Here is a 55,387-nt window from a genome sequence, read left to right on the forward strand (position 1 = left end):
TAAAGAATATCCCCCTCTTTATCACAGATAATGCAACAAGGAGTGATTTGGAGGCATCAGGTTTTGGCTCTGGGTTTACCAAGGAGTCTGCACATGACTAGCTGGCTTCAGCACTGCCATGCTCTTGTATAACATGTGAACTGGGATCTATTTTCAAGAAGGGAGTTTCATCATCATCCTGTCCTTGCCAGCAGGTTGTATCTGATATTTCAGAAGCAGACAACTCATCTCAGGGATAATGGTGAGGAGTTTTGCAAGGCCAGTGCGGAGGAGGAGCTACTTCTGTTACCATCCAGTCATTGGATTGCCATGAAGGCATGAGGTTTTGCTATGTTTTAGCTTTTTTTAATGCAAGTACAGAAGTTATTCTCGCTTAAAAGAATATCCGAGGTACACTGGAACATGGATTGACTGGCTGGGCAGGACTGGGGGACCTGGGGGACAACAAGTCAAACAAGAGACATTGTCAAACCAGAGAAAGTCCAGCAGCAGCTAAGATGACCAGGGGGCTGGAGCCCGTGATGTATGAGGAGAAACTAACAGCACTTGGCTTGTTTAGCCTGGAGGAGAGATGGCCTAGACGGGCATCTAATGTCATTGTCCACTCCCTAAAGGGGATCAGAGAGAAGAGGAGCCAGGCTCTTCTCAGAAGCACACAGTGAAAGGAGAAGAGGCAATGGACAAAACTTGCAATGGAAATTCCGATTGGACATAAGCAAAAAAAAATCTTCCCCATGACAGTGGTATAGCTCTGGGACAAGGGCCAGAGAGATGGAGGGAATTCCATCTTTGGAGATGGTCAAAATTCACCTGGATGAGGCTCTGAGCAACCTGATCTAATTGGCTCTGCTTTGAATGGGGGGTGTTGGAGCAGGGGCCTCCATAGGTCTCACAGAATCACAGAATGGTTGAGGTTGGAAGGGACCTCTGGAGATCATCTAGTCCAACCCCCCTGCTCAAGCAGGGTCACCTAGAGCACCTTGCACAGGATCGCGTCCAGGCGGATTTTGAATACCTCCAGAGAAGGAGACTCCACAACCTCTCTGGGCAACCTGTTCCAGTGCTCTGTCACCCTCACAGGGAAGAAGTTTTTCCTCATGTTCAGATGGAACTGTCTGTGTTTCAGTTTGTGCCCGTTGCCTCGCGTCCTGTCGCTGGTCACCACTGAAAAGAGTCTGGCTCCATCCTCTTGACACCCTCCCTTCAGATACTTGTACACATTAATAAGATCTCCTCTCAGCCTTCTCTTCTCCAGGCTAAACAGGCCCAGCTCTCTCAGTCTTTCCTCATAAGAGAGATGCCTCTGGCTTCTCTGGTTGTGGCTTGTCCCTGGGACACACTTCAGACCAGAGCTATCAGAGGCATCACCCTGATGGACCTGTCTGAGCTGTAATACTTCTACCGTGTAGCAACTTCCCTTATCCTGGGCTAGGCATGATGGTGGCGGGAGATTTTGCCTAATCATCTCACAGACAACTTGGAGTCAGGGTTATATGTGGTTTCAGAGGGATCTGGCAGAGGCCAGGAATGTGTAACTAAATATTTGGGAAGTTCAGACCATCAATGGCCCTTCTGTTGAAAGTTAATTTGTCCTTCAAGTGGGCCCTCTTAGAGGTAGAGTTGATTTCTTTGGTCTGTGTGAAGTGCACAACGCAGTGGGGTCTTGAGTCAGGCCTGGGATTTGTGGATGCCATTCTGACACAAACCAYAACTCATTTCCATGTATAAAGCAAGGCTGAGAGCCTCTGGGAAGGCTCTGTCATGTCTCAGAAATTTCCCCACACCTTGGTGACTGGAACCATTGAGGATATGGTCCACGTTTTCACATTCAAAACTTTTGGCAGACATGAAAATGAGTTTGTTCTTGTCCAAAAACTATGTTTGAGGAGGGATGGATTTGGCTGAAGAGGTAAAAATGAAAAATAAACATTTGTCTGGCTTTTTGTAGTCAAAAAATATATTCTCACTGGACAAGCCAAATACAGACTGTCCCATCTTACTGGGGGGCACAGAGGGCATGCAGCAGGGCTGCTGGGAAAGCTGTCAGTACCTGCAGGGTCTCATTTCTGCTGGGAAAAGGCCTGCACAGAGGGCAGAATGCCTGGGTCTGGTCAGGGGACGAGTGATCGGTCAGAGGACAGGGCAGGAGTATGATCTTARCTGCCACCATCCAAATTCACCCCTGGCTGTGATGTAACTCCCAGGCAGCAGAGCTAGGGTAGCATCTTTGCATACAGGTGAGTTCAGGTGCACACAGTGCTGCTGTCTTTGCTGAGCACTGCTGGTCATGTCCTTTTGCTCTGGCCACCATCCTTAAGCTGCAGCATTGCCAGCTCTCCCATCAGCTCTACTCTTCCAAAAGCTCTAGCAGCTCCTCTAATTTGACCATCAAGAGTGGCAAAGAGAAGCGTGTGACCACTCTGTAGCTGCCTTGCCATAATTAGGCTTGTGCCTGAATTGCTGGCTGTGCAAAGGTGGAGCAAGCACCCTCCTGCATTTGTCCCCCATGCCCTGCTTATCATCCCCATGCAGGGAGAAGCCTTGGCACATTGCTACTCTCTTATTGCCCTTGAACCCAGGCAGGAAATGGGTCAACGCTGAGCTTGTTCCTCCAAGGACACTGCAAGGCTCCCAGTGTAGACTGAGTCATTGCACATCCCAGTATCTGTGCTTTGCTGGGACTTGCTCTGGTAGTATGTGCCCCAGGACCAGGAACATCTCAGCAGCGACATGTGTATGGGCAGTTCCTGCCTTGCACAATCCCTCTGGGACTGCTGCTGGAAAATGAGCCTAGATGCATGATTCAGACTGAGCTGTTCTGACTTCTGTTTTGGGAGTGAGTCGGATACAATCTTAGGGATAGTGATCCCAGCTGCCAACCCCATCAGAGCTGCAGACCTCACTGTTCTGCTCCATGGACTCTGGTGAAAACAGGGTGCCTGGGTACCGCAAGCAGCCAGGAACAGCATTCACCCCGCAAATCATTTGATGTCCATCTGCTCTGCAACCCTTTCCAGTTCTCCTTGAACAAGCACTAGCAAAGGTGGGAATAAAGTAGGACCTGGGGCATATTGCCTTGAGGACCATCTCAAACAGCCCCTTCCTGCTAACATCTCCTTGACAGCAAGTCGACAGGAGTCAGCAGTGTGCCTTTTCAGCTAGGCCAACAACATCTTGGGCTATATTAGCAATAGTGCAGCCAGCTGGCCAAGGGAGAGGGTTCTTCTCTAATTAGCACTTGTGAGACCACATCTGGAGTGCTGCGTCCAGTTTGGGGCTCTCCAGTACAAGAAAGACATGAACACATTGGAGGAGTCCAGCAGAGGCAATTAAGATGGCCAAGGGCTGAGGTGCGTGATGTACGAGACTGAGAGACCTGAGTTCGTTCAGCTTGGAAAAGAGGAGGCAAAGGGGAGACCTCATTGCTGCCTACAACTATCTAATGGGAAGGTGTAGATAAAATGGAGCCAGACTTTTGGATGTGCGCAGTGGCAGGATAAGAGGCAACAGACACAAACTGCAACAGGGGAAAGACCACTGAGATGATAGGAGAAACTTCTTCCCTGTGGGGGTGGTCAAATACTAGAACAGGGCCCAGAAAGGCTGTGGGTTCTCCATCCTAGGAGCAGGAGGTTGAAACTGTGACCCTAGAGGTTCCTTCCCACCTCAAGGATTCTGCAACTCTAAAATGCACAAATGATTCAGGTAAAGCACAAGACTGCAGAACTAGCAACACAGGTGCAGAGAGAAACCACTGAAGCATGACACTTGGAGGTCTGGCCCCTGCTCTCCTCAGCTGCTGTATCAGGATTTGCCCTCTGGACATGTTTTGCCTGCTGGAGTTAAAGGCAGACAGCTGGGAATTGTTGCTTCCCAGATGGCCTTTAAGATGTTGCATRATTGCAGGTTTGCTACAGAAAGCAATACCCTCTCCTCCAGTGACTGTTTTACAGGTAGCTTATTTGAGACACAGCTTCTCAGCACATCCTCAGAGATTATTAGCTTCCTGGTTGGAGCAAAGGGATGCCAGAAAGGTCATTCCCAGGCTACCTCTTGTCTCATTCCTTCTCTCAGGAATTGCTCTGGAACCTAAATTAACTGACAGGCAGCATGGAAGCAAAGGCACTTTCCTAAGCACTCATTTTCCTGCTTGCCTCTTAATACAAACCAAGCATCTAGTCTCTGCTTGGTCCACTACAGCCCCTCTTTGACGGTAGGTGTCCATCATCCTTCTGAGCCATGGTATTTGGATTATTCAAAGCACAGCTTGAGTTGCTGCATTTTTTTAACTTTGCCCCATGTGTAATAAATCACATACTGTATGACACATTCATCATATAAATAGCTCATGAAAGAGTTCCCAGTTTTCCCAGGATTGCAGAAAGACTGACAGTTGGGTTGCAAATAAGGGTGTCTGGAATGTGGCACTCCTCCTCTGTCCCAGAAACTGCTGGACCCTGGGAGGGGGACCCTGGGGGACTCCTGTTCCTGCCAAGCCTGGCATTAAAAGGGTGGATCAGAAAAAGCAGTTAATGGTGGCGAGCAAAGAATGTGTTCCCTTGTGTGAAGTGGCCTGTGAAGGTCTGTGACACAGTGGATGTCTGTGGCCGAAGATGAGTGACCCACATGGATGTGTGGCCCAAGGATGGATGTGAGGACTCAACTGCTCACCCCCAAAATGCCACCCCTAAATGTTGACAAAGTTCAGTCAGAGCCAAGGTATCCCAAATAGCCCCAAGGTAGGAGCCTGGTCCTTTTCTCTATTTCAGGAAGGAATCAAAGAGTGAATGGTGCCTGGTCACCACCGAAGCAGCATGGGCAGGACTGAGCGGGATGAGAACAGGACTGAGTGGGGTGAGATTGAGCTCCAGGCATTTGCTGCTGCTGCTGCTGTAACATCCACAGTGTGCTGTGGTTTGGTAAATGTGGAACCAGTTCACGCCGCAAACTAGATCTCCCACCAGTCACATCAACAGCAGTGATGCCTTCTCCTCCCATTCCCTGAAGCTACACAACCAGAGCAGATGACCCCCAAGCATCCCAGCTCAGTTGTGGGTCTCCACCGACCACCAGACCTGCAGCTTGCACTAGATGTGATACACTCACACACATGGGGACAGTGGTGCTGACGTTGGCTGGGCACAGAAAGCAATCGGAAAGCCCAGGAAAGTCCATCCCACCTGAGCTCATGTACACACCCCTCCAGGCCTGACTGAGCTGGAGCACGTTGTCTCAGTCCCAGACACCTTCTGCATGGCCTTGGTCACAGCTCTTCCCTGCTTCATGCTTTGAAGCAGGACCCAGACCTGCCGGGGCAACTTGGGCAGTGACTGTCTGAGGAAGAGAAGCTCCCAGGTCATCAGCTGGATGGGGCAGGGCTGTTGGTCCATACTGCAGACCACAGTGTTGTTTCTCTATCCCCAAGATCTGTACACCGCCCCTGACTCCTGCAAGGGACGCTGCGAGGAGCCATACAATGAGGAGGATGAGTGTCACTGCAATGCCAAGTGTGAGAGATATCAAAACTGCTGTGAGGACTACTATACATACTGCAGCCCAGGTGAGCATCACCAGGAGAGGTGAGGGCTCTGCTAGGGGCTGCTGTTGGCCAACCCACTGCTCTCCCACACCTATGACCGTCACAGCTGATGGGGGCCGTGGGGCTGCCAGCGCCTAGCTCTGGAGTACAGCGGGGCTGGTTACAAGTGCACACCTGCCTGTGCTGCTGTGTAGGTGTATGTGCACACGCGCTTGCCCATGCTGTTATGCATAAGTGCATGTGTGCATACATGCATATCGGCCTGTGTTGTCATGCATGAATGTGTGCACACATACACCTGCATGTGCTGTTGTGCATGGGTGGGTGCATAAACATACTTGAATATGTAAATGCAGCCTGTACCCCCTAATGACCAGCCCAGAGACACAAGTGGGCTCTTCCACAGGTGGCTTTTCAGCAGAAGCCCTGGGCCAGCCCCCTTCCCAGCCCATGTCTCTATCACCCTGAGCTTCTTTCCTTTCATTTCCTCTGGGTCCATGTAGGTGGAGACCGGGCCGAAGTGGCAGAACATGCACGCAGCAGTGGTGAGTAGCTATCTTTCTGATTGAGGACAATAAATAACCACCCACGTTTCACCTTATCTGCCTTTGGGCTGTTCATTCCTCTGTGAACCACAGTTCTCCTGGATTGATAGCATCTGGACGTCACACGTCTGTTTGTGRCTATAAGCACACCCATATCACTCTGTTTCCATTCATTCAAAGCCACTGTGTGTCAAAGCCACACAGCATAGCAAGAGCCCAAACACGACTTGCCTGATGGCTAGTAGCATTATCTCATTTCACCAGACCCAGTGGTGATGCAGCATCAGCCACAGAGCCAGGTACTTCAGCCAGAGGCAGAAATAAACTGGTGCTTGTATCCCCTGATCACTGTGCGACTAAACCATGGGAAATCGAGAGGTGGCTAATCCCTACAGACATATTCCAGAGAGCAGTGTCACATGTGGAAGATAGGGACCGATTCTGCCTGTGTCACCCCAGCTTTTTCTGAAGGAGTCCAATGCCTGTTAGCCCTATGGGCAGCTCTAGCCCCCAAGGCCTGATAGGGAGTCTGTGATCCCTGCAGGTCTTCTCGTGGCTCCCAGGACACTCACTCAGCACAGTCAATCTCAGCCTACCTTCAGGAGGGCTCAAAAATCCAGCAGGACTGCACAGAGAGCACAAGGACATGGGTTGCAAATGGTCTGGCTCAGGGACTCCCATCCTGACCCTCACAGGCACCATGCCATGGCCAACCACGATCCCAGCCCACACTCTCCTGGGAGGCTGTGTGGTGCCAGCTGGGATCCCCAGACCTCTGGTCTCAGGCTGCCACCTCTCCCTGCACCCCTTAACCCTGCTGTGTGTCACCCTGAATGCTCAGATCTCACAATGTCTTGGGACTCTGCCTCGCTGGCACCTTGCTGAGGTTTTTCAGAGTGGTTGGAGCTTGCAACACCACCCTCATTTCTCTGTGGGTGGATAGTGCTCAGCCCTGGGGCACCAGGAGCTTCTTCCTGCTCACACCAGCCCTCTGCCTCTCCCTGCAGAGGGTTTCTCCAGTAGCCGGGATGCCATCACAGACGGGGACCTCCTGCACATCTCAGAGCAGCTTTACGAGGCAGATCACAACAAAGCTAAGCCAACTGATGTCATCATTAACCCTCAGCACCGGCTCTCCCCAGACCACACGGGTGACCAGGAAGACCACTCCCCTGAGCCGTGAGTGTGATGGGCATTAACATTGCCACAGGCATCCTCGCAAGGTGTTTGTGAGCAAGGAGCCAGGATGGCAGAGACCTCTCGGGCCAGTCAGGGCACAGGGTTGGTTTCCAAGGGGAACCTCCGCTCCTCCACTGACTGCAGGGTGCCCTCCCTCCCAGGCTCTACAAATATGTCAATGAGAAGCTCTTCTCCAAACCCACCTACGCTAGCTTCATTAAACTGCTGGACAATTACCAGAGGGCAACTGGCAGGGAGGAGGACATCACAGCAGAGGAGCTGAAGGAGCAGGACAACTTCCTCAAGGAGGTGATGAAAACTGAGCTCATGAAGAAGCTCTTCACTTTCCTCCACAAAAAAAGTGAGTATGGAGCAAGCTGGCAGGATAGGGCCAGCCAGAGTAGGACGAGGGGTTGGCTAGTCACGAGCATCCCTGAGCAGCCACTTCTCTGTCCAGGCTCTGCAGCAGGCCAATATGCACTGGTGGGGACTGCTCTCCCTGCTGTATTTCGGATACTCCTCACCTCAAAACCCCAGGGATGCTCTCTGCAGAATAGTCACATAAGTCCCCAAAATGCAATGCACCCCTGGAGCTGGGTGGTACATGACCTGGGAGGATGCAGGCTGGAAGGGCACAGGAGCAGGCTCTCCAAGCCTTGCCACACACGTGGCAAATTGAACAGGGCAGCATTGAATTGATCCCAAGAGAGAGGACCTGGCTGGTGGGGGCTGTGGTTAGGGCTGGGGGGGGTCCTGCCTTTGCCTCCCCAAGAGCTCTCATACTGCCATGTTGGTCCCATTAGCAGCCAGCTCCCCTCTCCCTGCCTCATGACTCTCCACCCTGCTTTGTCTCCAGACCGCTACAGCTCTGAGCAGGAATTTGTCACTGATTTGAAGGAGATGTGGTTCGGCCTCTACTCCAGAGGCAACGGCGAGCAGGACTCCAGTGGCTTTGAGCATGTCTTCTCAGGTAGAGCCCAAGTCTGAGTGCCTCTTGATGGGACAGGAAGAAAATGGTGATGCAGCTCCATGCTGTGGAGATGCATCTCCAAGGGGATGGGCAGACCCCAGCTGAGTGCCTTGCTCTGTGCTTGGCTGAATCAGACAGTTGTCGATCAGCAGTGGCTGWTCAGAGCACAAGCACTGCCTGAGGTGCCCGTCTGGGTCTGGGGGGACGTGGCAGCCCCATCTGAGCATACCCTGGTTTGGGAAGGATGAAGGGAGGTATCTGGGGCCTCTTCCACACCAGCATGCAGGAGTGGAAGGTCCCAGGCTCATTTCATGGTCTCATTTGTATTCAGGGGAAGTAAAAAAAGGGAAAGTGACTGGATTTCACAACTGGATTCGCTTCTACCTTCTCGAAAAGCAGGGCCTCATTGACTACTTCAGCCATAGCTATGATGGGCCGGTAAGTGCTCCCACTAGGCTACATAGCCAGCAGCACTGCACAAGCCATCAGCCAGCTTGGCTTGTCCAGGCAGAGCTGATGCCGCTCTGTCGGCCAGATCCCAAATGGGGCAAACCAGAAATCCCTACAGTATGTGTCCTGAGACACATAGAGTCAGAGATGCCCACCCTGCTATGTGTCGTTTGCTTTCACATGTGGACCTGGGGGTGGAAGGAGAATGGGAAGGTACAGAAAAGATGATTGCATTGGGCAAATGAGACTTCCAAAATACAAGCGAGAGATTTGACTTTGAAGAGTGAGGATGTACCCTGAAGAGTCACTGTACAGCTAGGCTGTACCCTAACGTCACTGCTCCTTACTGACTGTCTGGCTGTGGCTAATCTGGGAGATCCCAGCCCTGCCACAGCCCCACTCTCCAGAGCCCACATCCCTGGAGGCAGAGGTCCCACTGCTTTCACTCTGGCATTTTGCTTGTGTCTCTGACTTTGTCTGGCAGCCCTTCAGACCAGCTGAAAGGTTCTCCTGACCTGTTTCCCTGAGGGTGGGTGTCCCTGGAGAAGATATTAGGATGCCACACTTCATATGCAGACAGGCTTTGCTTGAATTCGCTGCTTTGATGCACCCAGAACCAAGAAGATCAAGTAGCCTGATCCCCTGATCCCTCTTTCTCCTGCTCTCTAGTGGAACACCTATCCTGACGTGCTGGGGATACAGTTCAGCTGGGATGGGTTTTACAAAGAGGTGGGCTCTGCATTCATCGGCTGCAGCCCTGAGTTCGAATTTGGCCTGTACACACTGTGCTTCATCGCTCGGCCTGGAAGGGCGTAAGTACCAAACCTGTCTGGGTCTGTCCCTCTGCGTCCTCTGGCCAAGGAGGCGGCAATGCCCTTCTGCTCCCCAGTGCCTGAACCGGGGATCCCCACAGCGTGTTTGGAAGAGCCCAGAGATCAGAGCTGAGCTCCTGGTCACAGCACGCTGAGTCAGCYTCTGGTGCCTGGAGACACCCTCAGCTCAGCACAGCCTCTTTAGGGCACAGGCCTAAGCAGTGTAATGGGTCAGCACGGGGATCACATACGGGGAGGGTGAGGCGTGGAGCCGTGCTGGCCTGCGGAAACCAAGAGCAACCCAGGAAGTGGGGGGATGCAATTGCTGGGTGAGGGGTTCAGGGATGGAGCAGGCTACAGCACGGGCTGTGTCCCCACAGATGTCACCTGAGCCTGGGCGGCCACAGCCTGAGCATCCAGACCTACACCTGGACCAAGTCCACCTACGGCAATGGCAGGAAGTACATCGCCACTGCCTACGTGATCTCGTCCTGAGGCTGCCTGCACCCCGGCTGGGAGAAATGGGGATGGCTGCAGCCACACAGCGCTCCACTGCTTTGGGGCATGGGGCACCCACTGCCACGGACCCTCTGCCCTGGGCAGGGCTGGTCCTGCCATGGGAGACGGACAGCCGCGCTGCAGAACTGGTGCAGTGTGTGTGTGAGGCACCGGAGGGAGCTGGCCAAGACAGCAGTGGCCGTGCCCAGTGTGGCCAGTGTGGACACAGCGGAGGGAAGGAGGCAATGGTCTCAGTACCCCTCATCACCATCTAGCATTGCGTTCCCCAGCCGCAGCAGCAGAACAGTGGGAAGTGAGGAACTTTTATTGGAAAGTAGTACTCCTAAGCTAAATAAATATTGACCCTGTAAGGAGATGCATTCTCTTGCTTGGTGTTAGAGCCACTGCTCATCACATAGCCTCATCTCTGCCCCAGTGGAGCTGCCATATGAGTTGCCAGTTTTGCAAGGCAAAAGACTCCCCTTCTCCACCACTTCTGTGCCACGGGCAGGACAGGTACAGGCACCAGCACTGCCCAGTCACTGGCCCAGAGCAAGTATCGGGACCCCCTGGGTGCTGCCGGGTCCATATCCAGCCCAGGGGGTGTAGCACAGCGTGCTGCATGCCCTCTGCTTTCTCTTCACAGCCTCCAGCCACGGAGCTCCCTGGCAGGGCTGATGTACCTGGGGAACGGAGCAAAGCTTGTGCCTTGTTTTCCTGGCCAGTCTGCAGCAATGGGAGAACGTGTGGCGGGGAGCCGCGAGCCTGTGGCAGTGGCTGTGGCAGCTGCCTCGCCTGCAAGCAGCCGGTCCTGCAGCCACAAGGTGGTGCTTGCAGCTCATAGCAGCACTGGCAGCCTGGCTGGATGGGGAGGGCACCCCACCGGGTCTCCATGATGCAGCAGCCCCATGGATGCTCTCCCTACCTCAGCCTTCCGGCTGTAAACTGATGGGGACACTCCATCCTCCCAATCCACTGCTCTCACTCATTTTGCACTCCATCAATGTTTGCCATGCTCCTTGCAAGCAAGAAGTATGTTCCTTTCATGCCCCAGAATGGATTATAGACTGTGGTACCCTAGGAATGGGAAAGACCCAGCACCCCAACATTGCATGTTAGAGAGCTGTGTCCAGGCAGACATTTGAACCCCTCTGCCCTCCAGTTTTTGGTGGCCATGAGCATCCTGAGTGCTCATCAAGATGGGCAGTGATGCACCCCCAGCTGCAGTCAGAGACAGGCAGCCCAGGTCTGTGCTTGTGATATTACTGCTCAGAGCCCATCTCCCATCCTGTGCACCAGCAGCCCCTGTCCCAGCACCGAGCCCACCTCAACCTCACGTGCCCTGCAGCACTGCTCCACAGAAGAGTTGCTGGGGCTGCCCTACCTGTGCTGGACACATGTGCATCAGGCGTGGGGATGTTGCATGGAAGTGGAGTTTGGGGACTGTCCTGCAAGGAGCTTACCCAGGATGTATGCCCCCACTCCTGCACAATATACACAGATCTATGTATGTATAAACAATTATGCATGTGTGCACACAGACACACATATACACGTGCACAACACATACACACAAACAAGTGTGCATACACACATATGCACACTTTCATGTGTTTGCATGCTCACACATACCCCCACACACTCATGCATGCACACATACATACATGTTCACATACCTCCCTTAAGCTTGCATGTGCTTGCATGTACACACACACACACACACACACACACACACCTACACAGATCGGGACTGGTCCTTTCCACCAGCGATGAGAGTATCTCTCCACACTCCCCACCTCTGCACCACCATGTCCCTGTCCCCCCATCCAAAGGCATATACTCCCACATCCCATAGCAATCCCACACATGGGTGAGTCACCTCCAGAACCCCTAAACCATGTCTGAAAGGGGAAATGCATGCAGAGAAATCACTGTACAGACTTCTTTCCTTCATACTCCCTTCCCATGCAGACACGCACATACATAATGTCCTATGTGTGACCCTTGTTCATGAGACTGTTCCATCACTGGGGAGTCAGCTCTGTTTGGGGAGCTGGGGGGGGCAGAGGATGGCTGAGAGCACCCAGGACTATGTCATGTCAGCAGGCAGGAGTCTCAGCCCCATTTACATCCCCCTCTTCCAGGGAGCAACTCTTCATTTCCCTGGGTCTGCTGCTCCCACTGGTCTGGGACACCGGAGAGACAAGGAGGCAGGCAGGGTAAAGACAGCTCCTGCCAACCAGGGTCAGTGCCACTTACCCCTCCAGGACAGCACACAAAACTTGTTTCCTCCCGTCTCCCTCCCTTCAGCCCTGCACCTAGCTTCTCTGGATGCTGATGGGGGCTCAGCTCTGCTCCCTGCATGCTCTGAGCCCTGGGAAGCTGCTAATGGGCCCTGCCCCAAAGAATGGCCTCGCTCAGGGACCTGGGAGTCGGCAGAGCTGCTGGGTCCCCAAATCTCTGTCCCAAAGGCAGTCTCTCCCTGAGGACCATCACAAGGAAGCTAGGGGCTGTCGTAAATGCAYCCTTCATCCTAGCCCAGCTGTGCTCTCTCTGGGGGCCCCATGGCCCTCCCAAGTGACCCCATCCCGAGCGCACAGAGCTGGAGCTGCTCTGGGCTCCAGATGCTTTCTTAACAAGGGAGACCCAGCAGCCGCCAAACTCTGGGGGACAAATCCACAGGCCCAGTGGGCAGCAGAAAGGACAGACAGAGGTAAGGAGATTACAGATATACTGCTCCTTGCCATCACTTCCCATGCCAGAGGGGAAGGGTGGCACAGAGGGGACAGACAAATATTTCCCACATGCCTGTGAACTGCCCAATCTTTGCCTCAGGGCAGCTTGACCAAAGGCAGTGCCACAGCCGGGATGGCAACCACCATAACTATATTAACTGCCCCTCACCAGGCTGGCCCAGCAGCCTGGGCACAGCCAGACTGGGCACTGTTGCTCAGATGCCCCTGGAAAATGATGCCATACACTTGGGAGATGACAAGAGCTCCTTGTCTGTGCCACCTCACCCAGGAGACTCCCTGCAGCACATGAGTCCCATCAGCCACCCCCACCCTCAGCCCCATGCAGGGACCCTCTCACACTTACCACCCCAAATTTGGATATTGGGCTGTAGGCAGGACACCCACCAGCTCCGGGCAGCCCCCTGCGCTCCCCCCTGCCTGCCTGCACTCCTTCCCTTTGCAGCAGAGGCAGCAGCCCAGGTCCCAGGGTGGAAATGCTGCACAGCGCTCCCAGGCAGTGCCGCTGAGATTTGAGCTGCCTGACAGATGGCCGGCTGCAACAGTTCCTGGGGAAGGGGTGGGAGTCCCCGCACCATCTGCCAGGGGTCACAGGTGACCCCCAAACACCGCCAAGGGGGGAGGAGGCATGCCAGAGCTTAATTTATAGAAATGCATTTGGAGATTGGGGGCGAAGCAGTTTTGGGGAGAGGGGATAGCTTGGAAGGGTGCCGGTCGGCTCCCCTCAGTGCCCAGCAGCCTCCTGTGGCTGTGCTCCTGCCTGGCAGAGAGGACACTGCCCCCTTCCTTTGCCCTGGAGCCTGACACAGTGCAGGGGTTAATTGCATGGGAGGTTAAACTGTGGGTTCAAATCCTGCCTCCACCAGCCCTGTGGGACAGCCCAGAGCACTGGCCAGTGTGTCTTGTGCCAGGTGGTAGTTGCTCTGATGGTGTCCAGCTTGGTGGGGCAGATTGCAGCGGGCAGCTTGCATGGGGCAGGGCCCTAACACAACCCGTTTGTGGGATGATGATGCCCTGGGGCACCCTCAAGCTTGCTCAAGGCCCATCCTGAAGGTTCTCACCAGGAGCCATCAAGAGGCAGTTGGTGATTTCCACTCACTGCAGGATCGCAGGGAGAAATAGCCATGTGCAGAGGGGAGGGAAACACTGCACACTGGGTGGTGGGYGGTTAGCAGTGCATGCCAGGGGTGAGATGGTTGGGCTGTGCAGACGGAGAGCGCTGCTCCCAGCATGGGAGTGCACAGCAAACCCTAGACTGCCCTGCCTGATCTGGCTCCAAGCCCAGGCACTTCGTCATCGTAGGTGGAGAGCAGACAGTTTTCCCATCCCTGTTGCCTACAGCCTCTACTCACTAAGCCTGGAGGAGGCTCATGGTCTCATACACGAGGCTCTGCACTGTGCAAGGGATAAAAGCCCTTCTCCCAACTTTGTGGCCAACCTCTAGGAGCCCGTGCCAGGACTGTGTCCAGGATTAACCTGGATGGGACTGGATTTGTCCAAGTCCCATGTACTAGGCTGTGTCTCAGGGCTCAGGCCTTGAGTTACCAACCCAGAGCTAAAAATTGCTTCAGAGCCAGGACTGGCATCAGCAGCCCCATAGCCCACCCCAGCAGCAATCAGCACAAGACCCGACTCCCGCTCCTGGTTCTGCCTCCCTCAGCCACTCCCATTCTCCACGCATGTCCACCTGCCCATCTTGCCACCTTTGCTGTTAGGCTCCTTGATTGCAAGACCATCCTTTCCTCTCTGCATAGAAGAATCCCAGCACCTACAAGCATCACAGATGGTTCAGGTCCCCCAGGCACTGGGGCTGGTGCTGGCCAGTCATTAACCCCACAATCATGGCCAGGTCAGTACTCTGGGAAATCCCAGCTGTTTTTCCAGCACCCATTTCTGGGACAAACATAGACAAAACCCTAGTGGAGAATGACACCAGCCCTGGCCCAGTTTGCTGCACGGTGGTGGCACTGGGTGACTGGCCAGTGCTTGGAGAAGTTCACATGATATTCTCTGCACTTCATCCACTTCCAGAAGGAAATTCCCCAGTTTCAAGGAAGGCTTAGATGTCTACTGCAACGGCCTTTTCTGGGTTTCTGCTAGTCTTACAGGTCCTTCATCCAGTCCTCCTTCTGCATCAGTTCAGGCTGGAGGTTGTGAACTAGCAGCCTGCAAAGGCCAGGAGAGAACAACCCCTCCAATCATAGGTAATGTTCTGTAGACCAGGCAGAGCAGAGGAAAGCCCAGTGCCAGCAAGCTTGGCTTGGTGCATGGTTCTGCTCTTGGACTATCACAACCCACTCAAACGTGGCCCTGCCACAGCCTTGAGGCCAGCATGCCTCAGCCATGGACCAGGCAGGCCCATTAGGTTATTCATCCAGGCCCATCTCCCCCAGTGCCTTCATGCAGCCATCTCATGCTGAGCACCCCACTCCTCACACCCCGGACACCCTGCCTGCTGCTGGAGGGGACACTTCAGCACTCTCCTCACTGTTACTCACTGCCCCAAGGACATCCTGGCCCTCGCCAGGGACAGCACATCCCTTCTCATCTCCCTGCCCTCCTGGCTGGCTCCCAGGACAGACTCCCTTCTGCAAAGGAAGAAGCAACTGTGGGACCCTCTGGCTTTACCAAAAGTGTTGGAAAATCAAACAAAATGAGTGGAGAAGAAAGGGAAGGGCCAGAGAGGGGTGGAGAGGAGGGGCAGGTGTCAGCAAGCTGACTCCAGCCATCTGTTGCCAGCCCAGGGACTCCAGCCTCCCCCCCCCACCCCAGCTCTGCATCTGACAGGGACACCGTTCGCTCTCAGGGGGGCTGCATGGCCACGTCCCCCACCTGAGCGCAGCTGAGTCAGGGAATTTCCGAGGGAGACGCTGGCTCTCCCTCCGCGGGGCTCATCAGTTGCGTGTGTGTGTTTGCTGCAGCTGAGCTCATGGGGACGGTTGGGCAACCATTGCCCTCTGCTCCCTGAACAAGGTTTTTGCAAGAGGGAGGAACTTCCCCCAAAACAATCCTAGTGGATGTGACCCCTCCTTGCTGGAGCAACCCATGCTGTCCTGCCTCCAGCCAGGAGAGCCAGGTGAAAGGATGCAGCTAGAGCCTGGAAGCCCCTGTCAGGGAAGGGGAGTCACCCTGAACATGGGCTTGGTTCACCTTATCCCCTGTCTGGTCCATCTGAGACCAAAACCTCCAGCCAGCATCACTCTGGCCCTGCCCAGCAATTCTGCCTGCAGTAGAGATGCTCTTGCAACACTGATATAAAGAGAGCCGGACCCTGGGCACAGCTCTGCAGGTGCTACTTTGAGCCGCTGGCTACAGTAGGGTGTTGTTCTGAGACATGGCAGTTTCCCATGCTGTCCCAGGCACAGGGAACCAGGAGGACGAGAAATGAGGCTGGACATTACAGAGTCCCTTCCCTGTTCCTGCCAGCACAGGAAGAGCAGTGGTCCATGAACCTCACATATGGCCAATGCCAGCACTGCGAAATCCGTCTGAAGCCCAACTGTAAAACAGTCCTGCCTCAGTCTCCCCATCCTCCTGCCCTTACGGTGTAAGCCAGCATGCCTCTCTGACCATCAGGATGCGCTAGACCACCCCACCGGATCATCTTAGCAGGGGAAGCCCCAAAGCAGTATTGCCAGCTGCAGGATACCCGGGAACATATCAGAAACCCCACAGCCTCCCGATGTGAAACACTGACCCGCCTCAAGCTCTCATGAGGCACATGCAGCCGCAGAGTTTGCCAGATTGGCTTCACAGCAGCTGGCTGTCATTGCATCAGATATTGCCTGTCCACACTTTGCTGATGGATGGTGTTCTTGTGCAAGTGGTTGTGCCTCCTCTATGGATTAGCTGCTTTGTGGATGCAAAAACGTGGCATTCTCCAATCTCAGCTGCCCCATCCCAGCAAGTCTGGCCTTGCATTTTATTCCTGTGTCTCTGGGCCACTGTAGGAGCAGCTATTTGCCAGGCCACATAACACAGTAGCATGTTTCTGGGAGATCCTGGGGTCTTTTCAGGTGCTAGGTGAACTGCATGGGGCAGCTGTGGGCWAAATGCCTCTGACCATCCACACCATGGGTTTTGGATGCATTCATTGCCAAAGTGTGCCCCAAATGATCCCCCAGACACCACCCCCACCCCCATACCTGCTTCTCCTTCAGAGACAGGTTGTGCCAGCTCATTTGACCCAGCCCAGGGCTCCAGGGCTCCAGCAACGGCTGTGCAGGCCTGGGGGCAGTGGGCACCACCTCCCATGGGAGACCTTTGCTTGGTGCTCATTTAACAGGAATGCAGTGCAAATGGCCCCACACTACCTCCAAGCYACTGTGGGGACTGGGCCTGTGACAAGGCCAGAGAAGGTTCAGCAAGCATCAAGCCATTACACGACGAGCAAACAGCTTGTGCTCAGCAGTCTGAGGCACATCCTTGCTGCAGGAGCTGCTGGGAGAGGTGGGATCAACCTATTTTGTCCATTAACATCGTCAGCACTGGCCTCTTCCCACGACGCTGATGTAGCAGCAGGCAAGATGGGCAAGTAAGTGAGATCCACCTGCATGAACATGGTCTTGTGCGCCCCAGCCCATCTCCCCAGTGATCTGGTCTATCAGTCTGTGGAGCCTGGTTTGGGATCAGCTCACCCTATGTCACAGTTTATATAAGGCCAGATGAAACATGCAACTTCAAAGTGAGCCTTGGGTGGGCCAGTGTGCAGACACTGGGGCAGGGAAGGCTTCCTCATGCCACTGAGATGCCCAAGGGTCCTGGGAGCTTGCAGACATGGCGCATAACCTAGGAGAGACCCAGGCTCCTCTGGAGAGGTTGCTGGAGGCCAGGAGAGACACACTGCACATCTCCCATAGCACTGGACACCTGCATGTGTGCCTGAATCATTCCCCTGCAATTAGGCAAAATGAACTGCCCTAGAGGCAGGTGGGACAAACCCCTCCATGGCACCACAAGGAATCTGATGTGTTTTGAAGGGGGAATGCTGAAAATGTGGTCTCAGCTCCGGGTCCTCAGCAGGCGGATGCCCATAGATCCTTGCTCTAGCTCATCTGCTGCATCTCTGCTCCCCTCTCCAACTTCAGGGACTTGCCTGCCTGCTCTGCTCCCCTTGCCAAAATGCCAGCACATGGGGGCAAGCACAGTGGCAGCACCCATGAGCCTTCTGGAAAGCACAGGATGCGACTGCAAGGAGATGTGTGCTCAGCTGAGTGCTCTCGAGATGGGTGGGCCAGAGTCTGCTACACGTAGGTAGATCTGTCCTGAGCTCACACTATCTCATATGGGAATGTGCAAAAAGCAGAGACCTACACGCATACCAAGAAGCCTAGAAAACACTTCTTCCACCCAGCACTGACTTCACTGCTGTACATCCTATCCTTTCCAAAGAACAGCGGCTTTGCAACATAACAGAGTGATACTTTAATGTTGAAAAGATCTTACCCTGTTCTCACACTTGGAAATAGCTGAGCTGAGCTTTCTGAAGTGATTCAACTCTGATTTATACTGGCAGGGACCAGGACAAGCACAGCATTATAACGCAGGGCTCTCAGCAGCCGCAGCCCTGGGTACCACTACCAGCTCCTGGCCAACAGTCCTGGCCATTAGAGCTTTTGAAAAGTGAGGATGAAGAGGGTTACAGCTCCATCTGAGCCCCAGTATGGCAAAGCCTGCTGCATTATATACTAATCCGAGAGGCCTTGGGGACTGTGACTCTAAGTGGAGGCTCTCTAATCCCCTCTCGTAAATGATACGGCACTAACTACCCCGATGGGACTCTGGCCACATCTGGTAGGAGAGCCTGCCGGGAGTGCCCGGCTATACATTTTGCTAAGAGGATGAGGATGCTGAGGGGAATATGCTAAACCATTTATGCCGTGGGCACTTTTTTATCCATAGTGGAGAGATCAGATGTCTGAGCCGTCAGGATGGGCACAGGGGCTTCCAGTGCAGTCTCTCCATCTGGAAGTACAGCCTTGGCCCTCGGCTGCTCTCACACCTCAGCCGCCCTTTCTCCTTTCCTTCGGCTCACTGTCAGGCAGCAATAGTTCTGGAAAAGGAATTTCTGGGACACTCCTGTAAAAAACAGTACCCATCACCCTGTGCAGCCTTGTGCAGCCACTTCCCTGGTGTAAATGAGGTCACCTGCCTCGCACACAAGGCAGGTACTCCATCCAGCTCCTTTAGTCACTCTGCTAGGGCTAAGCACCTTGAAGCGGGCAGAAATTCCCTCCACCAACAACCCACAAGCTCTACCCACAGCACAACTCAGTAAATGGCTGTGATGCTCAGCTTTACATCAAATTATTCTCTGGCTGCTGGGGCCAGTGCAGGGGGAGACACACTGTTCTGAATACAGGAAACTCAGAGATGGCTCAAAAACCCTCTGTCCCTGCCTGGTGTGCAAGTAACTGAGAAATTAGCTCACAAGCAGGGCAAACAGAGCTGGACCTTATGTGCACGAAGGGCAGCATGCTCTTTGGGCAGTGTCTCCTTCCCCCCCAGCCCACTCAGGGATGCAGGTGAGAGGGGTTGAACTCTCTCCCAGGTGGATCCAGGTGGAGGGTTAGCCGGGGTTTAGGGCTCAGATATGGTAAATCCTCCTATTATGGCCACGGTGATTCATTTTGGGGGGCAAATAGAGTTGTGGTGAGGATGAAAGGGATGGGGGAGTGCCGAGCATCCTTTCCCCAGAGCTGAGTCCCCCGGAGCCCGCCAAGCAGGGCCATGCAGACAGGGGAGGGAGCAGATCTGCCAGCGGCACGGGAGCATCGCTGACAGCTGGGCTGGGGAGAGACGCTCAGAGCAAAGGTTAATGAGCGAGCGGTGCCGGGAGCCGCCGAGGGAGTGGCCGTTAGCCCATATGGACAGTCGGGCACTCGCCGCGTGCAGGCGGCAGCAGCGCAAAGGGGATCGGCGTGTGCAGGGAGCCTGCTCCAGATTTGGGTCAGGGCAAGCCGATGTTGTCAGAGCCCTCTCTTCTTATGTGTTGCCAAAAGTTACTGGGGCCGAGATGCAGGCCTGTGCCCTGGTCTGCTGATGCCCCGATCTGGAGCTGCCCGGACGGTCCCCCCCTCTCCCTGGACCCTGCCAGACTTGATGCCGCCTGCACGCGGCRAGTGCCCCACTGGCCGCCTTCCCCCGTCTGTCCTGCATCCCTCCCAGCCCCATAGGGCTGCTGTTTCCATGAGCCAGTAGATGCCACCGGGGCAAAAGGACGATGGCACTTCACTCAGGAGGTTAAACGCCGTGTAGCATAGGGAGTGGGAGCCAGGCAGGGCATGAGGGAGCCAGCGTACAGCAAGGAGACTGCCGCGGGCGCTGTCTCCATCCCGGCTGGGAACGCCGGGGGCTCCGGCGTGGCGAGCTGGCAGGAATTCCTGCGCTGTTGGGCCACAGATGGGCCTGGCCGTTTGAGAGCGAAGCCAAGGTCGTGTCCGTTGCACATGAACTTCGAATAAGGCCGGGAGCCTGCTGGGCTCCCGGGGCTGCCCCCTCCACACCTTTCTCGCCAGGAGGGCTCCTGCCGCTGCGCCCCGGCACACACTCTCCCCGCGGGGATGCGGAGCAGCCAACTGTTCCCCGCAGAGGCTGGTTGGCTGCAGCCCGGCCTAATCCAATCCATCAGGGGGGTAATGAACTATGAAAGTGTGGATTCAATTAAGGGGGATTGTGACGGAAGGCAGAGCCTGGCGGCAGACGGAGAAAGGAGCCCGCGCCACTCTGAAAGGGTCCATCTGTGCCACCGTGTCCCGTCTTTGTGCTCCCTGAAAGGCCCCGCACGGCACAAAGGCAGCAACATCCCCTCCCAGAGCCCAACCTTTCCTGTTGACGCTGCACAACGGGTCTGGCGTTCCCAGAGCGCTGTGCTCGGCTCGCCTGGCCCGGAGAGCAAGGTGCAGCTCCATGCACACATGGGCTCAGCCTCCGCTCGTTTCCTAGGTGGGAAACTGAGGCACGGAGACGTTAAAGGAGCTGGTTACGGTATCAATCGCATAGTCTGGAGAGTAAAAGCATGCACCCAGCTCTCCCAGTGCAAGGATGGTCCTGAAGCCATTCCAGCTATCTCATTTAGGAGATTTGTTTTTTTTGTCTGTGAGGTAGATGCCTCTTTGACAGTTCATACAGCTACTTGCCCAGGAGATCTCCTTTGAATATCCCACGGACCACTGCTTGTGCAGGGCCCTGTCCGGAGCACTGTGGGCATGAGGTCTGGGGGGAGGCAGGCCAAGCCCCTGAGCTTTGGGTTGGCCCCAAGGGCTGGTCTTCTCTGGCCCTGTTTCAGCCTGCCTTTCACGTCTTCTCCCTGGTGAAGCTGGTGCTTGCTAAGACTCTGCATGCCATGGACTCACTGTGCAATGTCAGGTCAGTGCCTCAGTTTCCCCCCAGGGAGATGGCTAGAGGAGCTGGCAATGCCTTGGATGTGTGCATGTGGGGTGTCCAGCACCTTCCTCTGGGCTCTCCCTGGGCTTCCAGAGGGTGTGCTGCGGAGATTCGGCTGGCTCAGTGTTTCATGTGTCTCAGTTCTGGTCCAGACAGATGCGAGCGGTGCTCCAGGCTCACCCTTGATTTTGCCACCCTTACATTGCTGTGCACAGGCAGGGCCCCAATCCAGTGCCCAGTACCATGTGCAGGCAGGGAAAGCATAGCAGCCTCCTCTCTGCATGGGCAGGAGGAGAGGGGTGCCCACCATTCCCAGCTCTCTCCATCCTCCTTGGGGCCATGCCCCCAGTGCCACCAGCCAGTCTGGCCCAGAGACAAGTCACACCAGGTGAGATGAGGGCCGTACCATGCCAGGAAGCATCCCTTCCCCAGCGCAGTACCAAGGGCATCGGCACAGCCAGCACTGGGATTCCACCTGCAGATAATAAACAGAGTCATTTAGGCTGGAAATACCCCCCGAGGCCTCTTCATCTGAGAGGCTCCTGCCTGATTACAACTTTGGAGGGATTGGGCCAGGGACGAGTTTAAAGACAGGATTATTCCTGTACAAATTCTGATTAAACCGTCCTCAAACCCTCCTGCTACAAGATTAAGCAGAGCTCTAATCTCGTCCGAGCAGCAAGACTTCGTCAATAACTCCAAATCTCTCCGCTGTTAGTTTATCTGGTGGGGATTAAGCTAGGAGGTTCCTGAACTTGTATTATAATAATAAAAAAAAAAAAGTGTGTGTGCTGGCCAGTACATGACAGCTGTTATCTCAGACGTCTCAGAGAGGGATAGGGCTGGGGGGGAAGGAAACTGCCTGAAATGCCTGGTGCTACTCAGATGCCAGCTCCATGCTGGCTACAGGGATTCCCCACAGTTTCCCTGCCTGGGCTGGCTGTGTTAACACAAGTCCCAATCCAAAGGTCTCCAACCATCTGTGTTGGGCTGTGTGGACCCCACCAGGAACACGGAGATACTCTGCTGTGTGGTCCTGTCCAGGTAACACATCTGGGACTGGGGATAGAGGGGTTACTAGTCCCTGCTCATTGTGTCCCAGTGGGATGCTCAGCCCTTGTCCTATCCAAAAGCAGGGAGCAGTTCCCACAGGCTGCCCGTGGCTGAGATGGCTCATACCCTGTTGTGCCCACCCAGAGGCTGCATAGTCCACGCTGGGGCACAGGCTCAGTGGTCCCATTCTGTGGCATAAGCAGGATTTTCTGTGGGGAGCAGGTCCTTAGAGAGAGGGAAGCGTGTGAGTGATGCCTGTCACCCTCCACCCCATTGCTCTGGCTTCCAGATGCCCAATTGCTTAAGTGTCCTTATGGAACCGCTCAGCCCTGCACTCCAGGGGCTTTTGAGATCTTTCGGACTCACAGTCCTGGTGCACAGCTCCTCTCCAGCCTCACCATAGCACTGTGCTCTTCTGCACTGGGAAAGAAACAGGGGGATCGGCTCCTCCAGCACCAGGCAGGCTGTCTGGGCTTTGCAGATGGGGTCAGATGCTCAGCTCTGATAGCCCAAGCCTCCTCATTGCTTGCCCTATTCGGGCCCATGCAAACACATGCATTGCAAGTCCATGGTCTCCTGCTGCTGCCAGGCAGGGTGGTCTTGCCTGCAGTGATTTCTGCCCATTTTTCCACTTCACACCCTTCCTGCTGTTTCTGCAAGGTCAGTCCACCTGGGCCCCTTTATAGGCAGAAAAGAGGGCAGGTCCTTTGCCTGGTACTGGCYGCTTTTAGCCAGCAGCCGAGGAGAGCAGTACGTGTGTCTGCAGAGCAGAACAAAGGGTTGAACTCTTCTCTCTCCATAGAGATGGTCTCCAGCTTGAGGAGAACACGTTTCCTGAAATGCAGCAATTTCTTCAGAACATAAGAAAACACTTTTTTACTGTGAGGGTGGTTGAACACTGGAACAGGTTGCCCAGAGAGGTTGTTACCTCTCCATCCTTGGAGATATTCAAAACCTGACAGGACATGGTCCTGGGCAACCTGATCTAGGTGACCCTACCTGAATAGTAGGGTTAGACCAAATGATCTCCAGACATCTCTTCCAACCCCAACTATCCTGTGACTCTGTGAGTGCTGAGACATAAGCCTGAAGCAGAGAAACATCTGCTTACATTTGCATGTCCCAGGATACTCTCAGAGACAGTGGGAATGGTGTAAGGGTCATGCATGGGGCAGCATGCAGACCGGCCATGGTGGGGCATCTCTGGCAACCTACCATGTGCCTGACACATGGAGCCAGGCAGAGCAGGAAGGGTGATGGAGACCCGGGGAGCAKGGAAGGCACAGCCCACACCTATGACTCATGGTGCTGCCCTGGGATGTATCTGGGCAAGTGAACTGTGCCAGGGCACTGCTGTGCAGCATCTCTATGTGCTCCATCTCACTAGCGCTGGCAAGAGCTTTCTGCTGGTCAGGTCTCCGACGGTCCCTCCTGTGGGTGGGATGCAGTCAGTGCCCAGAGGATCCCCCAGGCATGGCTGTACCCACTCCAGGGCCATGTGGACCGTGAGAGTTTCCCTGTGCAGGAGGTGGGGGCTGTGAGCATCACCTGGACCTGCCTCCCGATAAGCAAAGAGCTTCCCATACATGCCAGAGAAGCAAGCCTGTTACCTAGCTAGGTCAGATGGCTCAAGGAGCCCAAAACACATGCGTGCAAGACAGTGACTTGTTCTGTTCTTGCAGGACACAACCTGCTGCCTTAACACCAACCCAGCCAGAGACTTCAGTCCTCACCGAGTAGAGCAGGCCATGGGATGACTATGGGCCAGCACAGTTCAGGGACCACCAGCTATATGCCCCGCAAGTTCTTTCTGTGGTCTTTGCCCCCCAGATGTTTCTAGGTGCCCCCACGGGAAGGCAACACAGAGGGCTTGGGTCTCGCCTCCTTCACCCCTAAGCTTCACCTGATTTTAAAAGCAGCTTACTCTGAATGAAGTTCCTGGGTTTGGCATGCCCCAAAAAGTGCAGGGGTGCTGCCAGCTGCTTGCAGTGCAGCACTGGGACCTGAGGGCTCACACAGCACTCCGGTGTACTAGGAGAATTTGGAAAGTGATGACCTCCAGTCAGCCCACTTCCACTAGCAGACACAACCCAGCAGCTCCTGCCCACAGGCCTCCACAGGGATGTGGGATGAACTGGGGACAGCATTGCTCAGGGCAGGAGACCTACAGAGCTTTTTTCCAACCATGCTGCACTTTGTGGAGCATGAAGGCTCTGGTTTGAGTGACAACACAGAAACAGCCCTCATGGGCCAAACACAAGCTCTAGACTCTTAGACTTCCAGACTGGGGCAGAAGGCGGGAATGTGTGAGAAGACTAAACTGCTGCTTGCTGCATCCTCTTAGTAGAGCCCTCAGTCCTCCCTCACCCCAGGCAGCACTTCCTATAAGCCCAGCTGGGATAAGACACAGCTCATGGTGGTATCAGCATTCCCTTCTGTCTGCATGGTCATAAAGCTCTGGCTTGGCTCAGGGCACCAGAGAGGGAATCAGGAAGGAGGGACCCTGCAAGAGGGTCAGTTCTGCTGCTGGAAGATGGCAGGGGGTTAATATTGCTCAGCTACAATGAGATTATCAGTCAAGGATCTCCTGAGACTCCCCAGAGTCTAGGGGAGTGGGGTGATACCTCTCCTAGCTGCATTACAGTCCACCTTGGTAGCCCTGCGCTCCTTTCACTCAGCCAGACTGCAAGGTCAGCCTGCCCATCAGGGCCCCACACCAGCCCTGGAGTAGGAACTCAAAGTCCCCTGCCGTGAGTGGGACCCTTTGCAAACAGAAAAATCCCTTTGGGTGACAGATGGACACTGGGCACCTTTGGAGCCAGCATGCTGTGCTCCCTGGATAGGTCTGGGTTAAGGGGGCTGCTCTCACTGTGGGACAGCCTGCAGAAGCCTCTCCAGGAGGGYTCTGCCACGAGAAGACCCAGTGGCAGGTTGCTGCCAGCCCTGTCCAGAGCTGGGGAAGCCTGGGTGAGCTGGACTGTCCCCCTGAGGTGAGGGATACTCCGGCTCTGGCCATGGCTGTGGTTGGACCGAGCAGATGCTGGGGGAGTGCTGCCCCTAATCCCCTGGACCAGGCCTCGCTGCATAAACACTCTGTACAGCTTTGCAAACAGATTGAACTGYGGCTGATCTGGAGCGCGGCAAAGAGCTTAGGGGCTTGGTGCAGCCAGCGCTGGGATTTACGCGAATTACCCATCCCATGCTGGCAGGAGGCTGCAGAGGCTCCTCCAGAGCCAGCAGGATRGAGAGCTCAGCCACATCTCCACAGGGCCAGGAGGGATGTGGGAAAGAGACCTCACYTCCCCAAGTCACAGCAGGATGGAGAGCTCGCCACATCTCTATGGGGCCAGGAAGGACATGGGAAGGAGATCTTGCTCTTCCCCAAGTCACCTAGCACCAGGCAGGGCTCAGGGGTGTGTATAGCAGAGCAGTGGGACAGCCCTGCTCTCACTGCTGGGAGCCCCTGGCAGGGTCACTAGGATGGAGGACTGGCCGGTTGAATGCACTGAGGAGCTATGGGCTGCCTCCAAAGCCCTGAATCAAAGGGGGTTGAGATCACACCAGGGTCTGGTCTGCTCCCAAACCCCTCTGGTCCCATCACCTCCAGGCCCATAAGCTGGACACAGCGACTGTGGGAGCTGCATTATCTGGGGAGCCTGGGCCTTGCAGACTCCCCTGGCACCCCTCAACCCCCACAGTGGGTGAGAGGGACCCCAGCACAGGGACACCAGCACAGCCCAGTGTTCCCAGTCTGTCCAGAGTGCACCTCCCCGGTACTGGGAACCTTACAAAGGCAGAGGGAGAGGCAACCACACATGGAAAACCACTCTGTCAGCCTTTATCTGGAGGCTCGCATCCCTGTTGCCCCTTCTTTCCRCTTGTGCCCAGCAGCCCATTCTCCTGCCAGGTCCCCTTTTCTCCGCCAGCAGATGCCCCACTATGCTGGCCTGTCCCTCTCGCTGCCCCATCACCTGTGCTGTGATGGTGCTCAGCACAAAGCCCTTTCCAGGCACCTCTTCTCTAACCCATCTCTCTGCAGTCTGTCCTGCCTGTTCCACACCCCTTCATGGCTGCCATCTCCTTCAGACATTTGCTGTCACCTCCTGGCACCTGGCAGAGCCCTACTGCATGGCCTCTCACATGCTGGCTTCCCCTTGGTGTCCCACGAATGTCCGGGGCTCCCTGGTGGGGTCCAGCTGGGTTCAGTTAGGCAATGGGATCACAGAGTTGACGGAAACTCCTGAAATGCCAAATGCATCATCACTCACGTGGTGTCTCTGGATTGCTCATGGCGCACCTTATGTTGTATAGCATCTGAAGTGTTGTGGCAGCCTTGACAAAGTTGTGGTGGCCTTGACGATGTTGTGATGTGTGGAAGAGTCAGCCATCTTCTGAGGAACATGTGAGCTCTCCCAAGCAGGTCTGAGATGGAACCAACGGTTACGTTTTCCCTGGAGACACAACTGGGGAGCCAAAGAAGTCAAAACTAGGCAGACAGATCACAGATCCTCATTTCAACAGATAAGATGCAATCTTTGAAAGCTCACGGGACACCATAGCTTGGGACATGCTGGTCAGGACACTGCAGCTAAAGAAATATGTGAGTGTTAAACAGCATCATGTGCTGTGCTTTCCTCTAACATGTTTCAAATTCTTCAACTGAACCTTTATCCTTTTGCTTTGCTGGAATGAACTTATTTTCACCATATAAGCTCTCCAGGACATACTTCCGTCATTGCTTAGACCTGTCACACTCTGTGCACCTTGTTCTCTCTGCAAGGTCTTAGAAACCTTGTAGAAGTGGTCTAAGGAACATTCATTTTGGGGTGAGGGTCATAGGACAGCCTCCAAATTGGGCAGAATGAAACAGCCCTGTGCACAGGGCCAGGCACAGTGCTGAGCAGCTGGTGGCAAGAGGAGAACGGGAGAGACTGCTATTCCGCCATAAACTCATATTGTGATCGCATGAGCCTGCTGAACAGATTACTTTTTTCAGCCTTTTTATTCACCCAAAGAGTCAAAGAGCCTCACAGGACACTTACAGACTGGTTCATTTGGAGACATTTACGAGGGCACTGTATAGAGGCCAGGGGACAACACATTCAGGGGATGACAGGGATTTAGGGCAGAGTGAGTCATCTCCTCATGCTGCAGGGCTGAGAAGGCAGAGCCTGGAGGGTGCAGTGTCTTTGAGGACTCAGGGCTGTCCCTGTTGAGTGTTCCCCTGGGTGTGCTGAGAGGCTGCAGATGTGACTAGTTACTCCTGAGCAGCTGTGAATCCCCAGCAGATCATGGGTTGGGGACTGTGAGGTAGACAATATGAGGTAGGGGCTGAGGAAAGGTTGTTTTTTCACATTTTGCTACATCTCACATGGCCTTTGTGAAGGTGGGAGAGTCTGGAGGATGAGGGAGGGACATGGGCAGATGTAGGAAGTATCTGGCCAACAGGAGGTAGCTCCTCAGCTCACAGGAGTAGGGGTCATATGTGCTCCTACATCAAGCCTAGAAGGTCCCATCAAGGATGGATGAGCATCTGCCCTAAGCACTCTTGTCCCTGCAGGGTGCTTCTGCCTATTCTATCTTGGGATTCTTCAGACAGGGCTTGGAGTGCTCTGGACCCCCGGGGAGTTTCCTGGAGGACTCAAGTCGTAGGGGGTCTCCTGCAAGACTTCAGTGGACCCAGTCTCCAGCCGGCCAGGCTCTTGTCCCAAGCTTCCATACAGCACATCCAAAGGAATCTCTTGTGCTGCAACATTGCCTGGTCCCATGCTTCAAGGGCTTGGGTGTCTGGAGCAGCACACACTTCTCTCTGAGGCTTGGTGGGATGCTGGGCAGACAGACTGGAGGACACTGGACTCTGCAGGGCTGGGGACACCTCAAGCACAGGCACTACCCACCTGAATAACCATGTCCAAACAGGGCAGTGACAGCTTGGAGTCGTGGAGGGAAGAAGAGTATCTCCCTGAGTGCTGTGAACTCAGCCTTGCTATTAGCACGTGCAAAACATGGGTTGGTGTGTAACACAGTGTGTGGCTGGAGGTCACTGCTCTGCACAAGCACAATTTAACCTCGATGCCTGTGGAGCACAGATGAGCTGCGTCCCAGCCTGCCAGCATGTTCCAGCTCTGCTGAGGTTGAGGAAGATGCAACCATGTTGTCTTCCTGGGACCATGTGGAGCTCCTTTCCCACCAGTCCACACTAATCAGCAAGAAAGTTAGTTGCCRAAATCTGATCCTCCCAAGGGGGAAAAGACGATTAACTCAAGAATCAACAGTCTGATATTTCAGCTTAGTGGGAAAATCCTCATGGTTTCCCAAGCTGGGCACATTAGGAGCTCAGTGGCTCACAGTGTTATCAGATTACAAACAATATCAGAATTACAGCTTTTAAATCTGGGTTTTAAAAAGGCTTAGCAATTATACAGCTCTGGGCACTCCCATCCAGCTATGGAAACCAGGGTGATCTGGAGCCAGGACCCTCAGAGTGAAGAATTGCTCCCAACTYTGGCTTCTCCAGGGAGAGGTTAAGAGTCTCTTTCAGCGAACCCAACCGCCACTGAGCAATCCATGTGCTGGTGCTAGAGACCACAGCTGCAGTCTCAGGAGTGCCATGTGCAGGATGGAGGGCAGAGCATGCCTGCCTTGGAGATCTCTTCACCTGCCCGGGGAAGTGGTTCCTCATATGGCCTTTTCAGCTCTGATGGTCATGTAGAGATGGCCTGCATGGGAGACAGCTTCAGGACTCCTGTGCTGCACATGAACTCCTGCCACCTGTGCAATGAGAGTAGAGAATCAGTTCTCTAATCATCTCCGCACCGTTCATCTTTGTGCAGCTCTTCAGCATACTGCCTTTGCTGACTGTTTCCCAAGAGCTCCATCTCTTGCAGAAACCTTTGACCTCTCTGACCAGTTTTGATGGCCTTCTCACAACCATTTCCCACAATGAGCCAGTCCACAACACCCTTGCCAAGTTCCTGGGGCACTTGCTATCTCCAGGTTTTGTGGTTGTTAACTTTACCACTTTGTTCTGGCATCCAAGCTGACCTTTTTCAAGGACCAGACTGGATACCTTCCCCGAGCCTCCTTAGTGTAGATAAAGCTCAGTGGAGATAACCCTGGTGGAGATAAAGCAAAGCTTTAGAAAATAAGTCCAAGAGGTGACCAGTGCTGTCTCTACATCAGGTTTTCCATGGTTATCATCTTCTCCATTCCAAAGGGTGAGCTTCATCTCCAGGCTGAGTTCATCTGGTTTTACCCCTCCACTGCTGAGCCATGCTCTGTCTACACAAAACAGACAGTGCCTCTGTCCTAAGAGATATCTCCCTTCCCAGGTGCCGCCAGCTGGGACATCTCCAGAAATCCATGGTGATGGAGCAGTCCAGCACCTTGGGATATCTTCTCCATCACATGAACTCTCTCAAAGTTACCAGTCTGTCCATCAGTCCAAATCAGCTCTTCTCATGTGGTCTCACTGCCCTACACAGAGCAGCTCAGCCACTTTCCAACACCAATGCTCATCTGTCAATTTTAGGTAGAGGAGCTGGAGAATGAGATGATGGACAATCGGAGGCTCCCAGTACCTGCTCCAGGCTCCCTGGTCCTTCTTCCTGGAGAAGGAGCATCCTCCAATCACAGCTGTGACATCAGGTGGGGAGGGGGGAGATTTTTAACAAAGGCTCCTTTGTCCTAAATGCTAATTAGTCATTAAGGCTACATAACTGCAGCTGATCGACTGGACTCACACAGCTCAACTCCCAGAAAACCCCCTCCCCACCTCATGCTGTATCACTTGYCCAGTGTTTCTGCACATCCTCAAGTCTCATTAGAGACAGAAACCATGGGTGATGGCCGCGATGTGATTCAGCTCCCCAGGCTCTCAACTCCTGACAGGTAAACACCAGCACCTGAGAGTCATCTCGACTCCTGGCAGAGCTGTGCTGCGACCCAGGCATTTCCAGGCACGATTCACCGGGCCATCTTCAGGGCACGAAATAACCCTCCATCACGGAATAAAATAACCCCCCTCCCAGAGTTCTTTATCTCCCTGCCTAGAAAAGAGTCTGGAGTGCCCATGGCACTGTTGACCATCCAGCCAGTGCTGCCAAGGGCCAGTGCAAGGTGGCATTGAGGTCCCAAGCATCCTTTCTGGCAGCTCCAGCACCCAGCCCCCGCCTGCCCCACGCACCCCCTGAGGCAGGGACCTCTCTCAGCTTCCCCCATTCATGCCCACAGCTGGGAGGAGATAAGCAGCTTGTGGGGCAGGGACCAGCCAGGGTGTGGGATGGAGGGAAAGAGCATCATGTGCCATTCTGGCTTCTTGGGGAGATGGACCCCACCTGGAACCCCAAGCTGGGAGGTGGGAGCTGCCCCATCAGCTCCTACCTACTGCTTAGGCATGTGTCATGCACCAAGCACGCCAGTTCTCAGGTCCTCATCATCACAGTGGTCTGCGTGGAGAACCAAACTGCTACGTCCTGAAGAGATACCTGGGTTTTAAACAAGCTCAAGTATCCACCAGTGGAGTTAGGAGTGTGGTGCATCTCATAGACTGCTTACCCCACTGGAAGACACAAACACACACACGCACACTTGCCTAGGCATGTACACAGCCAAACTCCCATCCCCAGGAGTATTTCCCTGCCTCTGTGCACACACATATCGGGGGCTACCAGAGCATTCACATGCTGCCAGAGCATTCACATAATGACACACTCAACATCAGACACACACACACACGTGCACGCACACATACACAGCCCGATGGGGGACAAACACATGAGCAGGGCAGCATTTGCCCCTAGCTCGTGCTGCTCCCTGCCCTCCTGGCACTGGCTGGGGCCGTGGGTTTGTTGGAAGGGGAGATTTCCCTGCTGTCAGACACACACGCGCCTCAGGGACCTGGCGCAGAGAAGGACTTGGCCACCGGCCAGCAAGCGAAGGGCGCTCGCGGGGCTGGGGGAGCCAGGACACAGCTGGACTCTGGGTACCAGTGGGTCACTCTCAGCAGAGTTGGCAGCAGCGGGCCCGGCCCAGCCGGCTGCTGTTCTCACCCCGCCATTCCCAGAGCATCTTTGCAGGGGGAGAAATGGGCAGATGTCAGGCTGCATGCATGTGTGTGTTTGTGTGTGTACATACACRTGTATGCAGGTCAGTAGGTGTCCAGCATGAAGGCACACAGCAGGCTTGTGAGTTTATGTGTGTGTATGTGCGCACATTTGTGTGGATGTAGTTGTACAGGATGGTTATGAGTCTGTGTGTGCTATGCATGCATACGTATGTTGTATGCACATATTTGTGCATGTACCTTTTTCTATGTGCATACGTGTTCGAGTGTTTGGGTGTGTGTGTTTTGAACGTGTGTGTGCATGCGCCTGTGTGTATGCYGTATATGTGTGTGCATACATGTGTGCTGTGTTAGGAGCATGTTGGTCACATGTTTTTGTGCATGTTTGCATGTGCGGTGCATGTGAGTCTGTGTGTGTATGTGCTACATGTGTGGGTGCAGTATTTACCCATTCCTCAGCTGGACCCATTCCTGCCCCCACAGCTGGACCTAGCCCCGACCTGGGAGCCGAGAGGAGCCAAGGCCTGAGCTGGGGCCCTGGGCATGGGCTGCCTCTKCTCAGCCTGCCCTCCTTGTCCCAGCAGGGCATCCCCATTCCCCACTCCACCAGGCCAGGCAAGCACTTGAGGGCCTTCTGCCCACCCTCCATGGGTCCCACGGGGTGCCTGACTCCCAGCTGTGATGGCTGTTACCTGGCCCTGCACAGTGATGAGAGCTGCGGTCTCACCTCTAGTAAGCCTGTGCCTCAGTTTACCCAGCTGTGGTGCATTAAACCCCACAGGCTTGCAGACTGGACAGCAGTGCTGTCGCAACCCTCCATGAAGGAAAGAGTTTCCCCACCTCTGCGGGATGCAACGGTCCCAATGCCACAGTACGGACGGACTGGGTCAGAGCTAGGCGCAGCATATGGATGCTGCTCTGTACTAAAATAGCTGCACCTGCAGCCCAGCCCGCTGGGTGATGTAGCAGCTGCCCGAGGCTACTTGACTGGGGGAGCCAAGAGACCTCCTAGCAAGCCCCATGCCTGGCCTGCACCTCCTGTGCAGCTCAGCCCTGGCCCCTGCTCGGGGTTGATGCTGGCTCCCCCATCCCTTCGCAGAGAGGCTGCAGCTGCAGGCCCCCCCCAGAGAGGATCCCCCTCCTGCCGCACACCCTCTGGCCCCGCGCGGGGCAGGAGGAGCAGCACGCTGTGCACATCTTGCAGGGATTAGGCACTCCACAGCTCCCTTCGGGCTCTGTGCAGCAGCCGGCACCACGGCGCATGGGGATGGGGGAACGGAGGTGCACTGAGCTGTGCAGGACACGTGGACCACCGGGTCCCCACGCGAGGGAACAACAGGAGCGCCGGGATGGGGCGGGAGGAGAGGCCCCCACAGCAGCGAGAAGCTGTTTCAGGTTTTACTGCAGCTGGGAAATGAGGACTCCTGGGTCCTGTGAAACAGCGTGCAGAGCGCTCTGAGCAAAGGCAGGGCGATGCACACCCCCACTCTCATTCCCGTTCTAGGAACGACAGCTTACACGAGGTGAAGTCAGGACGCCTGAGTCCTCTGCGCTATCTCTGAGTCGCTGTTTGGAGAGCAGGCAGGACACATCCCGCTGCCTCTCTGCGGCCACTGACGCAGAGCTGAACTGCGTGTGTGTGCATGAGGCTGTGTGCGTGCATGTACGTGTGTGTACGCATCTCTGCGTGAGCATATGTGCAAGGTCCTGCATGTGTGCACGTGTCTGTGTGCATATGTATGTGGGTACCTGTGCGTGTGTATGTGTCTGCACAGGTGCATATGAGTATGCACGTTTGTGTGTGCACATGTGTATGCGTGAGTGCGCATGTCTGTATAGGTACATGGGCAGGTGCATGTGTGTGCATGCATGCATATATGTTTGTATATGASGCTATATGTGTGTGTGTGCATGACTGGAGCTCCATATGTGTATGACCATTCGTGTTTGTTTGCATGTCTGTGTGGGTACATGTGTGTGCGCATGACTGTGTGTTTGTGCATGCGCACATGTGCACCCCATGATCACTGGTGCCAGGTGACCGATGTGCCTGGGCCCAAAAGCAGAGCCAGCAACGGCTAAATGTTGAATACAACCACCCCTGCCCCGCAGATGCGCCCTGCCAACACCCACCTCCCCCATGCCCCGGAGACAACCTTCCCAGTGAGCCCCGTGGCCAGTGCCAGTCCTGTGGCTGGTGCTGAGGACCAGCAGCAGCAGCACATGGAGCCTAGCCGGAAGGTCAGGGATCCCAAATGGACCCCAGCTCRTGGGGGTTTCAGACCAAAACTCCAAGCTCTCTGGATCCCTTTGGTTTCTCTGCCTCTCCTCCAATGACCAGCAAAGACCTTTTATGCCCAGTTCTGGACAAACCTTCCAGAAACTTCTTTCAGCTCAGCACCACACAGTTCTCAGGTACCTGCCCACCCCGCATGGCTCCTCAGCCCAGGTTGCACCCACCCTGTCCAACACCAGGAAGGATGTCACCCTTCTCCAGACTTGGGACCTCCCATGGTCCTTGAGCTCCATGGAGACTCACGCAGGCTCCTAGAACAGCTCATTTGGGTCTCCGGCTGCCCCATTCCATTCAGCCCAGTTGGTTTGAAGTCAGCTGACAAGTTCCTCAGTGTTTTCACCTGAACTCTTCTGCCTTGGCAGCGGGCTGAGGGGCAGAGTCGGCAGAGCAGTCCTGTGAAGGCTCACCATCCTTTGCCCAGGGCATCACACAATGTTTGGTCCATGGCACCATGTGCCTTGGAGGACAGGGGAATTGGCCTGCTTAGTGAAGGTGTCTACAACAGAGATGTCTCTGCATGGACTGGGACTGAATGATTGAGAGGATCTCCCCAGCCACGGCAAGAGACAGAGGCTCATAGCCACGGTTCTATTTGTCCAGGGACACAAGGCTAAAATTGCTCAGGCTCCACCAGCTCATGGCTCTGGGTTGGACATCAGGGACTCCCCATCACATGGGGGAGAAGGGGAAGGGCTGTGAGCGTGCAACCGTCCGTCCCCATGTTTCACTGAAGATGCAGACGACCCCAGGTCTGCTCAGAGGCCAGGACTCCACATCCTGCTGGGAGGTGGCTCAGGTATTTGAACATTGATGTCTACATCGGGGACCAGTGTATCACGGCCAAGGGACACCAGACAACCCCCCACCACCGCTGCGCTACAGACCACAGAAAAGGAGACAAGAGAAGAACATTCAACAGCCCCAGGGCAATGCTGACGGAAACAAGATCACAACTTTATTTGAGCTAAAAACCCAATTCTGCTTTCTTTACAAAAGGATAAACATTTCTCTTAGTACAAAAGGAAACAAGTCCCAAGCCCTGGGATCCAGGGGCTGGACAGGGACCTCCGGAGCACAATTCATCTCCAAATTCCCAACTCTATACAAAACACCTCTGTAAAACAGCGAGGTTTGGCCAGCCGGGCTCATACGGCCAGCAGGATTTCAAAAATAGTTGCCTGGATTTTCTTGAAAACAAAAATAGTTGCATAGCCTTTAAAAATTATTGCTCATACCGAAATACGAGGGACAAGCTAGGAGCTGCTGGCCACAGTCAGGCAAAGAGCTTCCAAAATACGAGAAATGGCAATGTTAAATATTTAGTTAAACATTAAATATGTAACTCCCTGGTTAAATACTTGGTTTAATCACCAGAAAATAGACCATGAGGGCAGAAAGAAAATAAATTAAATAAATAATGGCTAATAAATAATCCTGGAGCAACAGCACTGCAAAAACCACGTCTCCACAAAGCTAACTCCAACTAAGCACTTGAAAGTCAATTGGAAAATGAGGAGGTTATTTAGCACATTCCACATTTCATGTAAAATGGAAAGAAATAAATTAGACCCCAGTAAACAATAAATAAGACAGGAAAATAAGACACACTTCTTTTGGCAGGATGTCTTCAGAACACAGATCATAATAAATACACTACAAACCATAAGAAGTCATGGCCCTAGTCAGGAATACGGGTTTAGCTGAACACTCCTTTTTCAGCTACTAAGTCTAAGATATTTGTGCTCTGAAAGATCAACAGTGAGTTAAAGAGGTTTCAAGATCCATGTGCTGATATTCTTATGCTGGTTTTAGGTAATAAACAAGGTCTGAGGCTCAGGAACAGGATGGACAGCAGAGACCAGCAGGCTCAGTGCAGGAGGAGAGCAGCGGACGGACCATTAAGTATAACATCTGAACCTGGCTGGATCATATCATCCCTGGTTGATATGCAGGCAGTGAAGTGAAGGTTCTTCATTGGGTGAGAAGCTCCAGGGAGGAAAAACCATGCTGATCTGTAAGTAGTTCAGATCATTCCCATGTCTGACACCCTGTTCACCCATGGCTGGACTGCAGGCTGCCCTGGGAAATCAGAGCTGCCTTCTCCCTAGGGTCTCATCAGAGTGCGTGGAAGGGGAGCTGGTCATCCTGAGGGGCAGCAGGGGCTTATCTTCACCTGAGGCAAGACAAAGGTGTGTTCATGCTCCACCACACCAAGGAAGGAGCAAAACAAGCCATAATTTACTGGCAATGGGCAATTTGTCCCAAGTGCGGTCCACTGAAATGGGTTCACATCAGGAAAAGATGGAAACTCCTGCAGGGTGAAGCCACCTTCATGAGCATCTCTGGCAGAAGGGAGCAGGAAGCAATGGCTCAGCTTTCAGCTGTGGCTGTTCCTCTTATCAGAGCTCAGCACCTCGACATCTCCGGCCGATCAGGATTCAACCCCAGAGCCTGGAACAGAAGGGCTGTGGAAACAACTGCTCTGTCCCCAGGCTGGATGTACCTGGAACAAGCTCTTCAGAGCCCCGCATCCCAGGGGCAATGCTTTTTGCACTGAAAAGTATTTCCCACTGTGCCTGGAGAAGGCTGCTGTGGGGGGTTTATTTAGGCTCAGAAGTGAGCGATCCAACATGCGTTTAGCTGTCAGGAACCCAAGGGGAAGGGTTCACACAGCTCCTGGGGATAGCTCTGAAAATCAACAAGGTGGCACAAGTACCTGTTGGGAGAGGACAGAAGGGCTGGCTGAACCTTTCACAGTGATGTCCTGTAGAGATGCTCAGAAGTTTCTCGCGCTACCCTGTAGCAGTGACTTCCTCACTCTAATTGTGTCCAATCTAGAAATAGTTACATAGAGTGGCTGAACTTTTCTCTATGTGAAGAATTTGGGTCTAACTTTGCTTTCTTATTCATTAAATATGGCATTGAGCTGAGGCCCAGCCACATGGTGTGGGTAGGACTCATAGCTCATGTCTATGGGGATCTCGTAGCGGGGCACGGTGTTTTGGAAGTGAGAAGCATGTCCATGTGTTCCAGCCAGGCTGACGGAGGGATAGTGGGTCATGAAGGTGTAGGATTTATCCAGGTCTGGAGACCCATCTTGCTTCAAGGAGAAGTTCCCACTGATGCTCAAGGGCGGTGTCARGGGACCTTCATAGGGAGGAGTGGTGCAGTCAGAGGGATGGTTTCCAAAGGAAGGATCCACCAGACTCTTGAAGGTCGGGGGCTTTAAATGCAGCAGATGTGTTTCCATAGTCCCATAGGGTGGGCTTGGGAGCCCTGGGGTCTGGTAACTAAAGGAGTGGCTGGATATGGCCGATTCACACACTGGGGACCTCTCCTCATGTTTCTCTAGGAACAAGGTCTGTGGTCCCAGCTGCAGACAACCAGCCACTAGGTTACTGGTCGGTTGTGACAAGCCTTTGCAGAGCATCTCCACAAAGCTCTTCCCTTCAGGAGTCTGCCCAGTTTCAAGTACCTCAGACAGAGCCCAGATGTAGTTTCTTGCAAGCCTCAGTGTCTCGATCTTGGACAACTTCTGAGTCTTGGAGTAACAAGGCATCACCCTCCTCAGGTTATCAAGAGCATCATTCAGACCATGCATCCGTGTTCGCTCACGGGCGTTGGCCTTCACCCGCCGGGCCCTGAAGCGCTCCAGCCTCGCCTTGGTCATTTTCTTCTTCTTTGGTCCTCTTCTCTTCGGCTTGTCCCCATCATCCTCTTCCTCCTCTTCTTCCTCAATGCTGTCATGTTCTTCATTCAAGCCAGCCATCAATCCAAAGGGACCTTGCCTGCCATCCTCTTCCTTCAGCTCGTCTTTGGAGCTCAGTGTTTCATCCATCCATGCCTGGGTACTCACTAGCTCTGCCATCTCTTTGGGCTTGGTATAAGTCTTCGTCATCTCTGATCTCTGCAACAAAGGGACAAGATGTTACTGAATTCCAGCAGAAGAGTTGTTCGACACATTGGGTGCATTAGAAACTGAGCTCAAAGTCATCTTCCAGGGACACAACTTGTTTCTGTCCACCAATGGTACCTAGAGAATCTGCCTGCCTGCCTATCTATATATCTATCTATCTGCATTTTATTATGCGCCCATTATTGTAGTATCTGGCACAAGCATCCCTATTATGATTTTCCACTAAAAGGCTTGGTTTCACACAGCCCTTATGGGGGAGTAATCTGTTCTCAGCTCCTTCCTCCCCCACAACCTCACTATGCCATGGGATTAGTGAATCAGGTAAGAGCAGAGGAAAGCACTCAGCGCATGGGCCCATATCCCTCCTTCTACTGGAGAGTCCCAAGCTGGGAAGAGGCTGCAGGCAACATTAAACAAGCCTCTCCCCATTACCCTCAGCTGAACCTTTGCTTAGTTTCCCATAGCCATGAACAATGATGGAGAGACTATGGCCAATGCATTGAGTTGGGAGCCACCAAAGCCCCTCTTCCTGGAGGAAGAGATTGGTAGCTCTTCTCCCAGACCCTGGTAGACTGGAGTCTGGTAGCTCTTTTTCAGGGCACAGGGCTTCCAGAAGTTTGGCTTTAGGTTATTCCCACCCAAAAGTTCTACCTGGAGCCTGATCTCAGCCTGGTTGTGCGACAGTCCCTCCCCACATGGCTCCAACTGCAGGAAACAGTGACATGGTTTGACCATCATATTGCTGATTGCAAAAGGGAACCTGACAGTACAGGTCCTCCGCTGAGCTGCCTCTGGAGATAGTCCTGCTTTAACTCTTCTAACCTGAGCTCATTTGCTTGGACCTTCTTTTACCTCTGCCACATAATGAACACGGTCGCACTGCACAAGCCAGCCTGGGTTTCATGTTAATCAGCCCCCCAAATCCTGTCAGCTTGCCTGACTCATTTAATAAAGCTTAACATGTAAGCAGCTTTGCTGAAAGTGTGCTGTCCAAACCCTAGGTCCACTGCCCCCACCAACCCCATGTGGAAAATCCCACTTTTAATATGTGTGATGGGGCTTGTGGGCTTGGATTAGGGTGTTAATTGCTGTGCACAGCCATCGTATTCCAGGAGGACCACGTGGCCCCAATTAACTCTTAGTTAAATAGGGGCCTGTCAGACGCTATAAAATCTCATGGGCAAATGTGGTGAAGGAACATTTTAGGGACAAAATGATGGTTCTGGCTAAGCCAGGATGGAGCTGTTCCAAATACCATCCCAGTGGGACCACAGCTGACTATTGGCAACCATGAGAGCAGCCCAGAAACAGCTGCAGGTATGCTCTGACACCTCTCCAGGCTGGAGATTTGAGGCTGTGAGCCTGGGACTGAAACTACTGCTGTGCCCGGCATGAGGTGACCTCAGCTCCCATGATGACACAGTGYTAGGAGCTGTCCCCTAAACAAGGCACAAGGACTAGGACATGGAGCCAGACCACAAACCAAGTCCCATTTGCCCATCCAGAGAGTCATACATGGAGAACACACGTGTGTAGCATTCACAATATTCCATTTAATCTTTGTTTCCCTGGGAGAACCAGGGTGAGTGATTAAACCCTCCCATCACCATCCATAGAAGGAAACTCAAACAGSGACAGGGGGAGCAATGGGTCAGAAGGGCTAATGGTGGGACAGGGGCAGTCCTGGAGGTCACTTTCACTCTACCCTTGGAAAGCTGTCCCAAACACAGCATCCCTGACCAGAGCACCCATTCCTTCCTGATCACATGCATCAGAATCCACCCAAATTTGGTCTTATCAGAAAAAAAATGACACAGTCTGGGTCTTTGTTCAAGAAAGAAGAACAACTCCTTCCTCCCTTCCCCGCACTTTGCAGCACAGCATCTCCATGGAAATGTTTCAGAAGATTGTCACTTTGGAAAAGATTTTCAGTGTGAATGTTTGGGGATTTTGCTCTGTATTTTCTCCAGAAAACTGATGAAAACAGGAAAAAGTTTGGAAAAAGAGGGAATTGCCTGGGGAAGTCACTCCTGTAGTTTCCCAATTRCCTGAGGAAGAGAAGGGGAGGATGGGAGCTCACTGTAAAATGGGAAGGACTTTGTCCAACCATTTTTTCAGGTATCTTTCATTTTGAAATATTTGCATCCCACATTGTCTGAAAGAACCATAGGAAACTCATTGCGGTGAAAAAATACCTGCTTTAGCTGAAAACTTATTTTTTACCTAGGAAAAAAAAAAAAAAAAAAAAAAAAAAAAAAAAACCTACCGTCTGAATTATTAGAGACTCTGCCACCTCCTTCCACCACTATCTGGAGGAGGGACGTGGCAGGGGCTGCCATGGCATCTTTTCAGGAGAGCTGCCCCTATGTCCCGTCATCCCAGGTTGAGCCCCAGGGAGTCCAGGAGGGGATCCATCCCACAGCACCACATGGCACATGATGCTGCAGGCACCGTTGCACTGGGGGGGCACAGAGGTGGTCACCCTCGGCCAGCTCTGCACCGCTCAGCAGCTCCATACCCCATTGCCAATGCAAGGGCTATGTACAGGGGAGGGCTCAGCTCTTGGCAGAGAGAAGTRAAGGGAGGCTGATTCCTGCCTGGGAGGAAGTCCCTGGAAAGGGACTTTTGGAAAAAAAGTGCTCCTATCCCCTCCCTCCATCACCAGTCTCATGCCAAACAACGTCCTGCCAACTGCCCCAGCCTGGAGGTCCTCGCTGCCTGAGTCAGGGCAGCATCAGCACTTTGGCCTGCAGTGGATGCAGTGGGGTACTGAGCTCCTAAGGGAGAGGCTGTGGGGTTCAGGGCTTAGCTAGGGGCTCAGGAAAACCCTTTGCCCAGCTGGTGCCCAGAGGATGGTCTCCCTGTGGTCCCCCCAAACACAGAAGTTGGACAAGGGAGTGAATAAGCCCCACTTCATGCACAAAGCTTCCCATTTGCAGTGCAAAGAAAGTGTGCGGAGAGCAGGGGGACTTCAGGTCCATCCCTCCATCCTTCCCCTGCCAGGCTTCCTGTGCCAGCCCTGCCCTCGCTTTGTGTCACCAAGCACCGAACTCCTGTCCTACAAAAGGTCTCAGGTGTCCAGACACATGGCTGGGAACATGCAGCACAGCCAGCAGGAGCTGCTTCGTCCAAAAGGAACAACTTCATGACATGGCCTTAGTCCCCTTCATGCAACGATGGTGATCTGCACTCACATCACACTGCCGCAAACCCAGAAATGGCGGGGGGAAGAGGGACCTGAATCCACCTGGCCACAAAAACAGACAAAAAGGGGGACATCCAGCTTGTGGCCACATATGGGAACCAGAACCACAGTCTCTTGGCCCCAGAACAGTGCCATGGAGGGCTCAGCATGGTGATCTGGGGGCAGGACACTTGGGTTCAATTCCTTTTCCTTTCCCACAGGACCAGGAATTTGGTTTCTACCCTCTGCTGGTTTCCTTCCAACAGACTCAATCTCCCAGAGTAGGTCAGTTAGTTCAGGACAAAGACTGACTTGCCCTGGCTCTGCACAACCCCTGTTCTGAAGACTCTGACCCCAAACAGGGCCACCCAATGTCCCTACAGCAATGAAAGCAGGAGAAACATGCAGAGCTGGGGAGAAGGATCCAGGAAAAATTCTGGTACCACAGCCAGACACAAAGTGGCCAGCCAGGGCCAGGAATTCAGCATGGAGGGGGGCAGGAGGGACAAGACACCCAGAAGCTCAGACCAGGAAAACTAAGATTTACTTGAGAGCTGTGCAGCATGTCTTGCTTGGGAAGGCAGCAGAACGCAGCCCAGCTGTATGTGGCCCCTGTGGGCTCTGGCTGCAGGGCAGATTAAAACCCTGCAGCTGCCAGCTAGAGATGCTGCTCCTACAGCTCCAGAGCAGCTAAGCTCAGATCTACAGCCAATGGTGTGGTTTTGGGGGCACCGGTGTCTGTTGTGCCTGAAAGGACAAACCAGGGCTGCCCAGGGCTCCTCCAGCCTACTCCCAGTCCCAGTCCCAGTCCCAACCACAGCCAACTGGATGGGGCAGTGGGGGAATGCATTGAGATTTCCCTGGGAGATCTGCTCAAGGGAAGCCCTGCAGCATCTACAYACACCTGAAAAAGTGAGAGAAATTTGGGGGTTGCCAGTAGCCACCAAATCCACCCCAGCCCCAGGATGTGGGGCAGCAAGAAAGAAGGGGTAGAGGTTATGGGTCCGGAGGCTTGACAGGGCTGAGTCAGAGGTGGAGGAAGCCAGAGTCTCTCCTAGTCTCAGCTGCAATGGTGCAAAAATGGTTTCCTCCCTGCTGGAATCCTGGCCCCAGCCAGGCTGGACTCGCTGGGGAAGGGGCTGYGTTTGTACAGCACCAGGCACCCAATCCACCTCCCCTGCCACGGCTCTCCCCTTCTGGGAGAGGCAAAAGTAGTGGAGAAACAAAAGCCAGAGGGCTGGGGGGGGGGGCTCCATCTCCCCCATCATCTCCTTCATCTCCATCCCGAGCAGGAGCCTGGCCCCGACGTCGCCCAGGGAGGCCGCTCCGGGTGGCAGCCGSTGCCCGGGTCCGAGGCAGAGCAGAGCCCCCGGCATGAGAGTCCCCGTCCGACGCCGGGGCTCCGACCCCCGGCAGAGCTCCGGCCCCGACGGCTGCAGGCAGCCGTCGGCCCGGAGGCGCCGGGAGAGCCCGGCTGGGCGTCGATGCCGCCGGGCCCCCTCCGCCCCACACCGTGCACCCCCGGCGGCTCTTCTAGGGACGAGGGACGGCGCGGAGCACCCCCCCCACCGGGATGGGGTCCTGGTGCTCCGCCGTCGGGGCGGAGGGGAAGAGCCCGCCGGACCCCGCCGGGCTGGGGGCCCTGCGGGGGGGCACCGAGCAGAGAGAGGGAAGGGCAGGGAGCCCCGTCGGGGATGGGCACAATCCCGTCCGGGCTCAGGTCCCCCACACCCCCGGGGGTCCGGCTCCGCCCTTACCTGGGTACCGGAGCGACGTCCCCGCTGTCACTTGCCCGGGCGCATGGTGCCTCCAGCCCCGGGGGCGCAGGCAGCTCCCGCGGCGGCGGCACCGGCGGCGGCACCGACAGCGGCCCCGGCAGCGGGCAGCTCTGCTGTCGGGCGGTTTTGAGAGCTCCCCGCTGCCGGCGGCTCCTGCACGGCCGCGGCTCCCCGGTGGCTCCTCCCACGGGGGGAGGTGGCCGAGCCCGGCTCCTCCCACCACCCTGCCGGGATCCCCCCCCCCCCGGCACCACCAGCACCCCTGGGGCCCGGGCATCCATGGATGGATACCCATTGGCGGGGACCCCTGAGCACCGGGCATCATGGATGGATGCTCCTGAACAGRCAGCCTTGGATGAGCATCCCTGAATGGGCATCCCTGGACAAGCTCCCTTGGATGAGCACCCTGAACAGGCATCCGTGTGTCAGTTCCTTTCATCAGCACCTCTGGATGGGCATCCTCAGACATGGACAAGCTTCCCTGGATGGGTGACCTGAATAGGTACCCCTAGACGGGCATCCCTGGACAGACACCCTTAGACAAGGATCTCTGGATAAGCACCCTTAGATGGGCACTGCTGGACTGACATCCTTGGATGGGCATCCTTGGACAGGCACTCCTGGACTGGCACTGCAGACAGACACCTCTGGACGAGCACTCCTGGATGAGCATCCTGAACAGTCACCCTGGCTTGCCCGGCACTGGGACAGACCCAGCTGCCTGGCTCCCTCCACGGAGGGAGGCACAGGAGATCCCCAGCCAGCATGACATGGCCAAGCATGATGCGACAGTGACACAGGGCTGCCAGGTTTCCCCCCCTTGGCTCTCATTGACCAGGAGGATCTCAGACTCCAGCATTGCCACCCACAATCCCCTCAGGTTGTTCCCTGGAGGGGTCTGGGTACACCCATGCCAAGCTAGGAAAAGGCTTGCTGGGCATCTCTGCATGGCCACGAGCTCTCCCAGGAGCTCTGTGCCTCGCTCTGAGAACTGGTACCATCGCCGCACTGCTGTTCACAGGAAAGTAGAGAAGAAATTAGCACAAATACTTAATGCACAGAAGAGGAGATTCCCTCCCCAGTCCAAAATCCTGGGGTGAGCTGTGGAGAGACATGGGGGCCTTTTTGGGGAAGGCAGTGAGGCTGAGCACGGGGAAAGGCTTTCCAGAAGCCACTAGAGATGCTCAAGCCCTAACTCATAGCTCCTGGAGGGGCYGTACACAGCTCAGATGCCCCTTTTCTCTACCTGAATTCATATCCTTGGGCCTTTGCTCCAGGAAGCTGGCTCAGGGCTGGCCCGAGCATGGGGCACTCTTAGTAGCCAGGACATCCATTCAGAGTCCCCAGCCCAGGAGAAATCCTAAACCTGGCTGTTCCCCTCTCCCCAGCTGGGCACCTCTGTGAGGAGCAGGAAGGCTGGTAATGGAAACAGCCTGGGCTAGGTCCTGGGTGACCCTGGCTCCGACACAGTCACTTGGGGTGGGCGCAGGGGCTGCGTCTCCTTCCCTTTTGTAATGAGCGTGGGAGGGGGAATAATTGGTCTCTGGTAAGGCCAGAAGGGGCCTGTCTGAGCTCTTTGCTGCTCAGACAAGAGAACCRGCCCAGAGCTCCTTCCTCCAGCTCAAGAGCCTCTGGCCGGTAAAAAGGGTATATGGAAAAAGACCCCAGACTTAATTAAGGATGCAATAGGGAGTCCTGCATGGATCAGAGGGGGACTGGGCTCAACCATTAGCTCTCGTCTGACTGGGACAGACTCTGGAGCAGCAGCTGCCTTTCTCAGTGCCTCTGTGACTGCCTTTCTCAGTGCTGCTGTGCCACCGCTAGCACTTGCTTCCCAGCACTGTGGATATGAACCACACAGTTATGGGTCTTCTTGTTCAACCTCTGGATTTTAAATCTGAAGCTCACAGGCAGGTCATATCCTCTAACTGAAGAGGCAGGGCTCTGGGATGAGAACCTGCCTCTGGGGTGTTCACAGGGTGCTGGAGCAGGGGATGAAACTGTCAATGAAGGTGCAAGAATTAGTGGCAATTTTTCATTCTCCCTGTCCAGCGTGTGGCAAAAGGGCTCTTTGATCACCAGTGAGGTCTCAAGACATGGCTGCAATGAGAAAAACGAGAGCAGAAGCAACTACCTGCCAGAGGATGTTACAGCTGCAAGCACCCAGGCCGGGGAAGAGGCTGGGCTGGGACCTGTCTACCCCCCATGCAGCACCGGGGACCCAGGGGTGAAAGAGGGGTATGGTGGCACCCCAACAGTCATTCTCTCTGTCCCTCCAAGGACTATTGGCCCTGTGTTTAGCATCACYGCTTGGGAGACTCCCTGCATACGCTGGCACAGAGGACCCTCCACATTAATTTAGAGCGGTTGCAATCATGTCTTTGGCAGCTTGGGATTACAGGGAATACTAATTAATTCATTAGTGGATTCATGGCTTACTTCCCACCGCTAGGCTGGGACGGGCAGGGTATGCGGGAACAGATTGCAGCCAATAAATCTGCCTGTTGCCACACTGCCCTGCTCTGTATCGAGTTCGTCCCCTCCCTGACAGATGGCTCCAACAGGTTCGGGCGCCCGCCTCCCTCCGCAGTCGCACAAAAGGGCCGGCGGCCGCACGGGGAGCGTGGGGGACATGGAAATGTTCTTGTTTGCCGGGACGGCAGCGGTCCCCGGACGCCTGAGAGCGCAAGTGACCCCCGTGAACTAGCAGGGCAATGGCAGGCGCATTGTCTGCTCGCCGCGCTCCCTTTCACCGCCAAGCGGGAGCCGTCCACGTGCCGCACACTAATCCTATTGTGTGGGGACTTTGCATCTGTTCGAGTTACRAGCGGCTCACCCCCGGGGAGTGCTCTCTCAAGATGTTCACCTTTCCGCTCCCGCTTCTGCCTCCACGGCAAACAAGCCCGAGGGAGGCCATGCACCAGAGCCCTAGGACAGGGTCCTCGGCACGCAAAGGGTGGTGTGCACAGAGGGGTCCCCGGCTGGGATGGACACGCACACACACGCACACACACGCACACACCCGTCCCGGCACTCATGGTGCAGAGTCAGGCTGCAGAGCAGCAAGGCTGGCATCATTCTCACCATGGGGCAGCTCTACCCACCAGTGCTGAGCACCAGGGATCTCCCATGGGGAGACGGTAGCCAGTCCTGTTTTAGCTCCTATATCGACTGAAGGGAATACCAGCTGTGCCGGCCCGGCCAGCCGAGCACRCCAGGCATTATCATTTATATTGCATGGGGCTGTGGGCCCAGCTGGGCTCAGCCCTGCTGCATGGAGCTGCACAGGCCCTGTCTGCCGGGCGCAGGGAGGCACAAGCAAGAGCAAAATGGGCCAAAGCATCCATCCCCCGGCAAACTGGGGTGAGAGCTTGTGATACCTGAAGCAAACCAGTGCCCACCCTAAGGGCCTTCCTATCCCACCCCTGCGGAAAGTCCCCCCAKGTGTCCTTACTTTGCACCCTCCCCCCTTCTTGCCTCCCTGCTGCATGTCCCTCTCATCCCTCAGGCTCTTCCTATCCCTTCCCATGTGTCCTGCCTCCCTCCCAGGTGTCTTACCTCCTCTCATCTATCCCTTCCATCTCTCATGGGTCTTCTCATCCTCTGACATGTCCTCCCATCTCCACCCCCAGCATGTCCTTCCCATCCTCTGTGGGTCTTGGACCCTCTTATCCACTCAGATGCCCCTTCCTCTGCAGGCCCCCCACATGTCATCCCATCCCCGTAATCACCCATGCATCCCTCCTATCACCCCATATCTATAYCCACCTCTCTGTCTTCCGGGTGCTGGTGTATCTCTGAGTGTTGGCTCATTACCCCACATCCATCTCAGCTTGGTGCTGGCATGGCACGGCTTTGGTAGCCATGGACTGGAAGCTGGTGGCTGTGGTCTGTCCTGGTCTCCTCCTGTGAGACAGAGAAAGCTGTGTTAATCCTCTGGACACAGCAAGGGACAAGGAAATTCCCCCTTCCTCCCTCTCTTCCTCCTGTCCCTGGCCCATGCTATGTCCCTGCAAGCCCCACTGTAACATCTCTGCACAACCCTCCATCTCATCCCACCAGCCATGCAGATGGCGGCAGAGCCAGTGTGTGGAGCAGGGCAGGACTCCTGGGCCCTATTTCTGCTTCCTGGAAGGGATGTGGCCCAGCAGTCTGAGCAACGCTCCATGGTGAGACATGGGGTCCCATGTGAGCGTTGCTGAGAGGTGAGACCTGCCAGCTGGCAGCACTCGCTTCCTTTCCAGGGTGCTGCAGTGTGGAAGGGCCAGCACAGCGTGCTCCCACCATGCTGCATGTTTCTGCACATGGCTGCTTGTCCCAGGCCCCATCGTCCATCCCCAGCATTTGTGCCAGGCCTGGAGGCTCTCTGCTGCCCCAGCTGCTCAGGGGTCTGAGCAGAGGGTCCCGGGGCAGGATCCGGTGCACAGACACGAGCCAGCGCCATGTGTCCCCACTTGCCACCTTCCCCAAACACCTTTGGCTACACAACTCCAAACCATCTCTGAGATGGGCCCCGGCAGAGCTACTCTCCTCTCGCTGTGCAGAGTCTCCGAGGACAATCACGCCGCATGCCGTATTCCTCTGGCACACTCCACAGATGAGTTGCAGGCTGGCCGGGGACCCATCCGCCAGCTCTCTCCCCCATCCGCGACCCCGGAGGCTCCAGGATACGCTCCTGACACCATTCAGCTCATGCCAGCCTCAGTGCCCCAAGGTGGCCATGATCCCCCAGAGATAAATGTGTCACTGGGGTCAAGCATGCCTCGATGGGAACCTAGGGCAGGACAGAGCAAGGCCAGGGAAGGGCAGGGGCTGGGTTTCTGCAGCAGTTTCTTGAGGGACACTGGGCATCCCAGGGCAGGAGGGAGAGAGGGGCTTGCAGGCAATGCCTGGCTCCTCTGTGCAAGCTCAGGCATCAAGAGAAGCATCCCAGCAGTGACGGAGGGTGCCAAATTCAGGGGCCATGATGCATTACAGCAGGGAGGTTATGGAAGAGAGGTCTGGATATCTCCAGTGGGGTCACCAGGAAGGCTTGGCCCAAAAGGAAGCCCCAAGACCCAGAGAGAAGAGGGACTGCGGAGGGGGAGCCAGGACCTTAAGAAGGGGCAGCACCAGACCAAAGCAGCTGGGGTCTACTGTGACATTCCTTTTGCCTACTATTACTGTCCTGAAACCCTTCACTTGTATCTCCACAGGTACATCTGGTAGAAGGGCTAGTCTGGGGAGCTGTGGCCAAAGGGTTTTCATCTCAACGACCTATCCCAACTTCATGAAGAATTCCCCCTCCAGACCTGCTGTCCCTGGCTTGCTTGTCCCCACTCCATACCTGGGCTCTTGGACCTGAAGCAGCCCAACATACCTGAACTTCAGTTTCACCATCTGCTACAGGRCTCTGAGCAGTGCAGGCCACAAGGAGCAGACTTTGCTGTCTCTGTGAGGCCTGGAGAAGAGATGGCAGGTCCTGGAGCTTGTCTACCTCATCCATTGGTCCCATACAAGATGGCCCTGGCCATGCCCCAGTGCTCTACAAGGAAATCTCCTGTGAAAGCATCTCCTTTTCAGATGCTCCACATCCTTATGATATGACCACGGTGGATAAGCAGCACTTCTGGAGGCAGCTGACCAGCAGGCTGGGGCAATCTGGGGTGTTCAGGGTGACATGGAGCAGGTCCCTCCTACTACTACAAAAGCTGCTGAAAGGAGCTAGAAGCTGAGCTCTGGGACAGGAACCAGGGAGCACCCCCAGGGAAGGATCTGATCCTGGCTCCATTTCCTGACTCAACACCCAGGGCATCCATTCATTTGGGCTGGGCACCAGCACTTTCTGCTTCTGGCACGTCCGCTGGTTTGGGATGCTCCACACTGATGCYCCACTCAGAGGCACTCTCAGTGCCAGAGAGGGTACGAAGCCACCATCCAGAGGCTCAGGGCGGGACAAAAACCTGCACATGCAGTGGGAAAATTTGGAAACATACTCCACTAGCATACCCAACTCAAAGATAAGCCCCAGCACCCACTTTCACTGGCCCCCACCCCAGCGTTTCTCTCTTTCCACTAATCTGATTGCCAGAGCTGTGTTTTGGATGGGMCGTGGGCTGAAAGGGAGGGTAATTGCCAGAGTAAATATTGTGAAAGCCAATTGCAGCCCCAGTCCCTTCTGCCCACCGCCCCCAGCGCCCAGGATGGAATTCCTGGGCCTGTACGGAAACACAATTACCACGTATTAACGGGGTCTAATTTAATCCCAGCAGCTGCGCCGAGGCCGGCTGATTTGCATGACACTAGGGAATGCAATTAAAGAGAAATCAGGGCTGGGGGGCCTGGCTGGGCTGGGGCCGGGGGGAGCCGGRCGGCCCCGGCTGGGCCACGGCCAGCGCTCGCTGACCCGTGTTTGTCAATTTGAGTGATGGTGGCACCAAGGAGAGGTGGCAGGGGAGCCACTCTGCATCACAAAGGGCACCTCTCCCAGAGTCCCCGGACGGATCAGACTGGGGGTCTTCCAAGCCCCGTATGCAACATCCTCATGGCCCAGTCATCAGATCTGGCTGGCTACAGAGGGTGTAGCCGTATTGCATTTTTCAATTTCCGTATTTCATCGCCCTGTTGGCTGTCAGTTCTGGAGGAGAAGGGACAATGCATGGCACTTTTGGCTCTCATGGGAAGTGTCAACTGCTGAGGATGCTCTCCTGGGGCCAGCTGGATCTCCAGCCATCACTGCAACACCTCTCTTGCATGCCGGCTGCCTTGTGTCCTCCAAAGCCCAGCAGGCATGGGGCACATACGTGCTGCAGAGGCAGAAGAGGATGGGAGAAGTCTTATCCCCACCTGCCCTGGTGTCTTGGCTGCCTTGCTCCACTGCAGGCCATCCCAGGGCCAGAGAAATCAGAAGCATCCCAGCCAGCCTGCCCTGCCTGGCTCCCTGTCAAACCCTAGCTGTGAGCTGCAAGGGAGCCTGAGGTGAGGCAAGATGTGCAGGGTCTCAGCTCCTGGCTTTCTGGGCAGGATCAGGAGGCAAAGGAGACCTGAGGCTGAACCCATCTTGCATATGTGTGACTCAGAGCTGCTCCTCTGTGCTGGCCAAGTTGGGTCTTGCAGGCATTCAGTCCATCCTGACATTACTGACCCACTCCAGTGCTCTGGAAACATTTGTGCCCGAGCCTTTCACAGAACTCCCTGGGCTGGACCTGCCTCAGTTTCCCCTGCCAGGTCCACAGCTATCCCCAGAGAAGGAGTCGGGCATAAGATGCTCATGGGCTGCAGCGGAAGTGCTCAGATGGAGTGTGAGTATGATGCACAGATGGGCTCAAGCACCCAAGTCTGCCTGACAGCCTGGGGAGTGAAGGGCCAACCCTGCTGTCCCAGGGGAGCAAACCCCAAATCCAGCAGAACAGGCTTGCCCTGCCTTCCCCAGGCCAGCACAGTGGCTCGCTCTCTGCTCTTGGCTGCCTGCAGGATGGCTTCACGGCTGATGGCACAGCTGGGAAATCCCAGATTTGTTCCTYGTTGCCTCAGGCCCTGCGGACCTGGCAGGGAAACCCAGACGTCCTGCTCCACTGAGCTATATAGGTCTTAAACAGCTTCCTGAGACCAGGGACACRGGCCAGCAGGGCTGGGGAGAGCCCAGAGCCAGGGGATGGACGCTGTTTAGGGGAGATGTCTCTGCCACACACAGGGGACAGTGAGTGACACCCCAGCCATGTCATAGCCCCGTCCAATCTGACACAGCACCAGTCTGGATGAAACCAGGCCATCCCCAAGGCTGGATGGGGACCTCATTTCTGGAGCTCTCTGAAAAGGAGAGGGTGGCACTGTGCCAGGCATCTTGTCCAGAAAAGGGTTTAAGAGTAGGGGGAAAGGCCCATTCCCTTAGCAATGCTGGGACTGATGGCAGAAAACTGTGAAGGCTTAGCCCTTATTGGTGCTGAGGAGAGCATCTTTTCCTGATGGTAGTGTGGGCATTACCTGCAGGCTTATAGGTGGAGTGTCCTGGATGTGCTGGGGAATGCAAGAGGCCCTTTGCAACAACCTGAGCTTGTGTCTGGATGCTGAGGAGTAGGAGCCAGCCCTAAAAGCCCCCTTTCCACTTCCCCATTTTGCATGCATGTGTCAGGCRGTGTCCTGGCCATGAGGGATCCCAATGCTCAGAGCTGCCCTGGCCCTGTGGGTCCCCTGATGCTTCACACTGGTCTCACTCTGCAGGTTCCCAATGCAGGGCCTCATCCGAATGTGGGTCCAGACCAAACAGCAGTGTGGGTAACACAGCCCCGACCRACCCACTGTCGGAGGCCGGGGTGCTGCATGTCTGGGATGAGCAGTTGGTGTGGTGTCCCTGGCCCCCCACACACCAGTCACCGCTTTGCATCTCAGTGAATGCTCCAAAGTTGGCGTAATTCGATTGAGGGGATGCAGGGCCCTCGTGAGCTCAGACAACATCTGCTCACAGGCCAGCACTCCTGGCAGTGCGAGGGGGCCGGCTGCAGTGGGAATGCAGCCTGCCTCCATGCATGCAATGAGGACTGGGATCTTCCTTGCCCCTGAGAGCAGTCCAGCCCCACTCCATCACTGCATTCTACCTTAGGTGTTTTGGCAGAGCAGATCTGCCGGCTCTACAGCAGCTCTACAGCATGTGGCCAGCACACCGAGGACGGTACTCCCAGCCATGCTGGTTACATCAGACAGGCCATGGGATCCATTTGTGTGGGTTGTTGCAGGTAGAAGAGTTGCAGACACACATCAGAGAAAGCTTATCTGGGAGGATATTCTTGAAGTCACCTCCAGACCCACTGGCCATGGTCCCTGGCTGAGATACAAAAGGCTGGAGAAGGCCTTTCTCTACCACAGCTCACCTGCATCYATCTGCTACCTGGGGAAACAGAAGCTCTTGCAATCTCTGACCCTGGAGACCTCAGAAGATGGCAGAGAGAGGCTGTGGGAACCTCAGAGACCCCTCAGCCCTGGAGGCACGGCTGAGCTCCTGGGKGTTTCCACCCTTATTCTGTGCACATCACAAGTAAATGGCTGAAGCCATTCCAGAGCCCTCTGATGGCAAGTGGCAGCTCACTGGGGAAAGGGGGCTGGAGAGRCACACAGAGAAGAGATACCACCCAAGCTGCATGTGAGCAGGATCATCATCACCTCCCTGATCTACTTCTTGCTCCTAAACTCCCCCAGGTGCTCAGCACAGGCAGGAGAGGTGTGTCCAGTCCCTCTTCTTAGCAGCATAATTTCCATAATAGTGTATGTTCTCATATAACCATTACAGAGCAGCCCCAGACAGGTCTGGGTATTGCCCTGATGCTCAGCAGCTCCCGGAGGAACCCCAGCGGCTGCCACAGGCCATTCTGGCTCACTGCAGTGGCGACAGCACGCACAGCTCTGGCGCCACAGAGTCACCCCTTTGCCTCCGTGTCCCCAGGGAGTGTCATGGGTCAGAGTGCAGCTGGGCTCACAGGCTCCAGGGAGCAAGCGGGTCCTTTGCACAACCTCTGGGCATTGGTCTGGCTGCAGAAAGAGCAAGGGCAGGTACTGTCAGAGCAGGATGCTGTTCTCAGCTCGCCCTGCAGCACGCAGGGAGTATGCTGGAGCCACAGGAACGCAAGGGCTGAGCTGCAGCCCTGGGATATCCAGCCGGGCACAGGGATATGAATCTGTGCTGGGCCRTAACTGGAGCCGCTTGTGCTCTGGATGTGCATCCCCGGGTGGGAGCTGACATCTGCTGGTGAGAAAACTCAACAGCTTCCCAGCCTGGAAGGGTGGCCTGCATCCTGCTCCACTGTGCTTTCCATGCCCAGATCTGGGGCAGTAGTACAGATCTGGTGGAGACAAGAGCTTATACACACAGGGGTCCTCAGGCGGGAGGGCTCCTACAAATCTGGGCATCCTCCACTCTGTGGGACTGGGATGCAGCACAGCCCTGGGGTTTCAGCACAGACAGGGAGTCCAGGACAGGAGAGACAGCTCAGACTTGAGCACAACATAGCCCTGGGGCCCAGTGCATGAGGTCAGCACAGCCCCAGGCACAACACAACCCCACATCTCTGGGCAGACCCCCAGGGCTGCCTTATCCCTGCCGTGCCCTTCTCAGGAGCCATCCCATCAGCCAGAACCATTGTCTGAGGCCATTTCTGACCCTTTATGCTGGCAGGGTGGGAATAAAAGGAGCCAGCACAGGCATCAGCAATGATCCYGCAAAGTGGTCCAGGCCCCTTGGGATCTGCACCAACTTCATCCCAGGAAAGATCTTGCCAGGAGCCTACCCCAAAGTCCTCTGGGGCTGGCAGAGGTTTGTCACATTGCCCTGTCCCCCAGCTGTCCCCACTGAGCCCAGGCAGGCAGGCACTGCCTGTGTGYACCAAGGATTTGCCAATACAAGACAGGCACAGCCTTCCACCCAGTCTGCTGGGGACTGGGCAGGGGACCCCAACTCCCTTGCTCTGGTGGGGGAGAAGGAGGAGGATGCCTTGGCACGTGCGGTAACACTGCTGTCTGGACGGCAACCACAGACCCCAGATGTTGAGCTGCGGGCATGGCTTTGCTGGGAGCCATGGGGGTCTGCCCACTTGGCAACCTCTTCACGCAGCTGCCTCAGCATCTCCTCTGGCTTCGCAGCAGGGGCTGCCATCCCTGGAGCATCCCTGGACCATTCCCCAGGAACGGTCATGGCTCTGGGCAGAGAGGAGCTGCCACAGCACCTGGTCCAGCTGGCCCAGGCCCAGTCACCAGCCAGGCGTAAATATTTCCCRGCCCTCCAATTAGGACTGTGTGGCTTTGCGCCAGCTCAGATGAAAGCAGCCGCAGGAAAGAGGAGCCCAGGCACCTCTGTGAGCACCTGGATTCATCATCCCTGCCATGTTCTGCACAGCTGAGGGGAGTAGGAGTGATTTTTGCAAACTCAGAGGCTGCTGGAAAAGCAAAGGAGGGAGACATTCGCCATGGTTAGAGCAGAGCATTTCTACTGGCACGTACAGCAAGGGATGGCCTGGCCTCCCAAAAGCAAAAGCGTTGCTCTTTGCAGGGAGCATGGATTTTCTGAGAATTTACGAGTAAACCCATTAATTAGTTTATGAGCTAAAATTAATTAGAAATGGGTCCTCTAAGGACTGCTGCTCCGTGTCGGATCGTTAGGCCCGACTGACAGTAATAGCAGTAAATTGAGTTAACTGAAATAATCACGGTGTCATCTCCCAGCCAGCTGGGTCAGCTCCAGGCTCAGCACAGCACAGCCACAAAGGAGCTTCAGATTCTTCCCTTTTTCCTCAGGCTCTGTTCACACGCAATCCAAGAGGCTCATGACCATGACTGTGACTGTGCTAGGAGATTTTCACCAAAGCTGACCCAACTGCTTGGATGGGTCCTGCACAGCTCTCCACCCCACATCCAGCCTCCGCTCCCATGGCCTCRGTCACTCCCCAATGAAGCTGTCCTTGGAGGGGATGGGACCTGACCTCATTAAGCTGTGCTGCTCCCTGGTCCTTGCTCGGCTTCTCTGTCACTACTAAGTCCACATGGTTGTCTGTTTCCACTGCGGTTTTTATGTGGCTCCCATGACTAAGGCCCTGGTTCTTGTTGACTAAACTCATCGTGGCTTGGAAACYATATCCAGGTCTGCTCCATCCTTCTTGGAGGACCAGAGCAACAGAGGACATCCTGGGTCACTGCGTCTTCTCCTGCTCTCATCTGCCTGACCCCTGAAACACCTGAGATCCAAAGAACCTTTGCTAGCCATGCCCTGGATCTCTGCTGTTGCTGGACTAGGTCCATACCATCTCCTGCCTACCACTGCTTGGGAAGCAGGAAAAGAGACGCCTTGAAGCCTTATTCTTCTGTAGTGTTCAAATTGCTGGGTGTGCTCAGATCATGCTAGGCTTACTCATTCTGCCTTGGGTTTAACTAAAATATGATGGAGGGGAGAGACTGGTGCACTGAGGCCTAGTGGCTAGAGCACTTGCCTTGGAGATGAAGATGTGGCTCCTAGAGYCTCCCCTGACGGATGGTGGTTGACACATCTCCAGTAACCCCCACATGTCCTACCCAACCTAGGCACCGGGATACTGGGGAAGGACCTTGCAGTCTTTTGGAGCCACCAGTTCACAGACTGCAACATCCATCCAGGAACCTGCAAGCCCAGGTTTTGCTCTGTCTGCCTGTTACTAGGAGTGTGCCAGGCCCTGCATGGCCCTGCAGTGCCCATGCCACCAGYCATGCCTACCTGGACCTCACAGACCCATCACCTTGAACTCCCCAGGCTTCCTCGGGCCCCTCCACCAATAGACCCTGACCCCTGGGCTGCAATGATGCCTGCTGTACAATCACACTGTCTGCTCCAAGCATCCTCATTCAGAGGTTTTGTGTTCAGCTTTGCTGAAAATGGCTCCCTTTCTAAGGTCAAATCTCAAGCTTTGGGGACAATGCGGTGCCTTTTGCAAGCACACTCCTTTGTGCGATATGCAAACACRGGCAATCCTTTCACGCCGGATTACACCGCCCAGCACAAAAACACGAGGGCTCTGTCAGCCAGAGTCTAATTTAAACTCCACTCCATCCTGAGCAAATCCATCGCTAATAACAGATAACCCACCTCAGGGAACAATTACTMGAAGAGGAGCTGTCAGGAATAACTTGTGTCATCTCCCAGAGGACATCCCACTCTGTGAAGACTGGCAGCACAGAGTTCTGCACCGCACAGCAACACYGTCATTTCACAGGACTCCGCATCCCCTCACAGAACATTTTCCCTTGTCACAGAGTGTTTTCACAGGAAAAAATAGATGTTTTTTAAAATGAGATTTAGCTCACCTATAATGGTAAATTGAAGGCGGTAGGTTCTTCCAGGGATCCTGCAGTTGTCATTGCAGATGTGTTATCCAGCCTCTATGTTTGCCTTGGCCCACTAAGAGGTGGTCTTTACCATATGAGAGTGCCTATATGGTTGAATAACACACTTTTTCCCCCATGAAAGTGGGTCC

General features: G+C 54.9%; 2 protein-coding genes across 2 annotated transcripts; one reads left to right on the top strand and one right to left on the bottom strand.

The window, feature by feature from the left end:
- The first annotated feature begins 4,626 nt into the window (after positions 1-4,626).
- On the top strand, positions 4,627-9,990 carry ENDOU (endonuclease, poly(U) specific). Its single transcript, XM_026085343.1, has 8 exons — positions 4,627-4,651; positions 5,426-5,560; positions 7,092-7,263; positions 7,425-7,624; positions 8,120-8,233; positions 8,565-8,671; positions 9,353-9,495; positions 9,876-9,990. The coding sequence occupies exons 1-8, from the start codon at positions 4,627-4,629 to the stop codon at positions 9,988-9,990; spliced, it is 1,011 nt and encodes a 336-aa protein (XP_025941128.1).
- Positions 9,991-36,446: 26,456 nt separating this feature from the next.
- Positions 36,447-37,442, bottom strand: NEUROD4 (neuronal differentiation 4). The gene has a single exon (XM_026085364.1). The coding sequence runs from the start codon at positions 37,440-37,442 to the stop codon at positions 36,447-36,449; it is 996 nt and encodes a 331-aa protein (XP_025941149.1).
- Positions 37,443-55,387: the final 17,945 nt, after the last annotated feature.

This window comes from Apteryx rowi, unplaced genomic scaffold, assembly GCF_003343035.1.
Source record: "Apteryx rowi isolate R43461 unplaced genomic scaffold, aptRow1 scaffold_665, whole genome shotgun sequence".
Taxonomy (NCBI): domain Eukaryota; kingdom Metazoa; phylum Chordata; class Aves; order Apterygiformes; family Apterygidae; genus Apteryx; species Apteryx rowi.

Excerpts from the sequence above, each read along its gene's own strand:
- ENDOU (XM_026085343.1), top strand. The coding sequence starts at position 4,627 with ATGGATGTGTGGCCCAAGGATGGAT. Across the intron at positions 7,264-7,424 it reads GAAGACCACTCCCCTGAGCC|GCTCTACAAATATGTCAATG; the intron begins GTGAGTGTGATG and ends CCTCCCTCCCAG. Across the intron at positions 8,234-8,564 it reads CTTTGAGCATGTCTTCTCAG|GGGAAGTAAAAAAAGGGAAA; the intron begins GTAGAGCCCAAG and ends ATTTGTATTCAG.